General features: G+C 36.8%; 1 protein-coding gene across 1 annotated transcript; it reads right to left on the bottom strand.

Annotated features, from left to right (window-relative positions):
• Positions 1-42,384: 42,384 nt before the first annotated feature.
• On the bottom strand, positions 42,385-58,057 carry CETN3 (centrin 3). The gene is given in 5 exon segments (NM_001266092.2): positions 42,385-42,744; positions 47,964-48,155; positions 53,938-54,052; positions 55,960-56,095; positions 57,922-58,057. Coding segments are annotated over 5 exon segments (504 nt in total). The 5' UTR covers positions 57,939-58,057; the 3' UTR covers positions 42,385-42,700.
• Between the last annotated feature and the right edge of the window lie 14,032 nt (positions 58,058-72,089).

The raw sequence follows: 72,089 nt of genomic DNA on the forward strand, positions 1-72,089 counted from the left end.
TGAATCTTCTGGCCTTCATCTTTCTCCTGTGCTGGATGCTTCTTGCCTTCGAACATCAGACTCCAAGTTCTTCAGCTTTTGGATTCTTGGACTTACACCAGTGGTTTGCCAGGGGCTCTTGGGCCATTGGCCACAGACCAAAGGCTGCACTGTCGGCTTGCCTACTTTTGAGGTTTTGGGACTGGGACTGGTGCACCACTGGCTTCCTTGATCCTCAACTTGCAGACAGCCTATCGTAGGACTTCACCTTATGATTATGTGAATCAATTAGCCTTAATAAACTCCCTTTTATATATACATATATCCTATTAGTTCTGTCCCTCTAGAAAACCCTAACTGATACAAGACTGACTACGCTAAACTATTACTTGCCTATAAGTAATAACCACCTAATGACCTGCCATAGGCCTTATGAGCTTCTTCCAAGCTCGTAGTCCGGCTACTGGTCAAAAAATGAGGTCTATTGGCTTTATTTAGCTGATAACTAAATCCTAGAGAAATCTCAATCCTCAGATGATTATGCTGAGTGATCCAGAATTATGGGGGCAGGCAAGAAATCCTCTGCAGCAAAAAGCTGAGATCATTTATCAAAAAAACAAACAAACAAACAAATCCTAGCTGAGTGCAGCGGCTCACACCTATAATCCCAACACTTTGGGAGACCAGTCTGGGCAACATGGCAAAATCCCATCTCTCCAAAAAAAAAAAAAAAAAAAATTAGCCAGGCATAGTGGCATGCACCTATAGTCCCAGCTACTCAGGGGACTGTGGTGGGAGAATCACTTGAGCTCAAGAGGTCAAGGCTGCAGTGAGCCATGTCCATACCACTGCACTCCAGCTTGGGCAACAGAGTAAGACCCTGTCTCAAGAAAAAAAAAAAAAATCCTATAACACTCATATTTCACTTCCAAGTAACAATTAAGTTTCCCTAGGTGATCATATAGGGATCACCTTAGTAATGACATTTGTAGTGTGATTATTTATAGTTTTAAATAGCATGGCAAATCAAATATGTACCTGAAGAAACAAAGCTAGTATATAATAGTGGTTGGGTGTTTGTTCTTAGGATGGATGGATAGATGGGTAAATTTATATTAGAATGAATAATGACTCAGATGACAAAATATAATATAATATAGCATATAACAACTTAATCATAAACATAAAGGATCTGAAAACATGATAGTGAGGTAATATTTCATGTACTTCTTCCTCCACAATTTTGGGTCTTGTTAGGCCAAATAGATACTAACAGTTGGAAGGGATATTAGGAAATCATTCAGTTCTCTTTATTTTAACAGATGAGGAAACAAAACTATTACTGAACCAAACTTGGATCCACTCACCCGGCACAATAAAGCCAAATACCAACACTGAGGTTTGCAGGAAGAGAAAGAAGGACATTTATTGCAGGGCACCAAGTAAGAAGAACAGGTAGCTAACACTTAAGACCCAGCCTCCCCAGTCACTTACAATAGCAAGGGTTTTTAAAGACAGGGGGACATTTCAGGAAAACAGAAGTAACAGGCAAACTCATAAATCAATACGTGGAGGTTATACATTGACTTGTTCTGCAAAGACAGGATATCTTAAAGCAGGGGCTAACAGGTCCGAGGTGGATTTAGAGATTCTCTGATTTGAATTGGCTAAGGGAACAAGACTTTGTTTAAAACCTTGGGGTCAGCAGAAAGGTATGTTAAGCCTTGGGGTTAACACATATTCGTTAAGATGAGGAAACCTGTTAATCATCAAGTGGTGCTATGTCAGACTCAAGTCATGAGAGCAAGTCACAACAGACTGGGTCAGTGTGATCAGTCTAGCAAGATTGGTTGCCTGCACGTGTGACTCTCTCCAGGCCCCTTGGGAAGAAATTTAAAACAGCCTGAGTTCAGTCTTAAGTTTCTTTTTGCCTGAGGTCTACCTGACAGTGGGCAGCATTCTCCATCAATGGGGATCCTGGTTTCTGGAAAACAAACCAAGAAAGTATGTTAATATGTTATCTTTTAGTTTCTATGGGGAACCAAACACCTTATGGCCCTGACTTGCTTGGATGATTACTGTTTAGGTTATTATTATTCTCTTCTTACTTATCAGGCTCTTCATTTACTTCTCAGGGCTAGCTAGATGCCTGGAATTTCCCTTGAAGGGACTCAGAATTTTCCCTTTATTTCCATGCTTGGGTGATTGCAGCAGGCCCCTAAGATTGGTCCCTTTTCCATCTCAAAAGCTTTAAGAAGCCAAGGTAGGGGCAAATTCTGGAAAGACAATGGTGGCAGTTGGGTAGTAATGAATGTTCCCAAAGTTCAACATACAAACAAAAGACAATTATGACAGTAAAGCAAAAACACCCAGATCAACATCTAAAACAAGATAGGCAAAAGAGGTATCCCATTGAGCCCCCAGATCCAGATGCAGAGAAAATGTCAACAGTTACAATGTGTGGGATCAGCATTTGTGTGAAAAGAGGTGGAAGAGTGTCTGATAGACCTGAGGACAGCAAAACCTTCAAAGCATCAGAAAGTGTCACCAGCTAAAACAAAGCTTCTTCCTAATAAAAATTAAAATGCTGTTTTAGAGGTATATGTTGACTTAATTGACATCACAAAAGATTCATGAGATATTCTTATGCCTAATCTGAAGATTAGGCCACAGAAAATTTAAATATCATTAAGTAACCAGGTAATAACTGTCTATTAGTTGCCAGTATTTTAAATTTTGGTGAGAAAATAAATAGCAACCCAAAAGACATTGCTTGTGTGTATATAATATTATCTATATCAATATATCAATATTTTAATATAATCTTTCTTTTAAACAATTAGTTTCATACTCTTTCTTGGCACTAAAGCAAATGATTCTAGAAAATCACTGTATTTTAACTTTGAAATTGTTTGGAACTGTAAAACTGACCTTTCAAAACACTAATCTTTTGGCTAAATGCTAAAGTATCCTTTTAGCATCAGGAACATTTTCTGTCATCTTGGGGATATTGCAACTGCTGTTTCCCCCTCAAAATGTATGAGAAGACCCTCTAGTATACATTGATATGGTGCCCCAAGGACATCTCTGTTTATAATGTGAAGTATCTCAGGAACAAATCTGTTTTCAGGCCATAGTGCTCCAAGGCAGAACAGTGTGGTCTGTCCCAGGTGAGTTTCTTAGGTGGCCCCCTACAATGCAAATTGAGCTGCCCTGAAGGCACTCTATAAATTTATTATAAAAATCTAAAAGAAAAAAACACAAAATAGCAAAAAAAAAAAAAAAAAAGTTTGCCTTACTAAAATTAAAACTATTCCCCTCACTCAATGCAACTTTAAAATAGAGTAGAGCAACAGTTACCAAAAGAAACAATGGAAAGGCCTCTAGCACTCCACAAAACACCTTCTTATATATAACTGACTAAAGTAAAACATTCTGATTCAAGGAGCTAATGTGGTTACAGTGCCCTATGTGCTTTACAACTATTACATTGCTTTGTGATGGGATAATATGCATTAAAAAATTTTACAGTTAGTTGTGTCCAAACTTGTTTTGATAACCCTCTTATTACTTACTTTCCTGTCTCCAGACACATCTCTTGGCAAGAATGTTGAGTAAACAGTTAAAATAAAAACCTTAAACTACCTTTTAAATTCTAGCTATTTAACACGTCAGTTCTGACCATGATAGAGTAACAGGGAGACATCCTCCTTAAACAATGAGAAAACTTTATAAAAATATTGGAAAGAATAATTTGCCCCAGCTTACTACCTAAAGATAGTTTCCAGTCCTCAACAAAAGGAAGCCCTGTGGTCTCATGAGGAGAAGAGACAGAGGATGAAATTTTGGGAGGCTGAGACAGCTAGAATTTGTGATCAAAATACCAGAAAGGAGAGAGCTACAAAGAAATTTCCAGAGATCTGTGGAGGGTTCTCCTCAAATCTTTGGCTAGCTGATCTGTACATGCAAGAGAAGGAAGTAACTCTGGCCACATAAGGAAGCCACAGAAACCATAAGGCCAATCAATTCCCACAGTTCCTACAGGACTGGAAATAGTCCGTGTTCCTACCAGTCAGAGTGGAAAGACCACATAATTCACAAAGCATAGGAAGGGTCTTAGAGAGCGTACTGCTTAGTAGTGAGGCCAAATTAGTCCCAGACTAAACCCTGCTCTGGATCTACCTAACAAAGTTTTAAAACAAGCTTCAAACGAATCTAACTGATTCCTAAGAACTTAACTGCATTCCAGGACAATATTCAACAATATTTAAAGGAATACCAAAAATTCCAGCACCCAAAACCAAAAACACAATATCCAGTATCCAATCAATAATTAGCAGACACAAGAAGCTGCATGCACAACAGAGATGATGGAATTAGTGACGGTGAATGTAAAGAGGTGACAAATGGAAGAAATTTTTTTAAATGATACTTTTTTGACATGAAAAAATTTAGTAGCCGAGATTTAAAATATGCCAGATATGTCTTAGCAGCAGATTGGGAAATGCAGAGGAAAAAAAAAATCAAGGAATTTGAAGAAACAATAAAAACTATCCAAATGAAGCACAGAGGCAAAAATAAAGACAGAAAAAAGTATCAGTGACCTCTGGGACACTGTCAAGTTGTCTAATGCATGAAGGAAAACTGAGAGAAGGGAGGAGAGAAAAAATATTTGAAGAATTGATGGATAAAAATCTTCCAAATTTGATAAATTCTTCCTACTTTTTAAATTTATAATATCTTGGAGAACAGTCCACTTTCCAATGATTGATGAGCCTAAGACTTGGCTTGGGGAGGGAAAAAGCCAAAAATTCAAAGCTGTTACTGAGAAATTCCACGTGACATCTTAACTATTTTACTAAAAAAAGAGAAAGAAAAAGAAAAGAAATAACAGCCCTAAGAAGTGAATTAAGGCTGAAATGTCATGTGGTATTTTAACCTTAATTCTGAATTTCCTTGTTCTAATCAATCTAAATCAGGTCCTAATGATATTTAAATGTAGCTACTTACAATTCCCATAATAGGCAAACAAAAGGGAGGTTAAAATAATTCTATTATTTCACAATGATGAAACAGACTGAATATTTCAATTATTCTACTTATTATAGTACACATAGAACAATGTTCTGTAATCTGCTTCGATATATATAGGCTCTTTAACCGCACCACAGTGGGACTAATACAGTCACTTTGGTTGAGCTGCACTCGCTGATTCAATGTTGAAATAAAGTACTTCACAGATTAGCTTAGTCTGCAGCACTTAAAGGTCAGGATTTATTGTAATGTAAATCACAAAGCAATTTTATCTTGACAGAGATTACATACTGTTACAATATTTCTCGCTGAATCTAGTGATGCGTTTGCTTTTTCTTTGCAACTGCTGTGCAAATTGGACCGTAGCCCAGAAAAGAAAAAGAGATGGCAGGCTGCTTTGGCTTTTTAGAAACAACTTAATTCTCTTCATTTTTCAAAGTTCCATGAGAAAAAATAACTCCGAAAATACACATAAAATCATACATAAATACTTGTAAACCTTTATAAACTCTGAGCTCCAGTGCACACAGATATCTGTAAATGACCATCTCTCGAATATTTTGATGTGTTTTAGGAAAGGATATAATTGCTAATGACTCACTTCTGATCATTCATACCAAGTAGCTTGATACATTATTTAAATTATCTCCATTTTAAGCAAACAAAAACAATAAGAAGCGCTCATGTTTTTATTAACAGAAACCACAAACAAAAATAAAATTGAGTGTAAACAAAGAAAGGTGATGATTAGAATGTCCACTGCTGTCATTGTCTCTATAACCAAATATGAAGAGGTGGAATAGCAAAACCTTCCCAATTTTTCTGTTTCTTCAGAGATTGTACTTAAAGTAGGAGGGATTGGGGCCAGAAATCAGAAGAACTTTTTGATTACCACAGAATCAAATGAACTACTCAAAGAGTTTGAGGAGTCTTTATTTCTGAAATTCTCAAGACAAGGCCAGCTGATTCTCTGTCCTGCATCATGTCTCTCCAAGAATCATGCATGCATAAAACATCCCCACAAAGAATCAACTGGCATATATAAGAATTCTGCCCATTTTTATCAATTCTTCATATATAGTTGACATTAATAATATACAAAAATGATGGTGAGTCCCAGGACCTACCAGGAAATGTAACCGAGGCTAATCTGAAGTTGCAATTATTTCATTTCATTTCTATTTCCCTAATTTGGGCCACAAATAGGTTTGTATTTCCAACCCTGGCAAAGCACTTTTCCTTGAATGAAAGTCATAAGTTATTGTGTGTTTTATTCAAATATTAAGCAGCGTGTTCTTTCCTTCTGGCTGTGTCTTATAAAGCAGAGCTTCCCACATATCAGTCATTCCAGGTCAACCTTTATACATCTATAATCCAATTATTGCGTGATTTGCTCAATTTTTTGTTTTTGTTTTTGTTTTGTTTTGTTTTTGTTTTTAAAGACAAGGTCACTGAGACAGGAGTGCAGTGGCACAATTATAGCTGACTGCAGCCTCTGATTCTTGGGTTCAAGTAGTCCTCCTGCCTCAGCCTCCCAAGTAAATGGGACTACAGGTGTGCACCACCACACCTGGGTTTTGTTGTTGCTGTTGTTGTTGTTTTGTTTGTTTGTTTTTTGTTTTTTTGTGAGACAGGGTCTTGCTGTGTTGCCTAGGCTAGTCTCAAACTCCTGGGCTCAAGCAATCCTCCCACCTCAGCCTCCAGGATTACAGGGGTGAGTCAGTGTGCCTGACCTGCTTAATTGTTTTCTTTAAATTAATTCAAAATTTTACTTAGGTAAACTTATTTTAAAACAAAAATTTTCACTTTAAAATTATCAACTTGACATGATAGATAAAAAGTTAATGTTTGCTGTCTACCACTTTAAGTGGTTTCATGTACCACCAATTGTCCACATTATCACATTTTGGGAAATGCAAACTATACATGGTATTGAAAATAGGAAGTATGTATTACAGATTCCAGTGGCATGTGGACAATAAATGATATTCATAGAATGCAACCTTTTTAATAAATTGCATTTATTCTTACAATGCAAACATCCCTGTCCACAATACCATGCACAATTAGGCACATACACTTCCCATCCAAAGGTTTCCTGTATATGTCGGATGAGCATACATCCTGGTTTACCTTGGCGTTGGTATTTATGGGAGGTTTAATGACTTATGCAGTGTTCCTACAGCTATTACAGGACACAGCTAGGACTCACATTGAGGTCTCTGCTCCATATCAAGTGATCTTTTCTAGGGAATTGGGAGAAGCAAGGGTCTTGGAAGGAAAATGTTGGGGTTTGGGAGGGAGAATTATTCTGAGAATGAGCCATTCCCTTTCCCTGTGTGGATCTGGAGAGATTAGGGCATTTGGCAACGGCATGTTTGCAATGTTCCACATTCCCGTTTTATAAGAACCCATTTTCCTTTAAAACTATAATATAATCTAATATTGATTAGATTGCTGGGATTATAATCAGCAGACCTTGTGTTTTAAGTGGACTCTCATTCTGTCCTAAAAATCTAACCAGACTCTTAATTACAAATTAAGTTTTATAACTCAGTTTTCACTTTTGATGCTGAAAAGAAAAGAATGAGATGGAAGAATAGGAGGCACCCCTGTGTGGCCTTGGAGACATGAAGAGAAGGGGAGGACACATAACAAAATAGTCAGCCTGTCTTTTCTGCACTACCCTCCTTTCCCTTTGCGCCACTGTGAGTGTTATGCCAAGCACGTCTATCCTCCCAGCTCGCATGGGGGAGGGCCAAAAGCTTTACATTACACCACTGGTTTACACCCTGAGAAACGTCTCGTGAGCTGCAAAATACACTTTGAAGCAACTTTCTAAAAGGCACATCTATATTTACCAATGTGTTCCACATGATTAAACTGTGAAATTTGTCTCCAGTTTGGCAATACCTTAGAGAGATGTTGTGAGGTTTAGAAAGAAAATGCCTGTGAAGTGCTGTAAGTTCCATACAAGGAAAGCACTCTACATCTAAGGTGCTGTTACACTCCTTGATGCTATATTGGTGCAACAGCAAGTAAAATAGCGTAAGCCATGATGTCACAATGTTGTCATGCAACATCATCCACAGTGAGAGCAAGAAAAATCTGTTTTTAAAATGCCTCTTTCCCCCCTCCTCTTCAGCTTGTTAAAGCATATGGTATCCAAAACTAGTTCACAGTGAACTTCATTTCTGCCACTGCTGTAAATGAAGTTTCTTCTCAGGCAGATGTCAGTGCTAAAAGTTTGGTGCTCATAAATACCAAATTTACATAAAATCTATATAGCTTTTTTCAAAAGTCTTTCTTGGTTGATGTAGGCTGATTGGCTGGGATACACAGTTCACTTACTTATTCCTGTAACCATAATACATTTCTAGATTCACTAATTGGAAAAACAATGATTTCGACTGAGCCACACAAATGACATTCCCCAAGGCCTCTCTGGTTGTAAATGCCGTGTGTCAGATTGAAAGAAAGAGACGAATTTAGAAAGTTAACTGAGATATTCTTGGACTGTTAATTTAGGCCTATGGCTTCAAACTATAGGTTATCATTTATGCAAAATGCATCGTTTGTTGGTGGAATAAGAAATGAATTTTATGGGTATTTTACTGCCTGCAAACACCATCAAACCAACCTGTTGATAAAGCAGATCTGAGTTACTGTGCTTGCCACCTTGACAAGAATCTTTATGGTATCTCAGAAGAGGAAAGGGCAAAGAGAGGGTATTTATGAGATTTGGGGCATCTGGTTTAAGGTGGGTCTCTTGCTGTGGGATGTGGGGGCTTGATTATGATTGGTCAAGTTTGTAATGTTTTAGTATTAGTAGACATAGAGAGGGAAGGGTTTTGAAAAAAGGGTTTTAACACAGTCCTTGAAGAGTAAACAGCTGTTTGATGCTGCTTTAATTTGAGTAGTTTAATATATGTTTAAATGGATTTCCGGGAACGTTTTGAAATGAACGATAAAGTTATCAGCAATTTTATCTCCCTGGGCAAAACTTTTCTGAAATAATAAAACCAAGCTTATGAAGATAGTGAAATAATAATATCACATTAATGAAGCAACATAATAGTAAAATCAAGTTAATGTAAATTTTAAGCTGTGTAAGTTTAGACAGCTTTGGATCCCAACACATATACTACGAGTATTCTTCAAATTCAGCTGAAAAATCTCAGCATACCAAAAGCAGCTCCTTTTCTCTGAAAAAGATTCATTTTCAGCCACTGAAGCAGACAGTCTACCGCTAAGATATCCCCCCTTCTTTTTTTATGGTGATTGCTGACTACCTTTCTTAAGATCACTGTAGAGCCGCTATTGGCCACGGCCCATCAAAAAAAAAAAAAAGATCACTCTCCATTTTTGGCCTAAGCATCATTCCACTTTTCTAATTGATTTAGCATATTTCTATGTATACAATGTAGTTTAATGATTTGAGGACAAACCTTGAGTTCCTTGGAAACACTGAATTGTCAGTCTCACAATAAAAATTCTAATCATAACACTACTCAGCTTAAAACTTTTTAGTCGGATCACAAGGTCAGGAGATCGAGACCATCCTGGCTAACACGGTGAAACCCCGTCTCTACTAAAAAATACAAAAAAAACTAGCCGGGCGAGGTGGCGGGCGCCTGTGGTCCCAGCTACTCCGGAGGCTGAGGCAGGAGAATGGCGTAAACCCGGGAGGCGGAGCTTGCAGTGAGCTGAGATCCGGCCACTGCACTCCAGCCTGGGCGACAGAGCCAGACTCAGTCTCAAAAAAAAAAAAAAAAAAAAAAAAAAAAACTTTTTAGTAAATCTTTTAGACTTCTGGATGAAGTTTAAGTTTCTATACATGCTTCTTGGGTCATATTTCCTTCTGCTTCTCTCTCACTTCACCCTATCTATGAGTGCATACATGAATGTTATACACCAATTACACTAAACTCTTGACAATTCCAGAATGTATTTGTCTCTCTCTTCCTTCACTTGAAGGTCTTGTACATGCACAGTTGTGTGTATCTGGAAAGCTTACCAATTACTCCTTTCTTCTTTTTTCCACTGGTTAATTCCATTAAAGATCCTCTCAGAAAAAAAAAAGAAAAAAACAAAAACAAAAACGCTTCCCCCAGGACACCCCTTGCAAATAGGAGGAAACTCTTCCCTTTTGTGCTTCCTTAATACTTTATACTTATTTCCATCAGCCCACTCCCTCTCAAATAATACGGTACTTATTACATTGTATTATAATTCTCTATTTATTTACTTACCTTATCCTATCTGTTAGTAAGCTTCTTGAAGGCAAGTGTATTGTATGGGAAATAGAGAGCCCTCAAATATATATTTTGAATAGTCAGTGAGTTAATGAATAGATAAAACCTTAAGATTGTAACAAAAAAATTATAAAACTTGACAGAATCTCAAAGAAATTACCTGACAGATCCTAAAACGTAAAGAATTCTCAAAGTATTTGTCTAATAACAATAAAATTTAAAGGAATTAAACTTAAAATCTTCACAAATAATATAAAAGTGTGAGAATGTATTCTGCTAGTGAAGCTGTGGGGAGGTAGGCACTTTCAAACATTACTGGTACAACCCTTTTGGAGAAGAATTTGATAATACCTAACAAAATTAGATATGCACTTACCTATATGCACTTACATTTTAACCCAACAATTAAACTTTTAGGAAGTTACCCTGAAGATGTACTTACCACAAAAGAGAAACATATATGCAAAAGATTATTTGTTGCAAAATTGTTTATAATTTTAAAATATTGAAAGCACAGTAACCAAATCAGGAAGGTACTGGTACAGAAACAGACACATAGACTGATGGAACAGGTTAGAGAACCTAGAATTAAAGCCACACACCTACAACCATCTGATCTTCAACAAAGTCAACAATAACAAGCAATGGGGAAAGGATTCCTTATTCAATAAAATAGCGATGGGAAAACTGGCTAGCCATATGCAAAAGATTGAAACTGGAACCCTTCCTTTTACCATATACAAAAATCAACTCAAGATGGATTAAAGACTTAAATGTAAGACCTAAAACTATAAAAACTCTAGAAGAAAACCTAGAAAATACCATTCTGGTCATTGACTGTGACAAATAATTTATGACTAAGCCCCAAAACCAATTGCAACAAAACCAAAAAGTGACAAATGGGTCCTAATTAAACTAAAGAGCTTCTGCACAGCAGAAGCTAGCAAGAGAGTAAACAGATAACCTACAGAATGGGAAAAAAATTTGCAAACTGTACATCCAACAAAGGTCCAATATCCAAAATCTATAAGGAATTTAAACAATTCAACAAGCAAAGAACAAGCAACCCCATTAAAAAATAGGCAAAGGACCTGAACAGACACATCTCAAAGAAGACATGCTGAGACCCCAAAAGCAAATGCAACAAAAACAGAAATAAATAAATGGAACCTAATTAAACGAAAAAGCTTCTGCACAGCAAAAAAAAAATCAGCAGAGTGAACAGCCAACCCACAGAATGGAAGGAAATATTTACAAACTGTGTATTCAACAACAGACTAATATCCAGGACCTGCAAGGAACTCAAACACTCCAGCAAGAAAAAAAAAATCCCATCAAAAAGTGGGAAACGACATGAATATATATTTCTCAAAAGAAGATATACAAATAATAGCCAAGAAGCATAAAAAGATGCTCAGCATCACTAATCATCAGGGAAATGCAAATTAAAGCCACAGTGAAATACCAGCTTATTCCTGCAAGAATAGCCATAATTAAAAAGTCAAAAAACAATAGATGTTGGCATGGATGTGGTGAAAAGGAAACACTTCTACACTGCTGGTGGGAATGTAAACTAGTACAACCTCTATGGAAAACAGTATGGAGATTTCTTAAAGAACTAAAAGTAGATTTACCATTTGATTCAATAATCTCACTACTGGGTATCTACTCAAAGGAAAAAAAGTAATTATATGAAAAAGACACATGCACTTGCATGTTTATAGCAGCACAATTGACAATTGCAAATATATGGAACCAGCCTAAGTGCCCATCGACCAATGATAGATAAAGAAAATGTGGTGGGTATATATATATGGAGTATGACTCAATCATAAAAAGGAGCAAAATAATGTCTTTTGCAGAATCTTGGATGGAGCAGGAGTCCATTCTAAGTGAACTCAAGAATTGAAAACCAAAAACCACATGTTCTCACTTATAAGTGGAAGCTAAGCTATGAGAATGAAAAGACATACAGAGTGATATAATGGACTTTAAAGACTCAGGGAGGAGTGGGTGGGAAGGGTGAGGGATAAAAGACTGTATATGGGGTACAGTGTATACTGCTCAGGTGATGGGTGCACTGGAATCTCAGAATTCACCACTATAGAATGCATCCATGTAACCAAAAACTATCTGTACTCCAAAAACTACTGAAATTCTTTAAAAGACATAAATGTGGCCAACAAATATATGAAAAAATGCTCAACATCACAATTAATTAGAGAAATGCAAATCAAAACCACAGTAAGATACCATCTCACACCAGTCAGAATGGTTATTACTAAAAAGTTAGACAGGTGCAGTGGCTCATGTCTGTAATTCCAGCACTTTGGGAAACAGAGGCAGGTGGGTCGCTTGAGCAAAGGAGCTAGCTAGAGAACAGCCTGTGCAACATGAGGAGACCCTGACTCTACAGGAAACTACAAAAATCAGCTGGGCATGGTGGGTCAGTCCTGTAGTTCCAGCTACTCAGGAGACTGAGATGAGAAGATCATTTGAGCCTATGAGGTGAAGGCTGCAGTGAGTCGTGATCACACCACTGCTCTCCAGCCTGGACAAAAGAGTGAGACCCTGTCTAAAAAAAAAAAAGTGTTAGCGAGGTTCTGGAGAAAAGGGAACACATACACTGCTGATGGGAATGTAAATTAATTCAGCTACTGTGAAAAGCAGTTTGGAGATTTCTCAAATAACTTAAAACAGAACTCCCACTCAACCCAGCATTCCCGCTACTGGGTAAATACTCAAAGAAAAATAACTCATTCTACCAAAAAGACACATACACTTTCATGCTCATCACAGCTGTATTCATAATAGCAAAGACATGGAATCAACCTAGATGCCCATCAGCAGTGTAATGGATAAAGAAAATGTGGTACATATATACCATATAATACTATGCAGCCTTAAAAAAGACCAAAATCATGTCCTTTGCAGCAACATGGATGCAGCTGAAAGCCATTATTCTAAATGAACATATCCTTCTTCTCATAGTGGCAGGAGGGAGAAGAATGAGAGTTGAACAAAGGGTCCTTATAAAACCATCAGATCTCATGAGAACGTACTCACTATCACAAAGATAGCATGGGGTAAACTGCCCCCATGATTCAATTACATCCCACTGTTTCCCTCCCATGACATGTGGAGACTATGGAAACTACAATTCAAGATGAGGTTTGGGTGGGGACACAGCCAAACCATATCAATAGGATTCAGAATTAGATCCTGGACTAGAAAAAGAACATTAATGGGATAATCTGAGAGATTTTAATAAGGCCTGTAAATTAATTACTAGTATTTTTTAATGTTAATTTTCTGATTTTGATTATTATACTATGATTATATAAGATTTCAGGAGTTTAGGAAGTGAGTATGAGCAAAAGTGACTTGTGTGTAGTCTTCAAAATTTTATTAAAATTTAAAATTTAAATATGTGAAAACCAGTTTGATATCCTAGTAAAAAAAAATCTATTTTAATGAGACTACTCAATATATCTGGAATATTCTGTATACCTTAGAATTTCATGATTGTTTTTTCAATTGCTAAGGCAAAATTTCAAAATCCCAAGGAAAATAGTTTTCCGTTCTATGATTTTCTAATATAATACCAATAATAATTACACTCTACATTTTGTAGTGCTTTAAAATTTCTAAATAATAATTACTTATATATGAGATTATTGTGTTGCTTCCATAGATAATGTTTGGACTACCTAAGATATTTTATATGGTATTTTATGTTAACCAAAGTATCTTCTACACATTAAGTGATTAATAAATTACTGTTATTATTACTATTATCCTCTTCGCCTTTTGTTCTAAATCACAACTTTATAAGGTTTGTAGTACACCTATTATTTTATCCATTTTGGAGATTAGAAAAAAGAGTCGTGTAGGTAATAACAGGGGATCCAGGATTAAAGCCAGATATTCTGATTTACACTGAATGTCTGATCTCCCCATGACATCTGCAAGGCAGTGACCAAGCCTTATATTTCACTTCTATAAATCTTCCTCAGAGTCTAACACATAGCCAAGGTCCAACCAAGACTGCCTTTTAAAGAGACACAACTTAAGTGTAGATTAATTTCTTAGAAAGAAAAAAATATTAAACCAAAAATAGAACAGAGGTTCCCTGATTTCAATGGTTACACACCCCTTATATGTGTGACCGGCATCAGAGTAATTTAAAAGAAAAATGTTGTTATAAAATATTAGTACTAGGTTATAAAGGAGTTGGATATATTAATCAATTAACCAAGAAGGTTTATTTTCTGTAAGTAGTAGCTTGTGACATAGGGTGGGAATAGCAAGGTTGAGTGGGAAAGCATAGCAAGGGTGTATGAATCAAAATGTCTTAGAGATAATTTTCAGATCATTTTCAAATGCATTCTCCTAGGACCTGCCACAATCTGTAAGGGGTTGGACTCTACTTTGCAAGGATGTCTACTTTAAAAAATCTCCAGTTTATTCGATGAGATTATTTTCTTTCATTTGTTTTTGTATTCCCTTTTCTTTCACTGTTTCTTTTATTTAATTTAAAATAATTATATAAAATGTGCATCTATTTTAACATGTCAAACAAGAAAATACCTTTTTTTAAGTTAATAATCCCCTTTCTCTCTCATCCTCCTACAAATCCCAACCCCTTGTATTAATTAATGTTAATATTTTAGACTTTCCTCATATTTCTCTGGTCTTATATAGGTAATGTTGATAGTTCGTACAAGCACACATATACAAATCTCCCAAAACCTAAGTAAAAAAACAAGATGGGAAATACGTAAAATAAAATAAATTACTAGTGGCAAGGTAGAACACAAAAAATTAACAGGCATATTCAAATTAGTTGACTAAAAAATTAGTTAATTTAACTTTTACTTGACTTTTGATTTTACTTTGCCTGGGTAAGCATATTCAGTTTCCTCACCCTTTTCTGAAGGGTGTTTAGTATCAAAGCATACACATTATTTTATATCATATACTCTAATACCAGAAGTGGGAAAAAAGGAATTATTTCATCTTCTTCATTATTTAAGTCCTTTTTCTCTTTACCTAGTATGACCATTACAAATAAAGATTAAATACTGCATACTTCAATGTTATTCTCAGGAATAATTTCCAACATAATGAAGGAAGGTACAGTTTTCTGTTTTATGACCTTGTAATAGAGATTGGTAAATAACTAGAGACAGCATTCCTTTGCCCTCCATGGGTTACCCTGGAAACAGGAGGGGGGAAATGTAATTCTGGGCTCCAGTATCAGCTTCAGATGAATTCCTTTATTTCACACAAAGGTTGACCATTCTTTAGAGAGTTACATTAGTGCATACTCATGCTAATGGTGGTGTGACAATTACTCAGGTGCTACCTGGAGCAGCTCTTCTAAGGTTGCTTTGCATATTATTTAAATCCCCTGTTTTTATTTAACTTTCTATTTGTTTATCATCTCCCCAGCTAGTGAATCAAAGTTACCTGAGGAAAAAGATCATATCTTCTAACCTTCTTCTTTTCACCTCTGGAAGCATGTGCCACAGCTCTTGCTTACAGAAGGAGATATGGTTTGAGTAAGATGTGCTCCTTACCTTGCAAATTTAATGCTTGTTTCCTTACAAAGGAAGATAAATCAATATTACATACTACAAAAAGAAAGGACAACCAATTAATCAGAAAAACACCTCTTTGATTCAAACTGCCTATTAGAAAAATGTAAACGCAAATGGGAATTTGAAAATGATAAATACCTTTAGTCAAATTGAATTAATACACACAAACTGAAATTAGTTGAAAATGTTATAAGAAAAAAAGTAAACAAGACTGTAAGCATTTATTTGTTTCATCCTTACAATTACCTTATAATATAGGCCTTATTATCCCTATTTAACAGGTGAGAAAACAGTGAGATTCAGAGAACTTACTAAATTTGCTGAGACATTTAGCTAATAAGTGGCAGAAATGGAATTCACATTCAGGTTGATCTCAAAGCTAGTGACCTTTCTACTACACCACAAAAAGAAACACCCCTAATAAAATCTGAAAATAATAAAATCAAAATATTTGAATGAAGCTTTAATTATATTAGAACTAAAAACCGCATGAAAGACACACGCACATTAAAAAAAAAAAAAAAAAAAAAAAAAAACATTGGTTGGCAAAACCAACACGAATTACACTGTACTAAAAGTAAGGGTGCCTGAGTTCTAGACTATATTTATCATTCTATACTGTTTCATTCTTAGCATAATGCCTGGCTTATAAAAAACAGTCATTAAATATTCATCATCACTCACCGTATGACTAAAATGTACAAATAGAATCTTTAAAATAGAATCAATCAACCAAACATTTTACAATAAAGCTTCAATCAACAAAACAATTAGAAGATTGTTTGTTTTAAATATGATTCTTGGTTAACTAGTCATGAATGAGTAAATCCTTTTTGTATATTCAAGGTTGCCACTGGAAATCTTTCAAACTCTGTTTTACTATATAGAGCAAACTTTATTGTATAGAGGAATCAATTAATTCACTTGCTACAAGACAAACTCTTATACTCCACTTCAAGAAATTTCACTCAAATTTAGTATATATGCCTAGGGTAGAACTCTGGAGTGATTCTGATTCAGGAGAGCCCAAGACGAAGACAAAGCTTTGAGAAGCATTAAGTAAAGAACTTACTATATTGCGTTCCAACTGCTGTCTAAAGCATATACATTCTACTATGTCAGCCTCCTTCTTTTAGAACGAATATTCCATCTCATTCAGAGATGGGTCATATCAGCCATATGTTGTTCAGTGACATGATCACATGGGCCACAATTAATTGGATCAGGTAATTGTGGCCAAAGCTTCTCTTTTCAGGAAATCAGATTCTCTTTTCAGGAAAGTGTTTTTAGAATTAAGTAATTCTAGTTTCTCTCTTATGGTGGTAAAAACTGAGGACATGAATGCAAATACTTGTGGATGTGACTATGGGATTCTATGGATGTTCTCTTCAACTTTTTCAGTAAGGTAGGAAGAAAAGTCTTTAGCTGAGAAAAAGTATTAGAAGTATGATATGAGAAGAAGTGTGAAATAATCATCTGTTTGTTCTCCCACTTTCTGGACTAAGGATATACAGCATGGTTACTAGGCAGTATTAGGGTTCCACTTGAGGTTTGTGATCATAAGTTAAAATGAAACCCATTAATAAGACTGTGTGATTTTTACTAACCACATTCAGCTTCACGAGTGCAGGCATGGAACAAGTGGAAGGTTGGATAAACTAGGAATGTGGCTTTGGCTCAGCAAGGACAATGAATCAAGAAAATCAAAATGGTATCAAGGGTATGTGCAAGGGAGAATTATAATTTATTTAAGCTAAGTAAGGAAGGGAGAGAGGATATGAAGATGTTGAGAAGTGAAATGGTGAAAGATCAATGGATTAAATGGATTAAAGTTCGTAATGGGGTTAAAGAATTATGATTATTGGATACTCCGGGTACTAGAGGGAGAAAGATGGAAATTTAGCACATGATGGTTGGACAGTGGGATGCATGAAATTGAAATTATGAAGAAGTTGTAGTAATTAGTCAAGATCTAAGTTATGACTATGGGGATTAATGATTAAGGTAAGTTGGAAGGCGAAATCACTGAAGGAGACAAAGTCAAAGAACTGAAAGATCAAAATGTTGAAAAAGTATGTGACTGACATTACCAAGAATTAAGATCAGAAATAGTATTGATGAAGGGGGAAAGGTGATGTGAATTATGTGTAATAAATAATTTGGCTGGCTTTTGTTTTCTAGAAGGTAGTCCTTAAAATTTCCCAAGTGATAAGAATGTCTTTGTTATTCACGACAGGCTCTGATAGTTTATGCTAATGAGGTGACTTATGGTGGGTTTCTAGATAGTTTGTGCCAATGAAATGACTCAGGATACAGCTGGCTACTCCAGAAAGATGAACCATGTGATTACAGGGTTAGTGATTTGAGCCATGTGATATCACCTTTATGAGGGAGAGGATGAGCCCTGGAGACTGAGTTCAATGTTGGCCAGTGATTCAATCAGTCATGCCTACATAATGTAAACTCAATAAACACTCTGAACACTGAAGCTTTGGCAAGCTTCCCTGGATGGTAACACTCTGTGTATTGTTACACATCCATAGCAGGAGGATGCCAGGAGGGTGATGTATTCTGACTCCATGAGGAGAAGACACCAGAAGATTTATGTTTGGGAGTCTCTTAGACCTATACATTGTTTCTTTTGGCTAATTCTAGTTTGTATCCTTTTGCTACAATAAAACTATAAACATAAGGAAAAAAAACAAAACTGAGGCCATATAAATTCTGGAACTTTGGAATAACTATTAATATATTGTATTAGTCCACTTTCGCACTGCTAATAAAGACATACCCGAGACTGGGCAATTTACAAAAGAAAAAGTTTTACCAGACTTACAGTTCCAAGTGGCTGGAGAGGCCTCACAATCTTGAAAGAAGGTAAAAGGTACATCTTACATGGCAGCAGGGAAGAGAGAGGGCTTGTGCAGGGAAACTCCCATTTTTAAAACCATCAGAGCTTGTGAGACTCATTCACTCTCATAAGAGCACAGGAAAGACCCACCCCCATAATTTAATTACCTCCTATTGGGTTCCTTCCATGACACATGGGAATTGTGGAAGTTACAATTCAAGATGAGATTTGGGTGGGGACACAGCCAAACCATATTATTTTGCCCCTGGCCCCTCCTAAATCTCATGTTCTCACATTTCAAAACCAATCATGCCTTCCCAACAGTCCCCCAGAGTCTTAACTCATTTTAACATTAACTCGAAAGTCCACGGTTCAATGTCTCGTCTGAAACAAGGCAAGTCCCTTCTGTTTATAAGCCTGTAAAATCAAAAGTAAGTTAGTTACTTCCTAGATAAAATGGGGGTACAGGCATCGGGTAAATACAACCATTTTAAATGGGAGAAATTGGCCAAAACAAAGGGGCTACAGGCTTCATGCAAGTCTAAAATTCAATGGGGCAGTCAAATCGTAAAGCTCCAAAATGATCTCCTTTGACTCCATGTTTCACATTCAGGTCACACTGATGCAAGAGGTCAGTTCCCATGGCCTTAGGCATCTCCACTCCTGTGACTTTGCAGAGTATAGCCCCTCTCCTGGCTGCTTTCATGGGCTGGCATTGAGTGTCTGCAGCTTTTCCAGGTGCACAGTGCAAGCTGTCGGAGGATCTACCATTCTGGGGTCTGGAGGACATGGTCCTCTTCTCACAGCTCCACTAGGTGGTGCTCCAGTAGGGACTCTGTGGGACCTCTAATCCCACATTTCCCTTCTGCACTGCCCTAGCAGAGGTTTTCCATGGGGGCCCTGCACCTGCAGCAAACTTCTGCCTGGACATCCAAGTGTTTCCATAAATCCTCTGAAATCTAGGCGAGGTTCCCAAACCTCAATTCTTGTCTTCTGTGCACCCACAGGACCAATACCACGTGTAAGCCACCACCAAGGCTTGGGGCTTGCAACCTCTGAAGCAATGGCCTGAGCTGTAAGCAACTGGATGCAGGGCTCTAGACCATACACAGCAGAGGGACCCTGGGCCCAGCCCATGAAACCATTTTTCCCTCCTAAACCTCCAGTCCTGTGATGAAAGGGGCTGCTGCAAAGGTCTCTAACATGCCCTGGAGACATTTTCCCATTGTCCTGGGAATTAACATTTGGCTCCTCATTACTTATGCAAATTTCTGCAGCCAGTTTGAATTTCTCTGCACAAAATGGGATTTTCTTTTGATCACATTGTTGGGCTGCAAATTTTCCAAACTTTTATGCTCTCCTTCCCTTATAAAATGGAATGCCTTTAACAGCACCCAAGTCACCTTTTGAATGCTTTGCTGCTTAGAAATTTCTTCTGCCAGATACCCTAAAACATCTCTCTCAACTTCAAAGTTCCACATGTGTCTATAGCAGGGGCAAAATGCCACCAGTCTCTTTGCTAAAACATAACAACGGTCATCTTTGCTCCAGTTCCCAATAAGTTCCTCATTTTCATCTGCGACCACCTCAGCCTGGACTTTATTGTTCATATTGCTATCAACATTTTGGGCAAAGCCATTCAACAAGTCTCTAGGAAATTCTAAACTTTCCCACATTTTCCTGTCTTCTTCTGAACCTCCAAGACTGTTTCAACCTCTGCCTGTTACCCAGTTCTAAAGTCGCTTCCACATTTTTGGGTATTTTTTCAGCAACATGCAATTCCTGTTACCAATTTAATGTATTAGTCCATTTTCATGCTGCTGATAAAGACATACCTGAGACTGGGCAATTTACAAAAGAAAGAGGTTTGATGGATTTACAGTTCCATGTGGCTGGAGAGGCCTCACAATCTTGGAAGAAGATGAAAGGCATGTCTTACATGGCAGCAGGGAAGAGAGAGAGCTTGTGCAGGGAAACCCCCAGTTTTAAAACCATCAGAGCTTATGAGAGTCATTCACTTTCATGAGAAGGGCACAGGAAAGACCCACCCCCATAATTCAATCACCTCTCACCAGGTTTCTCCCAAGACACATGGAAATTGTAGGAGTTACAATTCAAGATGAGATTTGAGTGGGGACACAGCCAAATCATATTATACATGGAAAAAAATCAGACTGCAGAGAAAAACAGTAAATCAGACATATCAAGGAAAGTGTGTCCAATCTTAGAAAATTGCTTCATAATTATCCTTTTTATAAGAGCATGACATTCCTTAGTAATAGATGCTTTACAAATTAACAAAGAATAGTCTTTGCAGTTTGTGACAATTTACCTGAAATACAATAGGATAGTAGGTAAACCATGAGTCACAGAATCATACTTGGAAACTTCTAGCTAACATAAATGAATTAATTAGTTTAATAAAAATAAGTAAAGAAATAAGTAAATAAAAACACTAAGTATTCTCCATTCTCCAAGGTCAATGTTTCAAAGATCCTTTATCTACCGACCATATGTAAAGCAATGACCCTATTTGTAGATGGCTTTTGTGACTGTGGCACAAAAGTGTTCAGACTGTTCTCCATGCGTCTATTGGTAGTTCTGAGTATAGAAGTTGCTGAAGCAACTTCTATTGTCTTGTGAACTGCATGTGACAATAAGGCCCATATAGAATGCTGACGTTAAAACTTAGGCACTTGCTACTCTAGAAGGGGTGGATATTGAAAGTAAAAACTATTTGATGTCTGAGATTTTAAAGATTAGCATCTCTTCCTAACTCACCACTGTATGATAACCTTTCACATTAAAAAATAAATCAAACTATTCACCTAAAGACCAACTATTCAGTGAATCATTTGTGAATGAAAGTCTGTAGTTATGCTATCTAAAAATCATAATTTTTGCTTTTTTAACTTTTTTTTTAATTTTTTGCTTTTTTTGATCCAACAAAATTAGACTATAATGTGATGATAAACAACCTCTAAAACATAGCACTTTAACACAACCAATGTAATTATCTCCATGCTAAATATTAAAGGTGAATCACAGGAGATTTCAATCCTAAGTCACTAAGAAATCAAGGCTGTGAAAGCTCCATTTTAACACATAGATTCATGATGATCACAGCAAGGAAACTTAATAGACTACACACAGACTCTTCACACTCACTCCCACCTCTGGTTGACACAAAGCACTTCTGCTCACATTTTATTAGCCAAAACATGTGACATAGTCCACCTAACTTCAGAGGGGGTAGGAGTTAAACCCTTCCACATTCCTGGAAGAGGAATGGAATACTTGTGAATACATAATGACATGTTTTGCATTTGAGCACCTGACAATTTACATTTCTCAGTGAGAAGTAGGAAAATGCTCCTGCTCTTTCTCTCTAGTCTCTCCTCACTTAAGACTCAATTCTAGCCCAAACATATTCGGCACCTAAAACACTTTGAGCTAGCTTCTTATGATATGGAGGAATCCAGTCAGGTATTCTGGCACAGGAACTGGCAACCTCTCAGAAATCAGGGGAAGACAATTTGTATAGGCAAGAGATATAGTGAGCCCTTGCTCTTCACAAATATCTTCTACAGTCAGTCTACCCACTTTACATTTTTAGATTAAAACCACCAGAAAAACATTTTTAATTTTAAAAAGCTTTGTGTGATCAGAAATTTCAGAAAGGGCAGAAAAGCTACAAGACAAAAATAATTCAGATTTCACTACCTAGATATATCCATTTCTTATTGCAGAGAGTTTCCAAATACAGTTGACCCTTGAAAGATGCAAGGGGTTTGGAGTACCTATTTCCCATGCAGTTGGAAAATTCATATATAACTTTTGACTCCCTGTATTAGGCCCTTCTTGCATTGCTATAAAGAAATAGCTGAGACTAGGTAATTTATAAAGAAAAGAAGTTTAATTGGCTCACAGATCTACAGGCTTTGAAGGAAGCATGATGCTGGCATCTGCTCAGCTTCTGGTGAAGCCTCAGGGAGCCTTCAATCATGGCAGAAGGTGAAGCAGGAGCAGGTATTTCACATGATGAAAGTAGGAGCGAGGGGCAGGGAGAGGTCACTTTTAAGTGACCAGATCTCGCAATAACTCACTATCACAAAGGCAGCACCAAGCCATGAGGGATCCTCCCCCATGATCTAAACACCTCCCACTAGGTGCCACCTCCAGCAGCGGGGAATTAAAATTCAATATGAGATTTGTGCAGGGAAAAATATCCAAACTATATCACTCCCCAAAATCTTAACTACTGATAGCCTAATGTTGACTGGAAGCCTTCCCAGTAACTTATACTCAATTGACACATGTTTTATATGTTATATGTATCATATACAGTATTCTTATGATAAAGTAAGCAGATAAAAGAAAATATTATAAAGAAAATCATAGGGAAGAGAAAAATATTTACTATTCATTAAATGGACTTGGATTGTCATCTTCACATAGAGTTGACCGAGGAGGAGGAGAAAGAGAAAGGTTCGTCTTACAGTCTCATGGATGGTAGAGGCAGAAAAGGTGGAGAAGGTGGAAGAAGAAGCAGGAGAGGTAGACACATTTGGTGTAAATGTATAGAAATACATCGTAATTTCTGTCTGATGTTTTGCTTTTTCATTTCTCTAAAAATGTTTTTATACAGTACCAATCCTTCTTCCACCATTTACTTTAGTTTCAATGTCTGTATCATTGAAGAATTCATGTCATTAATGAAATTAAAAGTAGTCTGGAATCATTTGTACCCTTCTGCCAAATTGTCTAACATCGATTTGTTTTCTGGCACTGCTTCTTCCACATCTTCTGCCTCATCATCTGGCACTGGTCTGGAAGCACTTATCTTCATCAAATCATCTCCTGTTAATTCCTCTGATGTGATGTCTATTAGCTCTTGAATTTCTCCAAGATCCCTATCTTAAAACCCTTCATTCTTGACCTATTTTGCCACATCCATGATCTCTTTCATGATTTCCTTGATGGACTCTGTCATAAGTCTTGTGAAGTCATGCACAACATCTGGACACGGTTTTCTCCAGCAGGAACTTAATGTTTCAGGCTTGATGGTTTTCACAGCTTTTTCTATAGCAACAATGGCATCTTCAGTGGTGTGATCCTTCCAGACTTTCGTAATGTCCTCTTTATCAGTGTTCTTTCCCAAAGCCTTGAAAATGGTTTCCACAGAGTATTGCATATAATGAGCCTTACAGGTCCTTATCACCCCCGATTTAGAGCCTGAATTAGAGACACTGTGTTTGGAGGAAAGTGGACCACTTTAGCACAGTTGATGTTGAACCCATGGGGTTCTGGGTGGCCAGGGGCATTGTCCAATATCAAAAGAACTTCAAAAGGCAGTCCCTTACTGTCAAGGTACTTCCGGACTTCAGGAGCAAAGCATTGATGGAATCAGTTCTAAAAATGGAGTTCTTGTTGTCCAGGCCTTCTTGTTCTACAACCAAAAGATTTCCAGCTGTTTTTTAACTTCCTCTTCAAGGCTTGGAAGTTAGCAGCTTTATAACTAAGGGCAGTCCTCATCTTAAACCCAACTGCATTTACACAAGAGTAGAGTTAGCCTATCTCTTCCTGCCTTATATTTCGGTACTTGTTTCTCTTCCTTACTAATGGGTGTTCTTTATGCCATTTTTACCCCAAAATAAGGCACTTTTATCTGTATTAAAAACTTATTCAGGCAGATAAACTTTCTCCTCATTGATTTTCTTAATGCACCTGGGAATTTGTATGCTGTCTCTTGGTCAGCAGAAGCTACTTCTCCTCTTATCTTGACATTTTTTAAGCCAAACCTCTTTCAAAATTATCAAACCATCCTTTGCTGGCTTTAAATTCTGCAGTTGTAGATTCTTCACTTGCCTTTTGCTTTCTGTTGTCATATAATGACCTTGCTTTCTCTCAAATCATATTAGAGTCTGTAGATGTGCCTTTCTTATAGCAATCCTATAATCACATAAAAGTTGCATTGTCAATACTACATAAAAAGGTATTTCACAATAAGTGAAAAGTTTTCACACTTGCTAACCTAGCTGTAATAACAGCTTCATGAATTTCCTTTTCATTTATTATAGTGGTGCTTATGCTGGACTCATTTATCTTGGAATGGTACACAACTGCGGCTGCAGACCTCTATCTATGGCACACTTTAAGCAATTCAACTTTCTCTTGTAATATCATGATTTTTCTTGGCTTCTTGGGAGCACCTGCAGCATCACTAGTGGTACTTCATATGGGTCCCACGGTGTTATCCAAAGTTTACAGTAGTGCAGAAAATATGATGAAAAATACACAAGGATCACAAGAGATAACTTTTTACTTCAATAAGCAACTTACTGGAGAGAGGTACTGCTCACGTGGAGATGATTGATGTCACATAGCATTTTAAGCAGACACTTGCAGCACTTCAGCTCACCACAATACCAAAAGATGGGGGCTAAAATATTATTAATAGTAGTACAATATTATTATAGTTCATTGTATACAGTTATGATTTAATACTGCATCTTTATGTTTGTTTACATTTCTTTTTTTTTTTTTTTTTTTGAGACGGAGTCTCGCTCTGTCGCCCAGGCTGGAGTGCAGTGGCGCAATCTCGGCTCACTGCAAGCTCTGCCTCCCGGGTTCACGCCATTCTCCTGCCTCAGCCTCCCGAGTAGCTGGGACTACAGGCGCCCACAACCGCGCCCGGCAAATTTTTTGTATTTTTAGTAGAGACGGGGTTTCACCGTGGTCTCGATCTCCTGACCTTGTGATCCGCCCGCCTCGCACCACACACACTCTGTGTGCATAATTTCTGATACATTTTAACTTTCTATAATAGATTAGTATGTATTTTTTGGCCATTAATAATAAAACAGACTAGTGTTTACATGTATTTTATGCATTCGTGGCATATCTTACTTTTTCTAATATTTTTATATTTCTAGGCAGGGTGGTTGGTCTAGGAGTTTTTTTAACTGTCACAAATGTCCAAAACATTTTCCAGTATATTTACTTTAAATTACTCATATAAGTGGACAATGTTCAAATCTACATTTTTCAAAAGTAAACTGTGCATGGAAAAATGTCTAGGCATTTGATACATGCCATTCTATTATGCATTTGAGATTATAGTTTTTCTGGCTGAGCGTGTTGGCTCACACCTGTAATACCTGCACTTAGGGAGGCTGAGGTGAGTGGATTACCAGAGATCTGGAGTTCAAGACCAACCTGGCCAGTGTGATAAAACCCTGTCTCTACTAAAAATACAAAAAATATTTGTATTTGTAATCTGTAATCCCAACTACTCGGGAGGCCTGAGGCAAGAGAATCACTTGAACCCGGGAAGTGGAGGTTGCAGCAAACTGATATCACATAACTGCACTCTAGCCTGGGCAACAAGAGCGAAACTCCATCTCAAAAAAAAAAAAAAAAAAAAAAGATTATAGTTTTTCTTCATTATGCAAAAAAACCATAATGATGCAATGGGAATTTATGTATATAAATCTTTATATGTATTTCTAAGATTAAATTAATTAAAAAAATAACTAAGTCAAAAAGTATGGATTTTTTTTCTTTTTTTGAGAAAGACTTCCTCTGTTGCCCAGGCTGGAGTTCAGTGGCATGATCTTGGCTCACTGCAACTTCTGCCTCCCAGGTTCAAGTGATTCTTGTGTGTCAGCCTCCCAAATAGCTGGGATTACAAGTGTACGCCACCACACCCAACTAATTTTTTTTTTTTGTAGCAATGAGCTTTTGCCATGTTGGCCAGACTGGTCTCAAACTCCTGGCCTCAAGTGATCAGCCCACCTCAGCCTCCCAAAGTGCTAGGATTATAGGTGTAAGCTACCGTGCCCTGCCAAGTATGGACATTTTTAAAGTTCTTAATGGATATTGCCCACTTGCAAAATCCATGAGTTTAGGAACTTTATCTTATTTGCCTCTGGGTCAGTAGAACCAGAAAAGTGATGAACATATAGTAGACACTCACTGAGAATGTACTAAATTAATGAATTAATACATTACCCAAGGGCTTTACAAAATAAATAGCACTTTCAAATACAATCATTCCCACAGGAAGTTAAGTCTATCACTTGTCGCCATCTTGGTCTGATTCATTATTTAGCTGATTTATTTCTTCCTAATACTCACTAAAGGAATTGCTATGTTTAATAGGAAATATTTCCTGGGAGGTAACTGAGGGGAGGACACAAACTTACTTTTCCCCGCAATTCCCCAAAAGCTTCTCTTGGGACTTCAAGATTCAACAATTTATTTGATAATCTGGCAGTAAGAAAAAGAAATACATTCAATAGGCTAGAAATAATTGTAGTTTCCTAAAGCCTGGGTAGGGAATAGATGCTTATAGATAAGTATAAGTAGTATAAGTAACTGTGTGTATGCCCATGCCTAGGGGTGTGTGCATGCTTGCTAGTGGCTACAATAACATCAACTACATTTTGTTGCAGATTAAACACTGCTCATATTTCTCAAATTAATCCACATCCGAAATGCATATGTAGCTTCCCATTTCTACACAGGACCATAATCCCAGAACAATCTTTGACAAAACCTTCAACTTTCCTGGTTCACTCTTCTCTAATAATAGACAAAGTATACATGTAGTAGTTTGATATAGAACTTCTATATCTCAGTTCCTAAATTAAGGCCTTTCACAGAGCTTTTAATAATACAGTCCCATGCTCCTGGAATTATAGGCAAAGTTAAAAATCATTCCTCCTTTGCCTTTCAACAAATTTCAATTCTCTCCTCTATGTGCATGTAAATTCTATTAATGCTAATGGAGGCGATGTACATGCATACAGAGTGGAATATATCTCTAAATCACACTTTAATCTTTAGCTACATAACTCTGGCACCTGTTCAAATGATACATGTGCCTCAAATACACACTGTATGTCTGTTGTTTCCTGTCTGGGTATTAAAATTTATTCATGTATTTTTAGTAGCTATTACAACATTTTGGCCAACAAATTTTGTTATTATTGTTATACATGTGTTGAGTTTTAACTGGGTGAGAGATGTGACCATAAACATTCCTGATTTATTATAATGCAATTAGAATGTAAATTTGATTCCTGACCAGGTTATATTTATTTTTTAAAATGGAAATTTTCTGTTGTTTTCCACCTGGTTAAACATATGTAGTAAAAAGAAAACATAATGCAAACAAAATAAATATAAGTAACCTGGTAGCTTGTTTCTGTACTGAATCATGGTTATCTTTAATTTAAAAAAAAAAAACATTTTAATGCATGCATTTTTAAAAACCCAGTTGAATGAGGTTATACTTGGTTTATTTATACTAAAATATATTTTATTAACTGTATTAATGTTTTAGAGAAAAAGTGGATAGCTAAACCATTTTACATTATTTTTACGTGTTTGATGTTCTCTGGACACTTGGAAATCTAGTTTTAGCCACTTCTCAGGAGGGCCTCCTGCACCTCCACCTTCACAGTCTTTCTTTCCTTTTCCATCTTCCCACAATGTTCCCTCAAAAAGTGAAAAAGGTAGATAATACTGAAACATGTACACTATAGCAAGGTCAGAAGCTGTATACTTTGAGGTGAAAAAAAAAGGTCATATTCTTCCTAACTGATCTCTTACTCTGGAGCTCCAAATCAATAGATACAGAAACTTGCCAATTAAATGCATTCAGTCTCTTTGCATTTAAAACTGTAAATATTCAGTCAATGCAAAGTTCAAAGTCCCTCCCAGGACTATTTTCACTTTCTTTTCCCCTTTCCCCTTCCTGAGAGAATGGGGCAGGGTGTAAGCCTTGAATCCTCAGGCAGTGGCAGTACAGATGCTCCCATGTGGTGCCATGTGGTGCCACAGATTTTGTGAATTTGTTTGAATGTAACCCAGAGAGCCCCTGGCCTCTGCCATATCCTCTAGGCATAAAATCCACCTTTTGTATAAACTTTGAATTATATAGAACCTGAACCCTAGGCCAGACCCATTCACCTATCCCCATCCTTCAACCATCTTATCCTCTACTCAGTGGCATGATTGGATGTGGTTTCATTCCGATTTCTGGACTTCTCTGAAAGACTTGCAACTTCCCGGGCTATGTCTCAAGAAACTAGGACTAAGGATCCCATCACTTGAAATTCAGGTGTTTCTATCCTCCTCAATCCCTCCCTACAATGCTCCTCCCCAGGCTTAAACCTTAAGTAGGGAGCCAGGCAGGACACTCATCTCTGACCCCTCCCCTTCTCTCTCTTCTCCCAGTAAAATAATGTTTTACTTTCCCTTCCTATCTGACCAGAACTGTCTCTAAAAACTTCTATTTCTTCTTCCCTATTCCATGGCATTTTCCCCTTCTCCTCCACATTCTCTACTGACATAATCCTGACTTTGTTCAAGTATGGATCAGAGGTGTGTTTAGGGGAGCCTGAGCCCCTCCTCAATTTCAGAGAGTAAAATACAATTCAGATTGAGCCAAGCATGGCAATTTAATTTCTCTGGCTAGTTGGTTTAGGAATGGCATGTGGTATAATTATGGCCACTGGGATATGAGGAGAAGCATGCCGGGGGCTTCTGGAAAAGTGTTTCTTTTGTTCCGGCAAGGGGTCCTGATTCAGACACCAAAAGAGGGTTCTTGGATCTCGAGCAAGAAAGAAATTTGAGGCGAGTCCATTGATTAAAGTTAACGCAAGTTTATTAAGAAAGTAAAGGAATAAAAGACTCCACAGACAGAGCAGCCCCGAGGGCTGCTGGTCGCCCCAATTTTTTTTTTTTTTTTTTTTTTTTAGACAGAGTCTTGCTCTGTCGCCCAGGCTGGAGTGCAGTGGCGTGATCTTGGCTCACTGCAACCCTCACCTCCCGGGTTCAAGCAATTCTTGTGCCTCAGCCTCCTGAATAGCTGGGATTACAGGCACATGCCACCATGCCTAGCTAACTTTTGTATTTTTGGTAGAGACAGGGTTTCACCATGTTGGCCAGGCTGGTCTTGAACTCCTGACCTCAGGTAATTCTCCCGCCTCAGTCTCCCAAACTGCTGTGATTATAGGGTTGCCCATTTTTATGGTTATTTCTTGATTATATGCTAAAAAAGGCATGAATTATTCATGTCTCCCCTTTTTAGACCATATAGGGTAACTTCCTGATACTGCCATGGCATTTGTAAACTCTCAAGGTGCTGGTGGGAGTGTAGCAGTGAGGACAACCAGAGGTCACTTTCATTGCCATCTTGGTTTCTGTGGGTTTTGGCTGGCTTGTTTACTGCAACCTGTTTTATCAGCAAGGTCTTTATGACCTGAATCTTGTGCTGACCTCCTATCTCATCCTGTGACTTAGAATGCCTAACCTACTGGGAATGCGGCCCAGCAGCCCCTATTCAAGATGGATTCACTCTGGTTCAAATGCCTCTGACACTTTCTTAAAGAGAGACATGAAGACAAATGACCTCTTCTCCCACGCGGCCTTTGGATATTGTTTATGAGGACCAAGGCCTGCGACTGCTGCAGTCATCTTGCAGCTATGAGGAGAGTAGCCAGCACTCTAAGGATGGCAGCCAAGACTCCAGAAAAACACCTGGTCCTTAATAATGTCATTGAGTCACTGAGCTAGACACCCTACCTAGAACCACCCACCTCAAGGTTTCTTTTCACGTGAGATAATATTTACTTATGGGTAAACACTTCTAGTTGACTTTCTGTGGCTTGCAGCCAAAAGTATACTAACTTCCCTGAGGTAAAAATGTTGAGAGGGCCACAGGGAGATAAGACAGAGGTCAGATAAAGGAAAATATATTGAAATATAATATAAAAATACTACTTCCATAGCAAATGTAAAATATTTCTTGTCAGATGATATGAGAGAGGTGTGGAATTACATCACAGTTTTTTTCAGAGGTGGCTTGGCTATGAGAGTTACTGGTGAATCCAGGTTCCTGTCCATGAACAATGAGTCTCAAGTAGCTACCAGGATATTAATAAGCTAGACTAAATGTAGCCTGCATTTATAGAAAGTGCCTAATATGCCATTAGTCCCTATCGATGGCTCCTCTATAGAGCCCCCAAATGTCCACAGTGCTTGAGAGTCTCACCTGAAGAAACTTCACTATCCAGATGAAAGAGACAAAAAATAATTCTCATTTATCAGACACTACCTTTTTGGTTTGTGTTTTTATCAACATTATAAATATACATAGTTTAGGCCGGTCACAGTGGCTCACGCCTGTAATCCCAGCACTTAGGGAGGCAAAGGCGTGCGGATCACTTGAGCCCAAGAGTTTAAAACCAGCCTGGGCAACAAAGTAAGACCCTGTTTCTACAAATAATCAAAAAATTAGCTGGGCATGGTGGAGCACACCTGTGGTCCCAGCTACTCAGGAGGCTGAGGCGGGAGAATCATTTGAACGCAGGAAGTCAAGGCTGCAGTGAGCTGTGTTTGTGCTACTGCACTTTGGTCTGAGGGACAGAATGAGATTCTGTCTCAAAATAAATAAATAAACAAACAAACATAGTTTAAGGAGTCAAGTTTTATAAACTTTTTATTAAAACAACAACAACAACGACGACGATAACCTCTTTCCCTGCCCTTATAATCTGCTTCCCAGAAGCAACCTGTTTCAGTTTTTAAAATTTAATCTTTTGGTATTCATTTCCAAATCTTTCCACAATTTAATACTGTATTAGATTTCAAGAGCTGCCATAACAAAATACCATAGACTGAGTGGCTTAAACAACAGAAGTTTATTTTCTCACAGTTCTGGAAGCTGGAAGTCCTAGATCAACGTGTTCTCAGGTTTGGTTTATCCCGCAGCCTCTCTCATTGGCTTGGCGATGGTTCCCTCACTATGTCCTCATATGGTCTTTTCTTTGTGCTCAGGCATCTGTGGTGCCTCCCTCTGTACTCATTGCAATTCAGGACTAATCTCCTTTTCTTACAAGGACAACAGTCAGATTGGGTTAAGGTCCATCCTAACAGACCAGCCTTTGAATATGGGCTGCTTCGGAGGAGAGGATGTAACCTCGGGCAAGGTAGCACTTTTTTTTGCCATTCAGCTGTGACCCCTCCACTACAGTCTTTAACTTTTGTATTAAAAGCTTTCTTCACGGCCAGGCACAGTTGCTCATGCCTGTAATCCTAGCACTTTGGAAGGCCAAGGCAGGGGGATTATTTCAGACCAGGAGTTTGAGATCAGCCTGGCCAACATGGTGAAACCTCGTCTCTACTAAAAATACAAATATTAGCCAGCCATGGTGGTGCATGCCTGTAATACCAGCTCCTGGGGAGGCTGAGGCACAGGAATTGCTTGAACTCAGGAGGTACAGGTTGCAGTGAGATCACTCCACGGCACTCCAGCCTGGGCAGCAGAGCAAGACTCTGCCTCAAAAAGAAAAATTTTAAAATAAAGCTTTCCTCACTTACTTGGTGAGTTTTAACTTTTTGTGAATTACTAAAAAGTTATCTGAAAGCTCTGAGTGCAACGTGGAGCCTGTCAACTGTGATCTATACTATAGGGGGTTCTGGCTGGTCATTTCATTGGTCCTTCAGTTGTCTTTTCTCTTGACCAGTCAGATTTCCCAAAGAAGCACCTTTTGCCTCAACTGTATTGTGGACACTCTGAGAGCTGAGTGGAGAAAGAAAGATTACAGAGAGAGATCTGAATATTCAGTATGCAAATGTTCAATTAATCCCTTTTTTCCGCAAGTTATTGCTCCCCCGACCTCCCCAACACCCCATCCTACCACCACTACTCTTGTTGATACATCTCAATGCAGAGAAGTTTTGTTTTATCTGCTTTGGAGACTAACCCCATCAAGTTGGGTAAAGGAAGTTGCCCACCTGTGCAATTGGGGATTTATTTAATGGCCTCTTAAGGAAGCTTTCAACCAATCTTCCTATTTTTAGCTCCATTTTCAATCTCATTTTCAGAGGTACCTGGAAATGCCAATTCCTGAACCTTCTGGATATTCTGCAGTGTAAAAGTTTCTCAGCTTTTCCCACGTCAGCAAAAAAGAATCTGGCTTTCTAGGTTTGCTGAGTCAGTATTATTCATTCATCTGCCTTCAAGCTTCCAAAATTTTTGCTATTCCTTTCTCCTCCATTCTTTTTGTCCTTGCTGGTACGTACCTTTTGAAAAATAGCCCTTTACTGTCATCTTAGGGAGTAAAAGTATATGTGTCTACTTGAACTCGACTTATACATTTTCTCTTTCCCTCTCTCTCATTTTCACACACACATACTTTTTAAAATGTAGGTAGAATATTCTACCAAAAGAAAATAAGTGTCTTTCCCACCCCTGTCTGTCAGCCATCAGTTGCCTCTTTGCCTCCAATCCCAAGCAGGTAATCACTTTTATTAGTTCTCTATGTGTTCTTCAAGAGTTTCTTTATGTACATAAGATGAAATATAAATATATATTCTTATTGCTCCCTTTTTACACAAATAGATTATTATAAGACTGTTCTGCATTTTGCCATTTTCATCTAATATTGCTTGAAGCTCTTTGCATATCAGTATAGACCTCTTTCTCATTCTTTTTAATAGCTGTATAGTATTCCAATTAATCAGCCTCCTATCAAGGGACATTTGATTTGTTTCCAATTTTTACTATAAAAAACCTGTAATGAATAGTCTTAAACATAAACAATTTTGCATGTATACAAGTATATCCATAAGCTAAATTCCAAGAGATCTGTTAGATCAAGTGGTGTAGGCATTCATAATGTTACCAATTGCCCTCCGTGGGAGTTGTACCAATTTGTAATGCCAGCAGTGGATGGATTCTGGTTTATTTCCCCTCCTCCTTGCATTTAACAGAGTATATTACAAAATAATTGAATAAGTAAAAGTGGTACCTCAGTGTACTTTAATTTTGCATTTCATTAGTATGAGTGATTTCATATGTCTAATATAAATTTTTATTTCATTATGATTGAACTTTATTCAGTTCTTCATAATATAGAGTTAATAATTTTATTTGGAGAAAAAAGTAGTGTGTGTATTTATGTATCTGTGTGTGTGTGTACATGTAACCAAAAGTTCAAAGGCATTATTACACCTTGCTTGGCCAAATGTGTAACTGCAGTATATATATTAAAAAATCTCTTGCTACATCTAAAGTATTGTATTACGTATTTTAGTGTTTATTCAGGACAAGGAAAATTATCCAAACAAGTTATCTGGAACAAGGAATTTATCATGCAGAAGAACATGTCTGGGATAGAAGGCCCATTAACACTCAAATTGTGAGTTCACTAGTCTGGTCTAGGTTGAGAAAGTATGTTAGGAACAATAGCTTGCTCGTATCTGAGATGTGTTAAAATTAACTGTGTTTAATAATATTGGGTTTAGAATCATATGGTAGAAAACACTACATTAGCCGAGTAATGTAATCATTCTCAGCATCAATTTCCTGATCTGAACAATGGACATGGTAATATCTGTCCCACAACGTTTGTAAACATTGTTCACCACTGACACCCGTTAATATAAATCACTTCTAATCAATGAACTCAGAAAGGAGGTAGTCATATGAGTCAGATAAAAACATCTAGAATTTAGAAAATTATACAGCTCTCAGAAAGAGAATATTTGAACAATAAAAAATAAGGAATTTTGAGATATATATGACTATAAATAAATAAAATAGCATCTGATGCTAAGAAAGCATGCATAATCTGAAAGCACAAAATAGAATGTCCTCACAACTAGACGTGAGGCAAAAGGATAGATTTACTAACTTTGTGATTATAGAACTTACCTATTTTGTAATTATAAATAGTATGGTACGAAAATGTTTCATAAAAACTGTAAGCCTTTAAATCTTAGACAAAGCCAGTGGAGTAGGGAATAAGATATACTGAATTAGCAAAATTTAGAAAGATATGTTTTCATGAAAAAGAGTTTTTCCTGCTTTCTGTAGGTAATTATGTAGATATATTAAACAGAAATTCTTCTCAAATAAAGACTGAATTTATATTTTCACTTAATAGTTACTCTACTTAAAAAAAAAAGCTTAACAAATCAAGAAAACCTCATCTTTTATTTATTTTTATATTTTAATTACTATATATAATGTAAAAATAAAATTATACCATGAGAAATACCATTATGTGGAATCTAAAAAGCACTTTTTTCAAACAGGTGTATACACTTAAAAAAAATAAAACTCTAACGTCATGGAACTGTTGTGTAAAACAAATGTTCTTCCTCAGATTCATTTTTTTTGTTGCAGCAATAGGTCCCCCTGCTGGATATTGAAAATATATTTTGTCCTATTTTTCTTTTTCCAAGTCACTATCCTAATTTGAGTAATTAAGTGCCATTCTTCCTTGAAGAAATGAATAAAGAAGTTTAGAAGGCCTGTGGATTGACTGTCATCCCTTCTACAGATGAATTCGTACCTAGTAACATTCATAATTGCAGGAATTAAACGATTCTGCCTAAAAAGAACATTCCCCAAAACATAAAGTCTTAGCTGATAGAGACTAATAAAATTAAATATGCAAAATAATGAAGCTTTTAAAAATCACACTTGTAGATTATAAGAATCTAGTTAATAATTCCTCTTATTGGTCTATATATATTCATGTATACAAGGCAAATGGCTCCTTAACTGGGAAAGAACAATCGTCGTTCATTGAAGACTCACAAGAAAATTACCATATGGAAGTATGAAGAGATACACCTTTCATTGTTGGGTTACATGAGATGATACCTTAACAAGTGACATGTAATGGAAGGAAAAAGTGTGCCAACTTCTATGCATGAATAAAACAGGAGTTCTTGAAGAGAAACCAGAACCACGTGTTCCCAGTCAGTTCCACCAGTGGATGCCCACCCAGAAGCCTAATCACCTTGGAACAATATGGAACCCAGATTTCATTCCATACCCTCTTGAAAAGGAAAGTTCCAGCAGTGTCAGCCTGGGGCAAAAACTGAAATTTAGATGATACTATCTTTTTTTAACTGTTTCCCACACTGTTGAGGTCCTGGAGATCCCAGAACATCCAAGATCTAATTATAGAGTTGCAAATCACTTGAACCTATAGGTCAATAACCACTCCATGGGTCATTTCTCTGGCATCAGTGTCCCACTGCCGCTCACCATTTCCCTGTGACTCCCATAAGTTTCCCCTGCATTAGCCCTAAATCTCTGGCTTCCATGAGGCTTACGAACAACTAAGCAGCTATTGATATGGATGGTGTATTCCTCAACACTTAATTCATCAGAATCCTGTGCAATGTTTTCAGATGGTCAAACACTACAGCAATCTTAATCTCTTTAATTTCATGTTTCTTGATTTTTTTTTTCAGTAAGTAGTATATGGAGTATGTCATTGAACTGATAAGGAGTATGTGAATTAATTTACACTTCAGAAAACTTCTACATCCATACTGTAAGCTGTATTCTAAATCAAGCTCTCCTTTACTTCTAGGCCCTCACTCACCTTTTATTTCATCCTGGGTTCCTAGAACAAATTTCTTGATTATACAGGAGCAATTTGACTGGTCTGTAGACTAACAATATTAAAGTACAGCAGATGTCTTAGCATTTTCCTTCCCCTGTAGTGGTGGGAAGGGCTCCTTTGGGTTCTCATTCCTACTTTAACCAAACATGCTTCTCAGTTAACTCAGCACTTCTCTAATCTTGTGGGAGACAAGGGGGAGAAGGTGAGAGCAAAAGTGGTAAAATGCAGCAATTACTTGATTGGGAGATGAGCCTTGTCCAGGTCTCTGCTATGTTTAATATGGTTAATCTGAACACTCCTCCATCTGACCCCAAATAACTGAAGTTGACTGCATTTGTCTCTTCTTATTTCTATATAGTTTGTGATCTATTATTTCTAATTTAATAATCTTACTGAATTTGTGTTGGAGAAGTCTGCTACAATTCTTTTTTGGGAAAAAAAAGATGTTACATAAAGTATAAATAAAATAGAAACTAAGAACTCTTAAAAAGATTTGCCTTTTCTCTTTTTCACAAGAATTAACTCCTTAGACCCTAAAAGCTGCTAGCAATCAAGTTTAGCATTTTGAAAACAATGTTTTAAAAACCATTGACTTCAATATAACTTAGGTAGAAATATAAACCATGATTTTTAAGCTGATTTCAACTAAATGTTAATAGCATATAATTTATCCATGCTCCCTAAGAATATATTTCCTCCAAATGGACTGAACACTGCCTTGCTCACCTGTTTATGAATACTCCAAAGAAACTAATCTGAGTTTAGAATTTACCCCCAAGCAATATCCTAGCTACCTAGGTCTGGGTACAACCAACAGCTCCTTAGAGGCCCTGAAGACCCCAGAACTTCCAGGATCAGATTGTAGAACTATAGGCACTTGGGCCCACAGGCCAATAATTCAAACTACACAAGAAGTGTAACTATAACAATTAATTTTAATATAACGTCGCAATTCACAAAACACTTTCACAAACATAATTTCATTTAATTTTTCCCCAAACCATATGAAATACAGATTGTTAATTTTCTAGTTTTTAAAAATCTTCTCCAGTTTTGTTTTTCTTGTATCTTTGCTACCATAGTGAAAGCAACCAATTAGATATAAACAAAGTTTTCTTTCACAAGGAAAATTCTTAGAATCCAAATCTTGCTTCTCCCTCTTTGAAAGAGTTATTTTGTTTTTATTGCCAGTGTTGAAAAACATCCCACTATCCCTTAGGACTTAGATTAGCAACAATTATTTCCCAGCAAGACCGGTATAGAGAGTCTCCTGAAAAGCTCAGTTTTGGCCAGCTACTCAGATTTAATGGAACATTTTTAATCTTGATAGGAAAAGGAAAACGTAATCTAGCTTAAAGTATGGTTATATCTACCTGTTTGGCAGGAATCTTAAATGTATAAACTTTCAAAACAATCAAAATGTATATTTTCTTAAAAAATAATAAGCCAACCCCAAACCTTTAACCTGCTGCTAAATTTAAGGAGGTCCTAAATGGTAGGAAATATAATTTGAAGATATTTTTGCCACTTAACATTTAGTTTATGTATATTGAGTGGTCTTTAAAAAGCTTCGTATCAGAAATAGGCTTCCATCAATAAGTCTCTAGAATTTATGCTCCACAACAGTACATGTCTCTGTGCTGTCAAACATACACGGACCTTTTGGAAGACCCTGGAGATAGGCAGTCTAGGTAATACCATACAGTGAAAAGGATTGCCCTTTTCAGAGAGCACAGTGGTGTGTTAGCAAATGTTACAAGCATATTAAAATCAGAAATGTTGGACTCCAAGGATTCTATTAAGTATCTCTTACTTATTTTATTGTAGAATAAAGAAAACCTATTTTAAAATATTCTTAATGAAGTATAAAATGGAGGTAACCCTGCTGCTGTTTGATTCTATAAAATGTCAGTAATATTCCTAAAATCATTATATAATGAAAATATATTTTACATAGTCTCAGAATAGCACAAGACATATAGGTTTCCAGAGTTCTCATGAAAGAGATAATTTGGATTTCTGTAGACAATTAGATAAAATTATTAATAAAAACACCTAGTATTTAGAGTATACCTCACAAAGGTAACTTTTAACATACAATCATAAAGTTCAGATAAACCAGAACCTGGTTTTATTTTAGATTTCATTTGGCAATTTTTCATAGCATCTAGGATGAAGTTTTCAATGCATGGTTTAACTACAGTATATTCTGAATTCAGAATCAGGAAAGGTAAACAAATTATGTATTCCAACTGAAAATCTATTCCAAGAACTCCAAGATGCAACTAAGCTCTCATCCAGTAGGCTACCATATTTCATTCTGAGATGTACTGCTTACAACCCAAATTCTGCACAATTCTAATATTAAAATCACCTTTACTGACCACCCCTCTCCTCCAACCAATGCACCTCAACTGAGACCTACAAGAACTTTGCTTTAAGACTATCAGCTTCAGGTCCACAAACCTTGCTCCCTCCTCCTCTTTGGCTTAATGCTTAAGACCACCCACACAACCTTCTATCAACCATACTTCTAAATCTAAAGTTCCTTTCATTTTAAACAGTCCCTAAAATAAAATCTTCTCCACAAAAATTAAGTGATAAAATGTTTCCCTAAATTTTACCCTCAAAATGAAAATCGTTTGCAAGTCTTCACTACTCAATAATGTGTACTTTCTCAATAAGTATTTGCTTAACACTATTTTTAATGTATTTCTTTTCCAAACTGATTTATTCTTTCAATATGTTGTCTCCACGACTATATAATTACCTAAGATTATAAGCTTTCAGAGGTCTGACACAAAACACTAACTTACATGGAATAACACATAATATAATGCCATGCTAACTTAAACAAACATGTTTCACAAATGTTTTTCAGCTGAGCTCTGAAGCTCAAATTCTCTTTCATGTTTTGTGGTTCTAAAGGTGTGATGTATTACATCTTGAGAGAGTACATAAAAGTCATTGTTAAGAAGACAGCATCAGTTATGAGTGGGCTCTAGAGTAAAAAAACTTGGGATCATATTCCAATTAAGTTACAACCTGTTACCTTCAACATGTTATTTAAACCCTCCAAATGTTTGTAAAAGACAATCCTACAGTATCTACCCCAAAAGGTTATTAAGATTAAAATGTGTAACTTCTCTAAAATAACAGTGGTTACTATTCCCAGAGATCAATCATATGATTTGCCTAGGACAGTTCTGGTTTACATCTGTTATCCTAGTGTAAATAATAGCTCCTCCCTACCCTCTAGCTCCTTCGTTCTCAAAAGTAACCTGGTTCAGATAATAAAATACATAATTAGCTGTGCTAGTTATTGAACTACTTTTTCTCCCCACAACTCCAAACCACTATTCTATACTCAAACTGTGTAATACTAGGGCTAGGACTATGAAAACTACATTTCTCCCTTGCCACCTGAATTTTTGTTAGGCTCCACTAATAGCAGCACTAGAAGATAAAGACATAAAGGCAGGAGAGGGAAAGAATCTTGCTGTTTCCTGTTTGCTTGTTATTCCTGCCAGCATTCCCAGAGCAACAGCTCTTCATTCCAGTAGCGACACTTAGTTCGTCTCCAGCTTTTCTCAGCATTCCCCATACCAGCCTCATCATTCCCTATCTACACTACTACCACTTACCAGTGGCCCCTCCTCAGATGTCTGAGTCCCTGCTCTGCTGAAGCTCTCCCCAAAGTGTCTAGTAACCACAACCTCTATCTCGGTTCCCTAGGCCTAGGGGTGGTAGCTGCCACCTGAAGTTATGTGTCCTTTCTGCTTTTGTTTTGGTTCTCCAGTACCAATGTAACCCATTCCTTATATTACACTGTTAAAATTGTAATACGTTACACATCGTGGTTTTTTAAATTATTTTTTCTTTTTCACATTGGTCATCAGAACATTGTAAATGATCTTTAAAAAACACATCACTATTAAATCCCTAAGAGATTTTATTTCCAGTGACTAGCATCAAAGCTTACCAGGAAACCAGAGTAGCAATGCACTAAGCAAGTTTAGTAGGTAACAACTTTCTCACATCATGAAATGCCACTGCATAGTAAGTAGGATCATAAGGATAAATACGACAAATACCTACTTCCCTCTTTTAACAGAAAAAAATCACTCTTCATACAGTCAACTGCACTAGCCAGTATTTTTTCCTTTCCACTCTACAGTTACTGATTATGAATACTAGAAGAAACAACAATAATTCATATCCTACTGTAAGGCAAGTCTTCCACAAACATAAAGAGCCCAGATGAGCACTCTTCTCTAACCCACAGTAAGAGAAGAAACAAAGGTGCTAGTATCCCAAGGAGAAGTATACTAAGAAAAAAGATGGCCGGGTGGGGTGGCTCACACCTGTAATCTCAGCACTTTGGGAGGCTGAGGCCGGCAGATCACCCGAGGTCAGAAGTTCAAGACCAGCCTGGCCAACATGGTGAAACTCCACCTCTACTAAAAATACAAAAATTAGCTGGGCGTGGTGGCAGGCGCCTGTAATCCCAGCTACCTGGGAGGCTGAGGCAGGAGAATTGCTTGAACCCAAGAGGCAGAGGTTGCAGTGAGCCAAGATCACACCATGGCACTCCAACCTGGGGGACAGAATGAGACTCTGTACCCCCCCCAAAAAAGAAAAAAGACAAAATATCTATAAAGTGGCAAAAAATAGCTTCACTATTCCAATAAAGTCATAGAAGACTCGCAAAAGTAGATTTACTTTTACTGTTTTATTTTTCACTTTCCTGGAAATCAATATATTTCATGATCAAGACAGAGGCAACTCATCAGTAAGTGTGATAAAAATGTTTTAATTTCAAGGTCTGTTGCCCTGAATGTTGTTATGACTGTGACCATTGAATTTGTATTCAAAATTAAGTTTTACTCTAGTTAACTTGCTGATATAGTTTGTGTATCTATCCCCACCCAAATATCATGTTGAATTGTAATCCCCAGTACTAGAGGTGACGCCTGGTGGGAGGTGATTAGATGTCCTCACAATAGTGAGTTCTCACGAGATCTGGTGGTTTAAAAGTGCTTGGTATTTCTCTTACTTGCTCACTCTGGTTTTCACCACATGATATGCCTGCTCCCCCTTTGCCTCTACCATGATTGTAAGCTTCCTGAGGCCTCCCCAGAAGCAGATGCTAGCACCATGCTTCCTGTAAAGCCTGCAGAACCGTAAGCCAATTAAGCCTCTTTTCTTTATAAAATACACAGTCTTGGGTATTTCTTCATAGCAATACAAGAATGACCTAATATATACTTGCTTTCTAGATAACTGTTTGAAATGTCACTACTGCTGTAGTGTTCCCTACTGATTTTGTGTTAAATTTCTAGTGGACAGCCCTTAATGTAATACTCTTAAAAGGCTCACGTTTAAAGTGCCTCAAATTATACTGTACTTTAAACTTAAAATTTAAAACAAGAATTCTAAAGAAAGATTGCTGAAATAGACAACTCAATTCCCTTCCTGGGACAGCCCATAACACCAAGTACTAGATTATGAGTGAAGGATCCATATAGGTACTATTTTTCCTATGATCCATCTCCATAACCACTTGTTTCCCCCTAACATACACTTCTACAAGGCAGAAGAGCCCACCAATGCTTGGAAAGTCTGTCTCTACTATTTCCTGGTGAATCACAGACTGTTCCTTTATATAGGTTAAACATAGACTTAAATTATTTCTGTGGCTTACAGCTTTCTATTTTCACCACTGTGACATTTAATTGAATGATAATTATCTTAACAAATCAAAATTCCAAAATTTAAATCTCTCACTTAGTCAAGAAGTTAGAGAATTCAAATTGTATTCATTCAATTCGTTTGAGGAAATATTCAGAAAAAAATTAACTTTCATACTTACATTGATACCAAAAGAGTTAAGAAACATAATACACAAGGATAAATGGGTCTATCTAGACAATACTTATTCCCTCTAAACTCAAAGACAGGACTCTTAAAAAAGAAATTAGGCTTATATTGAGTCATCTTGTATTAAAATATAGACTGTCAAAATTGATGAAATGTTAGGTAATGGAAAAATGTGCCATTCTATTGCTATTTGTATTTCAATTTTTGTTTCAGAAACTAGTAAAATTATAAAGAGGAGATTTAAGAAATACACTCTTGAGGGTTAACAGATACTAGGAATAAAAACAAATTTACCAAACTTTAAAATACTAATAAAATAAGTATTTTATTAATGAAAGTCTGGAAAACGTGTGCACCAAAATAAAAGTGACTATTAATGTTAAATTAAAAAATCTTCAAAGAACACATATCACATATTCAATTTTTAAAAACTTTATATAAAAGCTCTATTATAAATACAAAGCTAAACTATCTGAGTACTAACAACATACTTCATACAAAGAAACTTAACAGTAGTAAAATACAAATACATAAGATGCTTATTTTTGGTCCTTTTGGATAAAAGAACTAAGTTGGTTTTTTTCAAATGGCTCCAGGCACAAAAATAGAATATAAGATGATAACTGCAACATTCTTAGTGTTTATCCTTGTAATTCTTTAAATGTCACCAGTCATAATAGCAATGAACTCCTCTTGGTTTACTGTGGTAAGAAAGAAAATGAAACAGTCAGAAATATAAACATTTTATTTTTTCAGAGTCCAGGACTACCATTTTACACTAAGTATTTAAAAAATTTTACATTATGCAAAATTGTTACATCAAGACATGGCTTTTTGCTTTTACTTCGTTAGGCAGTGGAACATGTTTATTAAATGTAACTTCTTGAATGCAAAAGTACATATAATGTGATAAACATTATAAATTAGTATTCTATAATATTAACTGGGGAAAAGATAATGTTACCAAAAAAGTCAATCACAGTCATATTTGTATATACTTGCTAAAACATTTTAAATGCTTGACATTTCAAAGTTCTTTAAACAATCTTCTTTATAATCTTTATTCTACTAGTTCATTTAGCAAATTCTTCTTTACAAGTAAGCTTGAACATATCATGCATGTAAATTAGATTTCTAAAGAATGAAAATATATTAAAATTATAAAAATAAGAAATTATTATTTTTTGAACTTTTATATGCTTAAAAGCCTATGTTAAAGAATAATTAAAACCAGGTCACCATACCTCAAAAGTATCAATAAAAATGGCAATTTGAAAAGATTACAGATTTAATCTTAATCGCCAAGGTAATCCAGCAACTATATAGATGTAAATGCAGAAAATAATCATGGATAAGGACTAATATTTAGTTTGCCAAAATTATAAATATAGTAAGAATCTCCAATTTATAAAACATAATGTTTAAGACAGCAACCTAGAAATAAGAAATCAGATAATCTTATTGAATATAATTTTGAAAACCCAATATATGCACACATATCAATTAAGAAAAATGTTCAGAAGATACTTCTACTAAGTATTTAGCATTTAGCCCTAAGACTTAATACTACCTAAGCAAGACACAAGTTATGAATGATAATTTTGATAATGCCAAAAGAAAACTACAGACATTAAGACCTGGTTTCTAGTCATAGCTCTGCACAGAACAGTTCTACATCTCATTTCCTTCATCTCAAAACACTGAACTATGAGATGATGTTTTAGATTGTTTAACTCTTATTTACCATAGAAGGTATTATATGAAAATACTCCATTGAATCAAACATTTTTAAGTGGCTAGTGAATGCTAACACCACAATAAGTGTTGTGTAATATACCAAAACAGACACCAGGCTTCCTATTCTGGTACACATTAAAACTGAAATGAGAAAGATACTATATGATATTATAAAATTATTGTTAACTTTCTTAAGTGTAACATTGGTATCATAGCTTTATAAAATATATATCCTTGTTCTTAGTAGATGGATATGCTAAAATATTAAAGGATCAAGCTTTTTTGTTTTATTATTAAAATTTAATTAATTAATTAATTAATTTATGAGACTGGCTAACTTTTGTATTTTTGGTAGAGACGAGGTTTCACCATGTTGCCAAGGCTGGTCTTGAACTCCTGGGCTCAAGCAATCCACCTGCCTCAGCCTCCCAAGGTGCTGGGATTACAGGCATGGGTCACGGTGCCTGGCCTAAAGGATTGAGTTCTTAATATATGAAATTTATTTTCAAATGATTGAGAAAAAAACATACACACGACAGATAAAGCAAATGCAGTAAAATACTAATTATTGAATCTAGGCAGAAGGTACAATGGTGTTCACTGTAGTAGTCTGACAATTTTTCTCTACGTTTGAGAATATTCATAATGAATAGTTAGAAAAAATTAGCCAATTAAAAAATGTTGAGGAGATAAAACATGGTCACAGGGAATGGAAAGAATATATACTGCACTGGTTTTAGAAACCACATAGAAAACCAGTTTTGATAACTATGTTAGTCAGTTTTTATACTTGAAACAGAACAAATGTTTTATAACACAAAATCCTATTTATTATTAAAATAAAGACTAAATCAGTGTTGAAAAAAATCCTTCACAATGGTAAAAATTATTACTAATGAGAAAAATTCAGGTGAAGGTAAGTCACTACTTGGGCTCTAAAATAAAAATACAGAATTTGGAAAGGATGTAGAAAGGGAGCTGGGGTGGGAGAATACCATCAGAAATACAGTCAAGAAAGAGAATAGTGTATGCCTCACAGAAATAAGCTACGAGTTAGGAAAAATGCACCCTCCAGAAGCTGACAGGGAACTACGAATCCATGCAATCAGTATTTAACATCTATAAAACACTATGACAGACATAGAACGTAATACAAAATCTATAATACTCTCAAACTACTTTCAAGAATCTTACAAATTGAAGTAGTGATCTTTAACCTTTGCAGTTAAATAGCCATGTCTGCATATCTTAGGAAAGCTATTATCTCTCTCTGTTTCCAATAAATAAAGCTCAAATATATAAAATTATTAATCAATTCAGCCAGTGTGCACCTTCACTGAAGAACCCCCGATTTAGACTGAGACATCTAGACCAAATAGGAAGCAAGAGTATGTTCTTAAGAACTGTATTAAGAGAAAAAACATAAAACAGTCTTAGAATGATTTGATTACAAATCATTTTAACAGTGTAATACAGCCATGATTAAAATATTCAAAATCCAAAAAGTACTTGTTACTTAAAGATCTAGAACTTTTTCTTGATCTGTAAAATTTCAATACTCAAACTGCACATTTTAAGCTTCATATAGAAGTTTGAAAAACACAAAACACTTAATTTTTATATTGTTTATACATAAAAACTTTAAATTATAATAGCATTTCAAACGTATTTAAAACTACAGTCAGTCTTCTGTAACCACAAGTTCCTCACATCTGCAGATTAAACCAACTGCAATGAAAAATATTTGGGAAAATAATACAATAAAAAAATACAAATAAAATAAAGTATAACTATTTACATAGCATTTACATTGTATTGGGTATTATAAGTAATCTAGAGATGATTTAAGGTATACAGGAGGATATGTGAAAGTTATATGCAAATACTATGCCATTTTATACAATGGACTTGAGCACCATAGATTTTGTCATCCTTAAGCGACTTGGAACCAATCTCCTGTGCTCATCAAGGGACAACTGAATTCCATGATTCATACCTAAAAACATAATACTTAAACCCCAAAAAGTAAAAATTAGAAAGTGGCTCAGGAAATTAAACTAGCTACTTTACTATCAGAGAGTCTTGTAGGCAGTTAAAAAACAATCTCCTATACCTCTGTACATTTGGTTTTATAACCTTCTCTATTAATATCTTAAATCAAGTTCCTATATCTAATAAATCTACCACAATGCCTAGCTTAAAATAAGCATTTGGTAAAACATTTATTGAATCAAGAAAATACGACACTTTGTTTCCTTTTATATTGCCTTCAACAAAATTTTTCATAAATCAACCATTTCATAGAGCAAATCTTATTATAAGTTGCTAACAATAGGAATTTTAGAGAACCAAGTAGATTAAGTACCTTAGAGACCATCTGGCTTTGAAGGGGAAAAGCAAATCTTAGAATTCAAAATTCCAACTGAGTATGTTGCTAATACACTGCTTCCTATAATAGTATGTAATTTTTAAAACTCCATAAACATAGAAGTCTAGTTAATATTTTACTTCATAGCCCAAGAGGCAATACAATATTATATTTAAAAGCACATTCTTTGCCATTATGGAGATCTGATTTTGAGTTCTGGCTCTACCATGTACAGTATTAGCTTTGTGATAACCTGGGACAGACTATTAATCTCTCAAAGCTTTAGTTTCCTCATCTATATATATACATCTATTACACGCATGTATAGGTATATTATATCTACTTTACAAGTTATTATGGAAATTAAGTGACATAATTCATGCTAATATCCAATACAGTAACTGCTAAATAAATGTTAACAAACATCATCATTATTTAAAAGATGATCCATTCTGGCTTTTCAAAACGTTCCTTTCATTTTTTCCAAAAGATGTGCTGTGTTTTATTTTATATATGTTGTGGGGGGGCGGGGGAAGTGACTCTTTCTGTATCATTATTACAGCTTTATGTCTATCTTGTAGTACATCTTATTTACCTTTAACTTCACATTCGCCATGTTTATTATTTTATATACCCAATATTTTTAAAATTTCATTGCTCTTAGATACCAAAAAGCATGAAAAAGTCACAAAGACAGAAGAATGCTAAAGTTCACAAAAAAACAGCAAGGTCTAATCTTTAGCAGTTTAACATACAAATAAAGTGGTTTTTATCTCAATAAAACTTAAGTTTCCAGCCAAAAGATTCCATATTAAGTGTATGAAAGTATCAAAACAATCTGTTTCTCTAAATGCTATAGGCCTTCAATGGAAGTCTCATGATTCATACACAGAGTGTTATGGGAAGCTTTTGAGAAAAAGATGGTGTTTAATACGTACCTGAGAGAATGAATCACATTTCAGCAGGCAGAAATTAACAATTAGAGCATTCTTAAGAAACAGCATGATGAAATGAATAGCATAACAATGTGTTTTCAGGATAGAGTATTTTGACAAAATGTGTACATACAGGAGGTGAGGGTTAAAGAAGAAAAGTGGAAGAATACACTGGGAAATAAAATTACTCAAGGTGGGACAGATGATAGAAGGCTTTGAAGTTTACTCTGTAGGCACTGAAGAATCGTTCCAAGTGTTCGAACAAGGAAATGGCATTATCAAATGTATATTTTAGGAAAAGAATGAGACCAAGAGACTGAAGAAGAGATTAGAGACTTTTATATACCTGAAGGGCAATCAGGACACTACAAGAGACTGCAAAGTGAAAGCAGGAACCACATCTGCCTTTTTCATTGTGTAGCACCAGTCAACACACAGGACACTGCACCCAGTAGGCAGCCAAGGTAAGAATAAATGAGGCCATTATAACATTCCTAATTAGAAATTAGGGCCTGAACTAGGACAGCCACAGTGGACAAAGATAAAAACAGATTCAAAACATTTGAAGGGGAAAATCAATAGAACTTAGAACTTAGCATGTAGGTTGAGGGAGAAGCCATTAAAGACTGAAATTTTATTGAAAGGCTGAAATTTTGGTGATGTTTCACCTTCAGAGAAAAGTGAGGTACCTTCTTGAAGTGTAATTGGTTTTAGAGATCTGCTTCATTCTAAACTGAATATGTGAATTATTTAGACAGAAGGCCCATTACAAGAAGCGGTAAGTTTACAAAAAAATCTTGCAAGTCATTTGTTTTTAGAAAAATGTATTACACGTGAAGCATCAGGAATACTTGGAACATATGTTTCACTTAAAACTTACTTTCTCCATCACCATCTTTGTCAAATTCTTCTATCATAGCTCGAAGCTCTTCATCACTCATGTTTTCACCCAATTCTCTAGCAACACGTCGCAAATTCCTCAAGCTTATTTTACCTGAATCATCATCATCAAATAGTTTAAATGCCTTGAGTATTTCTTCATGGGGATCTCTTTCCAATATCCAGTCTGTCACTACAATTTAAAAATATATATATTTTAATAAACCTGCATAGTCACAAAGGCATTCATTTGTGATATCAACTAAATATTAGATGAGAATTAAAGCTGTGACTGTCAACATTTAGTCTGACAATAAAATGTCAAATGAGATCCCCAAACCCCGAGATAAACCTGAAATTAGAAAAACCAAATCCATATTTTGAATGTTAACCTTTTTATTATGAGCAACTTGTCTTATTAAAAAAGTAAGCAAAACTATATCACATAGAGGCAAAATTAAAAGACTACATTTATTCCATATTTATTTAAGATCTACTATAATCAAGAATTGTACTAGGCTCCACTGACATCAAGCACACAAGGAGTGTGTCATCTACTTGTGGAGAGACATACCAACAAAATAACTGGAGCTAACTAAATAAAAGCTGCTTGCTAACTAAATGTCATACTAACACTGATTCTTCCTCAAATTTAATCCAACTTCAAAACAAGAAAAACTGCAAAAGACAAAAAGTACTGCCATCGCAGACACAGGCACAATCTCAAGAGAGCAGATGAAAATTCCACTAATACCTTCGTGATTAGAAGAACAGCTTGGTTTTCCAAAATTTAGAAAGTAGTAAATAGGATCAAATCTGACTATAGCAGGAAAGCCCACCCAAAAAAAAACCTCTGGAAAGAAGGTCTCCTTAAAGCTTACCCGTTTTGTTTGGATAAATCACTCTCAGACAACTAACTAAAAATAAATGTAGTTTCAAACCTCAATGGTAATTGTGTATTTTAATACACTAAATATAATCATATATAACAACATAGTAATAAGCTTAAGTATTTTCAATTTTACCAGTCTTCAATCAATAGCCACAATAAAAATTAAAATAAAAATCTGTGGCATAAAAATTGTTAAGTTACTAAATAAAATTCTAACAATATCTAAATAAATATCTCTGAAGTAATTATATACACTACCTGCCACTACAAGAAAAGGTATTTATGGCCTTTACTATGCTATTAAAAATAACTCGGTCCTGTTAAAGGTTACAGAATCATTAAAAAAAAAAAAACAAAAAACTGCTTATAGATGGAAAATACTGGAATGTTTAAAGAACCCAGAATGAAAAAAATACAATCAAAATCTCCAACAAGTTATTGTTTTGTAGCTGTTTCACCTATATTAGGTTCAATAATCACCTATTCAAATGACTATTATATCATCTACACATATTTTCAATAGTTTCCTTTTATCCATTAATTTTATCCAAAAAGGCTGCCAAGTAACTAATTGAAGTATATTACTGTAAGTATGCAAATCATCAAAGCTCATAAATATTCAGTCAAAAAGGAGCTGGCATATCTACAGCCATAACACCAAAATAAAATACCACACTTAACTCTATGGCACATACTCAACTTATTTTGAATTTAGTCCCAACAAAAAAGCAGGACAAGGAAAAAAAGTGTTAAGAAATTTTCTTCACCAATTAAATAATTTACATGACAGGTGAACCAAAAAAGCAGCTTGCTGAAAGTATTAATGTACTTAAAGAAGCAACAGGGTGATTGGGGAACAGATGGGGCTCCAAGATGTATAAATTCTTATCCCACTGGTACTTTAATTGTGTTAGTTATTTCAGAGCTATGTGTCTATATATTCTTTTATCAATATTCTTCCTTAAAATGCAGCTTTTCTTGGGAATTATAAATGCTCATCATTTTGGACAGCAAAAACATTACCTAATATATAACTTTATAATGATTCTCCTCCATGCCTTCATGTTCTATTCTTGTTCCACAAAGTAGAATTTAATTACAAGAAATATATTTATTTTCAATGAAAATATTAGTAAACTGATATAGAGGCAGTTAAGGTGGGTTTCATTTATTTCACAAAACTCCAAATTTCTGTCCATGTAACTGTATTTTCAAATGATTTAATTACACATACTATCAGAAATGTACTTCTTCAAAACACTTTCTTAGACCTTTCATGTGTAAAAATCACTTAAGAATACAGCAAATCCAAAAACATCACATCAAAAGTAAATTAAAAATCATTGTAGGTAATGCTAGAAATACAGCTTTAACTGTATTTCTCAATGTCTTTTGGAAATTTCTATCCAAACACACCAGTGAGACATGTTGGACTCCAAACTCATTCCACTACCACCACAGTAACTGTAGCTGCCTCCTCTACCCCCACCAAAAGACAACAGCAACATTTACAGCCAGATTCCGTATGTGAAAAGTATAAATCATTTTCAGTCCCATAAACTTAATCAGGTCCTATAGTACTGAGAATACTATTTTTTTTATTTTTATTGTTTTGAAACAAGGTCTCGCTCTGTTGCCCAGGCTGGAGTGCAATGGCATGATCCCAGCTTACTGCAGCCTCAACTCCTGGGCTCAAGCAATTTTTCCACCTCAGCCTCCAAAGCAGCTGGGACTACAGGCATGTGCCATCACATCTGGCTAATTTTTTTTTTTTTTTTTTGTAGAGACAGGATCTCACTTTGTTGCCCCGGCTGGTCTCAAACTCCTGTGAGCAAGCAATCCTCCCGCCCTGACCTCCCAAAGTGCTGGGATTACAGGCATGAGCCACCAAGCCTAGCCTCTTTTTTATTCTTAAATGTATTTTCTTTTCACGCTCGCCATCCTCAGCATAAAAAATAGTATTTTCTGTCTGCAGTCTCTCTTCCTTCCAATGCATCATCAATAATACTCTCATCAGTTTTCTTTCTCAAATATATCATATCCTCTTCCCTTAAAAATTGTGAATGATCCTCTGCTAACTAAAATTCAAAATCTTTTAAGTTTCGCAAGACTTTACCAGTCTGGCCCAATCCTACACTTCCAGCTATTTCCCTATCGTCTAGCCCAGAACACTATCTAGTTTCCCAAACATGCTATGCTTCTAGTACCATTCTTTGTTGTTGCTGCTTTCTAAGCCTAGAATGCTTTTTCTCTACTCTTCCTGGCAATCTTGGAATGAAATCCTCCTCACGTTTCCAAAGGCCTAAATTTAAAATCTCCTCTGCAAAGTCTTCAATTCCTCTATATCAGGGATTAACAAATCTTTCCTGTAAAAGGCCAGACAGTAAATACTTTAGGCTTTGTAGAGGGGCATAAAGTCTCTACTCACTCTGCCATAGCAGCACAAAAGCTGCATAAAAGAATGGGTGTGGTGGTGTACAAGCAGCAGCTGAATTTGGTCCAAAGGCTATAATTGCTGACTTCTGTCCTAGACAAAATTACAATTTACCACATAGTACTATAGCCTGTTGTCACCTATATGTACACTGTAAACTCCCTGAAAGAAGAACCTCTTAGTAACTTTTAATTACGTCTTCTTCCCAACCCCAGTACAGTACCTAATACCAAAAAATTCAGTGTTAAATAAGCAAAATGAAGACAATAATACACTATTATAATCTGAATCAGCAATAAGTAGTATATGTCAAAAATAGTGTACAAACGTTTGACTTATGTTGGTGTTAAAGACAGAATTCCTAAAACATCTATGTTACTCACTAGCCTCAGGTTGTCTTGACTCTAAACTTACATTAAATATATTTTAAAGCTTTTTTCCAGTACTAGGAAGAATCTATAATAGTTAACTGCCAAACTTCATCCAGATATATCTGTGGAACAGTATCCTTGAGTAGTTCATAAAACTAGGACTCAAATGTTAAGATTTAGAATCATTTGTCCCAAAGTACAAAACATATTAATCTGTGGTCAGTGATTAGTTAAAAATAATCAACAAAAGGGGAAATACATAGTTCTTGACTGATTCCCAAACAGTAATAAATTTTTATTTTACACCTGGTACTCTCCATAGGTAGCCTTAAGATAGCTAAGATAGGTGTTGACCCTGTCAAAAGGTTAATCTTTGAGTGTCAAAGCTGAAGTTTAGCCACATCTATTTATTCTAAAGGAACCCAGTATTTCTGCTCTGTTAATAACATAGAACAGATAGGGCATCAGGAAAAAGTGGAGGTGGCATGGGATTCTGGTCCCAACTGCCAATAAAAAATCACAATTTCAAAATTGTATTCATTTAAGATGAAATAAAATATTTTGTAAAATTATTAGTGATGATATAGTGTTTACAATAGCCTTTATGAAAAAAAGTCAATAAAAAGTATACACAGAGTCTATTTTATGTCCCAGTGATGCATATATGATTATTTTGAGCCCCTGAAACAGAGACAATTTTTTAAAGTAATAATAATAACAAATGCTTAGTAGCACTTACAACATGCTAGGCCCTTTTCTAGGTACTTTACATGTTATTAACTTAATCCTCAGAAGAATCTCATGAGAGAGTACAATGATCCCCACCTTATAGTTGAAAATGAGGCACAGGGTATTAAAAAGACCAAGTTCCAGAGCTATAAAGTGGCAAAACCAAGGTATGAACCAACAGAATCTGGTTCCAAGTGCTAAACCACTATACTGTACTAAACATACCTGGATTATAGCTCCTTCCTAATAGTATCATTTCCACTGTATCCTAACATCTTGTTTCTACAAATAAACAATCTAAGGTAAAACTAGGAATACTACGATTATAAACTTCAGGAGAGTGTCCATTCTGGGAGAACAAAAGGTGGCTCTCTCCTTCTCCTCAAATAAAAAATTCTACAAATTAGAGGAAAAAAGGAAAATGTCCCCAACAGACAAGTTGCCTCTCTAAACAGTCATATATTAGTTCGTAAGTTGAGTATCTTCTGTGCTGTATTTTTTCTCTTAGGTTTATCATTTATTTTCCATCTCAACTGCTTTTGACTTGAGCGTTTGGATTCAAAAAACTAATGACATGAATCTAAATTTTCTCTGCGTATACTAATTGCCATTTCTTTTTGCTTCCCATATTGCTTCTTGATGAATATTTAAAAGAAGGGGTTTGTGTATATAACAGAATTTGTTTCCAAATATCTTAAAATACTTATATGATGTGCTTATATCGTGACCCATTGGTTTAGGGGGAAAAAAATAGAAATAAACCTGAATATTTATATATTTTGTAGGTAATATCCTAGACAATAGTAACGCCCTTGCCTTCCAGACTCTTCTATTTTGAAAAAGCCTGCTCTATGTATGCTATAAATAATTCACTAAAATCAACTACACAAAAATTTAGCCATATTAAGCCTATGACATATTATCTTCAGTTGGTGGTACCAGGATGTTTTCTCCTGCTTGCAGTATGCCCACTGCCTCCTTTACTACTACCCTCTAAACAGATGACTTTATCCACTAAGATCAAGGTCATCCAGAGGATGTAGCCTCTCATAAACTTTGTCAACCTGAAGTCACGCATTTCATCTACGGCCAAAGATACCAACTACTACCAGTTCCCTCTTCTCCCACTTAGCCAGCAAAAATCACATACCAGAAAGGTCTTGGGAAACATTTTCCAAACAGCAGGATATCAAATTTTCTGTTTTACTGAGCAAAAATAATTTTTTGATCACCCTTCAAGTTTTATCACATAATATAAATACAAATAACTTGGAAAAGCATCTTTCCATAAAAAGCTACACAGTAGTTCCTTGGCTAGAATCTTCACAACAAAACAAAAGACAAAACTATAAATCTCAGAGCAAAGCCATATTTTTTCTTTGAAAATGAAAAAAGTAAAATAACCCAAACAAAACTGAGTAAGAGTCACATTATACACCAGTGTTCTATAAGAAAATTCCATAACCTAGAGAATTTAAAATTTAAAAAGTCATATTAATCAGACAATTTCCTAACAGCTGCTGATTACAAAGACTATTAAAATACACACCAACTTCATTAAAATCTTCAAAGGTGATTTTCCCTGTGGCTTCTCTGTCATAATCTTTAAGAATCTTCAGTACATCAGCTTTTTTTACATCAAACCCCAAGGCTCTCATTGCCACCTTTTGGATTAAAAGGGAAAAGCAAATTATAAAGCAATCTTTACAAAAGAATTTCTAATTATTAAGTTTTTACATCTTAAGAGATAAAAACACATTAGTAAAATATAACTTTTTTGCATGTTTTACCTCTTTAAAATAGCAGTGACAGTGTAATTGTTCTTCACTACTGAAATTATGTATAAGTTTTTTCATTTATAAATTGCATTTTTATATGACAAAGTAACCAACAAGTGTTTACTATATAAAATGCACTAACTTACTGCACAGATAATTTGACTGCTATTTGTTATCACGGGATTAACAACCAAAATGAGAAAAAGGCATAGCATAAATATTAAAGTTATATGATAGAAGAGATAAAACATTAAAATAAGAATTATCATCAGTATCTCCATGATTAGTTATTAGGTTAATAATAGGGCGAAGGACCCTGAGTTTAGACAAAAAAGAGACTTTGTTACTAGTAACAAGGAAGGAAACATGTTACTGACTAGATAAGTCTTATTTGGAAAGATTCAAGTTGTTCCTTGAAGGACAGATGAAGAGGAGCAGTAGGGCATTTGGGAAGGATGACTAGTATTAAAAGAAACACTGAAATGAACAATAGGTTTGAAGGACAACGAACAGAGCAGTTTACCTCACCTGAATTAGAAGAGTTCAGGTGAGATAAACTGCTCACCTGGATTAGAAGGTGAATTCCACGTGAATTAGAAGAGTTTGGGAGGAAGAAAGCAGTTAGCAAATGAAAAAAGTAGTTGGTGGCAAAAGTGTAGAGAACATTCAGTAGAAAGCAAAGGAATCTGAACTTTAAGTAGTATATAATGAGGAGTTATTAATAGTAAAGGCTTATGAGCAACGAACAATTTATAAGCAATGGTGAAAGATTTTTTAAACTATCTAAATTCAGTGGTAGTAGTATACAAGGTGAACTACAAGTAGACAAACCATTTAGGAAGCTCCAGGTATGAAATAAGGTCTGAAACCAGTCAATGGTTACTAATGGAAGAGACACTATAAAGGAAGAATTGATCAAATCTGGGTAACCAAAACCAAAAAACAAAAACAAAAAACAGTGGGAAAAGAGAGCTAAAGAGGACTGCAAGATTGAGAAAGCTAGACTTACAGGCCTATTAATTGTTTTTATACATTCTATACTGTTACTGCATAGTTCGTATCCCTACTTGGAATTCTAATGCTTAAAAATCCCTTAAGAAATTACAAAAATTAAAACTATCAAATAAACACTTACATTCACCTATCCATTAAGGCTATTAAAAATCTCAAAATACTATCTTTCCCACTGTGCTGAAAGTAAGTCCCATTCTACCCTAAACCCAAATCTCTCCTTATACCCTGACAAATAATAATTTACAAATCCCTCTCTACACCTTGACATTCTAGGTCTTAAAGTTGACATTTTTACCTACAAGCATGTGTCAACATCAAACAGCACTGAAGTTGTTTGTACCACAGAAAGTGGATTGAGACTATGTTACTAACAAATACAAATTATAAGATTAAAAGACAACAATCCCACAATCTGAAAACAGTATGAGTCACCAAGAAACAAAAACAAAAACAAAAAAAACAGTGAAAAGAATATGGTAATAGTTTAAATTCCAGTTTGAAATCCTTTAATTATGTCAGTGAAAAATAAGCACCTTCCCTAGGAATGTATTGTTACATTTAAAATGCTATTCGTTTTATCACGTGAAAAAGATTTTCTAAAAACTGTGTTAGGAGTTCTATTCAGTATTATTATAGAATCTAACTATGAATGCTTAAAATGCCTTCATAGTTCCAAAACCAATTTAGTTAAAATAATTACTTAGAAATGTAATGTAAAGCAACTGTCAAAATGCAAATCATTTTAACACAGAAACAAGTATTTTAAAGTATACCATTACCTTTAATTCATGATAATCTATTGCTTCATCTTTGTCTGTATCAAATAGTTCAAAAGCATCTTTAATTTCTTGTTTCTGTTCCTCAGACAGTTCTCTTCTTTTTTTCCTCTTTGTTTTGTCTACTACAAGCTCACTTCTATGAAATGGAAAGAAAAAGCCCTTAGTCCACTTTAATTCTCTTTACTAACAGAAATTAGCCAATAATTATTTTCTAAATTTCAAAAAAGAAAGTACTTTGGAGAAAGACAGGGAAACTTTCCCTTTATGAGTCAATGCCCTGTTTATTCCATAGTCTAAATTGCTATAAATATGAACTTCCCAAAACTAAAGAGTGTTACAGATTATTAAAAGAAATGAGGACCAAACTTTTCCTTTTCCCAGCTTTTTATTTATTCCCACTTTCCCTAACTTTTTATTTATTCAAGAACTGTGAATAAGCAACATTACTTTTATGTCTGAAACTCCAACCAACTCCAACCAAAAAAAAACAAAAACACTCACATTATTCTACAAGAATGTTAAAGAAACCAAAAAATCTCCAAATGAAACCAAAATTCGTAACTGACAATCACCATATATCGGTTTACTTTTGATAGTTCTGATAATTAAGTTCATAAAATTACTACAAAAAATACAACTGGATTAACTTATATTTTGGGACTGTTGGTTCAAAATGTTTTTAGATTACACGTTTCTAACAGTTTGGCAATTTATGTGTCATTTCCTCCACTGATATTAACAAATCACCCAAAATATTAATGAGTCTAAACATATGACAAATATTAGATGTCAAAAAAGTATACAATATTTGTGCTTCATAAGTCTTGTCTCACTTAAGATGTAAACTGGAGGTTAAACTTCTCATAAACTCTGGAAACGCTTAAAGAAAAAAGCAAAAATTACTTTAAAGCCAGAAATGTTTTCCGTAAGAGCTGCCCATCTAAATGTGCTCCAAGTTTTCCAATGGAGCCGCAACACTGGTATAAGAACAAGTTTTGAAACACACAATCTGGTAACACATTAACATGTCAAAACCAGTTGACTGTATTTAAAACACGTATCTAGCTGCATTTGAAAGTCGTTTTGGTCTCTGAACGCTACAAAAAAAAAAAAAAAAAAAAAGGCTAGGAAGTGACCAGTAGATGCAGTATGACAAAGCTGAGGAAGATCTTCCTTTCATGAGACCTGACTTGACACAAACTTGGGTATTCCTGGGGTCAGTCTTTTCCTTCCTGAGACTTTTAGAGGCCAAGTCCAGAACCGACCCACCCCTGACCCCATCCAAGGGTACCATGATTATCCCTTAGCAGAACATGGAACATTTTTAGAGTGTCCTAAGTATATGTATAGTTTTACGGTACAACGTCTACGTAGGGGGAGCGGGTAACAGACAGAGGGTTAGAGGTTAGAACTGAAAGGTAAAGAAATGAAAGAAACAGGAAATCCAAGAGACAGTTTGCCAATTAGTCACTAAAATGGGTTTCTAATTACACCGTAAAGCAGGACCTTGGGAGAATAGCAAAGAGTTTTTTGTTATTTCCAAAATTTATAGGTGGATGATTGCATCAGCAGCAGAGCAGCGGAGGTGGGGCCCTGGCCAGGCATACGAATTGAATGAAGGGATGTTCCGCGGCCTGATCTCTCAGAGCAACAGAGTAGAAGCCTCGCGATATTTCATTCCCTCCCCCTCGCTCGCAACTAAGCCCATTTTTTTGGTAGTCGAAAGCCCTACGCGCTGACAGAAATAACCTCCTTAGTAGAAATGCACTGGAAGTCTCGTTCCCTGCAGGGCACCAGAGCCCAGAGGGTGAGTGATCCAGACAGGCTGCCCTAGGCTCCTTTCCCGCATCCCAAACAGCATCCCCTGCCTCGCCACGGCCCCAAACGGCCTCCCTTCCACACACACCCTCCCTAGGTCCCGCTCCGGGGTGTGGAGAGCACTGCCGCCTCCTTATTACCGACCTCAGAGCTAAACTCATTATCTCTTCGGACAGAGTCGTTCCTCTCAAGAAACGATTTTAACCCCCTACCCAAAGCAGCAAGACTCCCACAACCGTTCAACAGACACGAACGACCTCAGCGGCCTCAGGGACCTCCCACAACATAGACACTTTTGAGCTGGATTGGTTGAAATGTCGCTATGGTTCTGCCCATTATGGCGGAAGCTTTACCAGTTTTATTTTAATTGGGTACGCTTTACGTCAATCAAGAAAAAAAAAAAACCTCTCTCTCCCCGCCCCCCCCCCCCCGCCACCCACCCCGCCCCTCCATTCCTAGGGCCGCTCTCGCCCTTCGGATTGGCCTGATGCCTTTTTCCCCAAATCCTTTGCGGGTCCGGCCTCCGATCCCTGTGTGGTGGTTTGCGTAGTGGGTGCTCCTAGTCTCTCGCGTATTGTCCTGCGGTCTGTGGGCCGACGTTCGAAAACTGGATAGATAACTTGGACGGTGGGAAGGGAAGGGACACGCTGCACGCCACCCTCCGGCTAGAAGGAGGCAGTAGTTGAGGAACAAGGTCTGCGAAGCGTGGCTCTGCTCTGTTCTAAAACTTTGGATGGCTTCAGTACCTGGGGAATGTCTTTAAAATGCAGACTTAAATGCCCCTTTCTCCATTCTAATTTCAGTAGGTATGAATCTGCGTTTGTATTCCTCACAAGCCTTCCAAGTGATTCTGAGGCAGGTGCTGTGACTATACTTGGATTATCACAGGGTTAGATTATCAGGCTATTTATGGTGATGCTGTATCTAAACCGCCCTTCCCTCTCCTTTTCCTCCTTTGAACTGTTTGAAACGGATTTGTTGGCTTCTGTCTCTTATTTTACGGTGCTGTAAATTGTTAATACACGTGAGACTGTATTCACTACCAAACCAAGTCTCCTAAAGCTCACTTGAATGTCTACTTATTCGTCTCCCTTACCAGGTTCAGTTTCTTGAAGGCCATGATTATATCTATTTAACGCTTTTCCTTGTACCTAATAAAATGTCTGGTGCATAGGTGCTCGGTAAATTGAGTGGAATCTTTTGAAAACCCACAAAATACTGAGCTAAACAGCAAATCTCATAAACGGGAATAAAATAGCCTGAGAATGGGAGTTGAAGGCGGAGAATATGTAAACATATGTTTAAGGGATGTATATAAAATTTTAGAGAAGGGAGAGAGCACAAGATGGGCTTCCTAAAGAGGTGGCATAAACGTTAGACCTACAAGGATGGGCTAAATTTGCACAAGTAAAGATAGTATGATAGAACAAGCTAAAAATTAGCTAAGGGATAGCACCCCTAAAAAACAAAAGCGGAACTTTTATTTTGTTCGTATTTTAAATTTTAAAGTACCTTTATAAATCACCTTTGAGTCTAAAAGGAAAGAGAAATTGTAATTACTAGAACATAGTGATATTGAAAAAAACTATATGTTAACATTTTAAGACACAGACCAAACTATAGGAGAACATTATTTTAAATAAGAAAGAATAAAAATAGACCAGGCATTTATTTGAAGATGTTAGAAATGAAGAACAAAATTGTATAATTGAAATTAGGAAGAGGAAATTAGTAAAGTTTGAGAACAACGTTTTAAAAGGAAACTGGTCAAATTGATAAAGTGCTCATAGTCTGGTATAAAGCTGCTTTTTGGCAATACCAGTGAAATTCAAAGACAGGAAATGTAACAAGAAAAGGAATAGTGCCACTAGTAAGGTTAGTAATTTAACAAAAGGGAGGTTTAAAAATTATTAAAATATTTTATACAATTTTATACTGCCAATAAATATTAATAGAAAATGAAATAGTCACTTTTCAAGGAAAACATAACTCAAAAAAGATGGAAAACTGAATTAAGTCAATAACTACAGACAGGACTGAAAAAAAGATGCCAAATTTCTGTACCCTCAAATAAAAAGCCTCCAGCCCACTCAGATTTATGGGTAAAAATCATAAGAGCTAAATCTTGTGCTTTAAACTCAAGTAACAGAAAATGATGGAGAGCTTCTTAGCTTAATTTTTGAAGCTGCCATAATATTTAACATCCTAAAAGAACATTTAAAGTCACTCAGTGTAAGCTTAGTGATGATGAAGGCTATACATGTTGCTCACCATTGTATCCCCAGTGCCTGACTCATATTTGATGTTCATTTGTGAATTTAAGTGCAAAATTCCTAGATGTTAGCAAAATCAGTTTGATACTGTCTTAAAGGAGCATTTCTCTATAACCAAATTGAGTTTTTTTGTTGTTTTTGTTAAGTGCAAAGATAATTCAAAATATAAATCTGTGTTAAATATAGTGTTAAGGAAATCATCTCAGTGTCAAAAGGGCACTGAATAATAGGCAACACTTTTTCTACTAGGATATAAAGTGGGTTTAGAAAATACTTTTTAAAATATGATCGGCAAAATACTTAAACACCAGTGTTCCTCAAACCTCATTCCTGAAACACTAGAATTTTTGAGATGCTTTTGGTCTCAGAGTGAGTTTTATAAGCAAATAATTTGGGCAAACAGATTTTAACATGTTTTCAATAGGGTATCCTTTTAAGAGTGACAGGGAATTTACACGGATCACTTTTATTATATTTAGTGAGAACTAGTGACAACCACTTCTTGCTTCACAGGAGTCAGACAAATCTCTAGATGGAAAACTGCTCTGCTGAAATTTGGGGTCGGATCATCTATTTCTAAAGATAAGACAGGTGATTACACGCATTTAAATCTAAATTCGATGCAATCAAAATTCTCATTTTTCTTGAACAAAATTATTCCAAAGATCCAACAACAGTTGCATAAAAATAGCTTACTAAACTGTGAAAAAGAATAATAATACAAAAATTCCTCTATGGGACAGTAAAATGTATTTGGTACAATGGTAATCAGACCAGAAATTCCAGAGACAGCAAATGTAAATAAAAATTTCTGCTTTGAGAAGGTAGTGACATGAGTGTTTAGTCTGCCTCCTAAAGCCGTAATAAAGCAAGAGTTCCTCTATCACCCACGCTGGTGTACAGTGGCATAGCTCACTGTAACCTCGAACTGGGCTTAAAGGATCCTCCCGCCTCAGTCTCCTGAAAAGTTAGGACTACAGAAGCATGCCATCATGCTCAGCTAATTTTTTTTTAATTTTACACTATGTTGCTATGTTGCCCAGGTTGGTCTAGAACTCCTGGTCTCAAGTGATCCTCCAGCCTCAGGCTCCCAGAGTGTTGAGATTACAGGAATTAGTTCCCATGCCTAGCCAATAAATTTGTTAAGCTGAAGTGACCTGGAGAGGGGCCATCAGCAGACTAGGTATTTCAAACATTATTGGAAAGATCAAAAGAAATGTGGAAACTTGTTGACAAATGAAACAGATCACGGAAGTGGCATCCCATAATTTTTCCGGAGGTGACTGATGTTTCACAGAGAGTTGATCTGCCTGGCAAAGTCCCAGAGAGACTCCAGGAATGGAGTTCTCTTTTACAGTAGAAGGTGAAATGAGAAGGGGGCTAAATACAAAATGCCAATTTAAAACCTCTTTAGGAAACCACTGTACTTCCATTCCTCCAGATTCCTCTCCCCAGTATTTTGTCTCTACCTCTATCTAGAACTCCACTCTTTTTTTTTTTTCCTTTTTTAGAGACAGGGGTTCTCTCTGTTGCCCAGGCTGTAGTGCAGTGACATGGGCATAGATCATAGCTCACTGCAACCTCACTCAACCTCCTGGGCTCAAGCAGCCTCCCACCTTGCGTCTTGGCCTCCTGAAGTGCTGGGATTACAAGTGTGAGCCACTGCACCTGGCCCAAGTCTTTAAAATGAATGAAGAATGAAAAACCATCAGAGATGTGAAAATCAACAACATGAAAGATGAAACTAAAAACTATTTCAGGAAGACTCTGAGTCAGCTAAGGAACCAAAATAAAATAATAAGAAATTAATAATAATAAGCTTCCTAAGAAGTACTCAAGAAAATATTAGAGAACAAAATACTCTGAAAAAGGAACATCAGATAATAAGAAAAGTCTGTTGAAAATAAACATATGAATGTAAAAATTAAAATGGCAAGATGATTTAATTGAAAAAATATCACAGAACCTGCAGTATTCAAACAAAAACATGGAGAATTTTGGAAAAAAATATGGAAGACTAATTCATTATTTGACTAATAATTTCTGAAAGAGAACAACAAGAGGAGGAGGAGAAAAATATCAGACATTGAAAAGATATTTCAAGGAATTGAAATACAGGTCTCTAAATTGATAGAACACATTTAATACTGAGCAAAATAATAGTAAAAGAACACACCTAGACACATAAAGAAGACATTTCAGAGCATCAAAAATAAAAAGGCCTAAAAGCTTCCAGACACAAGAATCTGACCTTTTATAAAAGAATAAGAACTGAGCTAGTATCAGATTTCTCATCAGAAACTTTAGATACCAAAAGATAATACCTTTAAAATTGTAACTGAAAATTATTTTGAACTTAGAACTCTGTTTCCTGTCAGAACAAAAAATAAAGTGTGAGTACATAATAAAGAGTTCAGAAAGTTCAATTATCATATACTGTTTCTGAAATATGTACTTCAGAAAAGTAAGAATGAAATCCAAAAATAAGGTAGATGTAAAATACAAGAGTGTGGCATAGAATGACTGACACATCAAAAATGTCCATGTCCTCCTAATCCTTGAAATTTGTTAATGTTACTTTGCATGGAAAAACGAACTTTGTAGGTGTAATTAAGGTTATTGAATGGTTTTACTAGGCTTTGGGCTTTTAGGTCCTTAACAATCTTTTGGAGTCCTTGTTGGGCCTCAGGTCTAAGCAGGTACTGGCTTTGGTAGGGAAAGGAGGCGGAATTCTTTAGTTTAACTTGAATGGGACAGGATTCTTTGCTCGTCCATATTGTCCTCCTGTTGCCCAACTTCCGGATTAATTCCTTCCTCACGTAGGGGACAATCAACTGTGTTCCTTCTCTTATGTTCAGGTGTATAATGGCCCCTGCTTTTGCTAGGATGTCTTTCCCTAACAAAGGAGTGGGCTTTCAGGCATAATTAGAAAGGCATGTGAAAAGAGTAAAGTTCCCCAGTCACAACTTAGTGGCTGGGAGAAGTATCTAGTGACTGCCTGTCCTAGGACCCCTTGGATAGTGACAGATCTGGAGGACAGTTGTCCGGGACAGGAGAGTAAGACTGAGAAGGCTGTGCCAGTGTCCAGGAAACAGTTAACCTCCTGGCCCTCAATGGTCAAGCATACCTGGGGCTCTGCGAGGGTGATGGCATGGGCTGGCGCTTGCCCCAGGCACCCTCAGTCCTGCTGCTGGATCATCTGGTTAGTGGCTTCTGACTCAGAGGACCTTCATCCCCTGGGGTAGTGGGCCTTCCAGTGCTTCCCTTGACATAAGGGGCATGGACAAGGGGATGGCTTATTTCTATTCGGACAGTCTTTTTTAAAGTGTCCTTGTAGACTGCACTGGAAGCAAGACCTATTAGGCATTCGATTTGCCCAGCCTTTCCCTTTTCCAGAGCCTCCAAAGTCTGCCTGCCTGAGGGTCATAACTAAAGCAATGGCTTTTTTTTTTTTCAATTCCATTTGTCCCATCCCGCCAGCTCCTCCTGATCTCTATTATAAAAACCGAGGTTGCCAAGTTCAATAGGGGTTCTAAGTTTTTCTCTGGGCCCAAGGTTTCCAATGTCTGCAGCTGACTGAGTGATAAACTTATCCTTTAAGGTTACTTGGCCTTCAATAGAGTCAGGTGACAGAGAGGTATGCTTCCTCAATGCCTCCCTTAGTCTCTCCAGAAAGGCAGTAGGATTTTCTTCCTTTCTCTCTGTTATAGTGGACATCATTGAATAGGCTTCTTCCAGGTTTTCCTTAGTCCTTCTAGCACGCAAGTTAGCAAACGTCTGCTGCACCAGTCTCCATGTTCTGATTCTGTGTCCCAGTGAGGATCTATACTGGGAACTGCCTGCTGGCCTGTGGGGAATTGCTCACATTCTTCTGTTGTCATCCTATCACTGACCTGACTTAGACACCAGAGATCTCCAGACTCTCGGGCTGCAGTTATGGTGGCACTTCTCTCATTTGGGGTTAGTGTCTGATCTACCAGTAACATAATAGCTCTCCATGTCAGATCAAAGGATTGTCCTAACCCTTGTAAAACATCAATATAGCCATCAGGGTTATCTGAGAATTTACCTAGGTCTGTTTTAATTTGCTTCAAGTCTGAGAGGGAAAAAGGTACATGGACCCTGACTGGGCTGAATTCTCTAGAATACATCTTAGGGACGTTTTAGCCTTGAGGGGAACGTTTCCCATCTGAAAAAAGAATGTAGGGATGCCAGCACCCCTAGTGATTTTCCCATGAGCATCAGTCCTAGAGCTTCCTCTATGGTCCTAATGCTTATTCCTTTCCAGGGTGCATAACCACCCATGGACCTCTGCTTATCAGATTAGTTACGCTTACTAACGTAGCAGTCCTGCACCTGTTTTCCCACCTTTCTTGACCACAAAGAAAGGGGTATGGGCTGCTGGAGTCTAGTGGTCCTTTACAAGCGTGCCCAACATTGCCTTTGCACTCACGGGGGAGTTCTAGAGCTAGGCTGGGTTCCTGAGTATTTTATAACAACCCAGTTGCCCCATCAAGATGCATTCCCATAAACAACAATTCTTACGCAAATTCGCTTCAGATAACCTTTTGAGTCAGGATTGAGATAGAGTTTTTTTGAAGATGATAACCATTTTTTTCCAAAGCGAACTTCCTTTATGTCTGTAGACTAGACTGTGTAAGGCCACAAGATTAGAAGTTAGGATAATACAGGTTACACTGTTAACTTTTAGCAAACTTTACTTTTGTTGAAAACCTTGTAAGTTTGGGATTTCAATTATTCTTTGCTATTAATAACACCTTGTTTAGTCTAAATTAACTTAGAATTGGTATAGATGGTTTTTTTGATTCCGCAAGTACTTTAAGGCTTGGCTGAGTGCAAACAGCTTGCACATTTGAACGTTTGAACCAATTATTAGGCAATTTTCCTAACTCTGCTCTTACAGGAGTTTCCCTATCAATTACGGAATACCCATTGTGTTTTCTCCCTCAATCACCTGGGAGGAACCGTCTACTGTCCTGTTCTGAAGAGAGTTCCTCTTAGGTCTTGGTTGGACCTTTGTATGATAATTAAGATTTAAATCCCCTGTTAGGAAATTTGCTGGGTTAAGGGAATTTTCAGTGGTTAATATTAAATCATCTTTTTCTAACAGAATAGTTCTATACTTTTAGATTTTTGAGTTAGTAAGCTACTTTTTTGCCTTTTTTTTTTTTTTTTTTTTTTACTTAGGATACTTCTGAACTGGTGAGGTGTGCTCACAATGAGGTTTCCTCTAAAAGTTATTTTTCTACTTTCTTCTGCTAGCAAAGCAGTTGCCGCTACAGATTGGATGCATTTGGGCCATCCGCAGTTTCCTGGGTTAAGGATTTTTGATAGGAAGGCTATGGGTTGTGAGTGGCCTCAGTACTTTCGGGCTATGCCCTTGTTTGCACTGACAAGCAGGTGGTATTGGAGTGTTACAGGGTCACAGAGAAGACCTTCAGTTATAAATTATAGGTTTTAAATTTACCCTGGCTTTTAAAGGAATAGGGTACACTGTTTTTTCTTTACTACTTCTATCCTCTCTCTCTCTCTGCCTTCTCTCTTTCCCCTCTTTTCTCTCTCTTTCTCTCTGCTTTCTCTCTTGGTAGATGGATTTTGGGAACACAGTGGAAAGACATTCACTCGTTGCCCCCCTTTGCCACTATAGGAATATGCGTGCCTCCCTGGCTGGGCACAGTGGCTCACGCCTGTAATCCCAGCACTTTGGGAGGCTGAGGCGGGTGAATCACAAGGTCAGGAGATTGAGAGCATCCTGGCTAACACGGTGAAACCCTGTCTCTACTTTAAAAAATACAAAAAATTAGCCAGACATGGTGGCAGGTACCACTAGTCCCAGCTACTCCTAAGGTTGAGGCCGGAGAATGGTGTGAACGCGGGAGGCGGAGCTTGCAGTGAGCCAAGATCACCTGCGCCATTGCACTCCAGCCTGGGCAACAGAGCGAGACTCTGTCTCAAAAAAAAAAAAAAAAAAAAGGCACCTCCCTTTAATTTACTCAATTTGCTTTCATCCTGATCTATTATGTTGTTGTAGACACAGTTCCAGTTGTTAAAGTACTGGGTCATCAGTTCTAAGGCCCTGGCCAAAGAGCTGAGGCTTGGAGATTGTATTGCAGCGGGGGTAAGTTGGGTAGAAAATGGGGGAGGAGAGCATCTTACACAATGGGAGAGCAATCCTCTTGCCATTTACAAACTTGGGGCCCTGGCAAGGGTGGTGGGGAACAGGTCCCACATAACTGCCCATGTCGAGAGCTATATACCTAAACTGGGAGTGACACTAGGGGCAAGACTCCCTGGGTTCATAGCCTAGGTGCGTAAGGATGCAGCGTAGAGCTTCCTTAGATCCCTTTGGAGATACAACTTGCTCTGATACTCGGGAGAGGAAGTGAAAGTCTGAAGCATTAGTACCTACGAGGCAGGGATTGGAGGAAGTAATTCAGAGGTAAGCAGAATTTTGGGGCTACACTTTCAAGAGAGTGGTGGTTGGGACCCAGGAGGTATGGGTCAGAAGGAGAGGTAGGGGCATACACATGGGCGACCATGGAGTAGAGACTTCTGGCTGTGCCATGATCTCAACCAGCCAATGCTGGGAGTTCAGGATGACAGCTTTCTACCTCTAGTCTGGCCCTCGGCTTCCCCAGGAAAATTGTGAAAGTGGAAGCTGCTTCCAGGCAGACCATGCTCCCAACCCAGAAGGGTTGGCGATAGTTGGAAAGCCTGTACCCAGAAAGCCTCACACCTGAGTCTTAAGTCCAGTGGCCATGCTAATCATTTTTAAGCAGCTGATAGGTGCCTGGTATTTTCCTCCAATTCTAAGAATAGGACAGAATAGCAAGTGAAAGTGGTCCAGTATTACTCACCGCTTTGGAGAATCCCCATGCAGGCCACCAAATGTTACCAGCGCGTCTTTGTTCTTAGAGCCCCCAAGATGGTGGCGGGCCACTCCCAAGATGGCAGCAAGCCTTTTGCTCTCTGACCTGGGGTTCTTGGCCTCACAGATTCCAAGGAATGGAACTCTGGGCCATGTGGTGAGTGTTATAGGGCCATGTGGTGAGTGTTATAGGGCCGTGTAGTGAGTGTTATAGCTCTATTAGAAGCTGTGGGTCACGGAAGAGAACCATGGAACCCAGTGACTAATGTTCAGCTCAATTAGGATGAACCTGGGCACTTAGCTGCGCAGGAACAATGGCGAGCCTTTAGCCCAATCAGGAGCGGCAATGGGCACCTCACTGGATCAGAAGCACAGTGGACACCCTGCCAGATCCAGAGGGGTGGAAGTCAGCGGTGGATCTGCAATGATGGCGATCAGCAATGGTGGATGACGAGCAAAAGTTCACCTCAAGCCAGAACAAAGATGGACCGGAAGAGTGTGCAGTTGCAAGATTTAACAGAGTGAAAACAGAGCTCCCATACAACAGGAGGGCACCCAAAGCGGGTAGCCACTACCGGCTGGAACACCTGGATTTTTATCCTGATCACTGTCCCTTCCCCTGTGCCTTCAGGCGATAGATGATTGGCTATTTTTTGCCTCTTGCTTTTAGCCTAATTGGCATTTTAGTGAGCTGAGTTAAAAGCCCTGTGTTTGAAGGTGGGTGCGATCACCTTCCCCAGTTAGGCTTAGGAATTCTTAGTCGACCTAGGAAATCTAGCTAGTCCTATCTCTCAAACATCGGTTCATCAGTTGCCATAAATATACCTGTCTCATGCAAGATGTTGATAATAGGGGAGAGGTTGCACAAGTATAGGGGCAGAGGATACATGTGAGCTCTGAAATTTCTGCTCAATTTTGCTGTGAACCTAAAACTGCTCCAAAAAAATGGTCTATTTTCTTAAAAAGATGAGACTGTTGGAGTATTTAAAATGGATTACCTCTGGGAAATGGGAAATGAGATACTGATTTCCTATTCCAACTGAGACCAGTTGCTTTTTAGATCTGTCAAACAATAGTTGGGTTCTTTGGTTAAACCCACCATTTCTCATATTTCACATCTTCATCCTGTTACTATGTTTCACTCTTACTTTGCTGGAGTGTATCTTTAGGAACTCAGAAATGGTATATGACAGGCAAATTTTCTAAATTCTGTATTTTGTCCCCACAACTGCTTTCACAGTTGAAATGGAAAATGGAAAAGAATGAGACAGGTGACTTTTACCCTTATGAACTATATTTAGTAAACCACACTCATGAAGTACTTTGATAAAAATGCAGAATGGAAGGAAAAATTCATCTGGTCAAAATGTATTCTACAGTCCATTAGGAAAATAAAGTTAGATCCACATTTCAGATTTTGTATCAAAATACAATCAAGACAAGTTGAAAGTTTAGCTATAAAAAAACTTAAAAGAACATATACTTAGTTTCATAATCTTAGAATTCAGAAAGACTTCCTCAGCATAATTATCAACATTAGAACCCATAAATAATAATAGATCTGACTACACAAATGTACTTTTTTTTTTTGAGACAGAATCTTGCCCTGTCACCCAGGCTTGAGTCCAGCAGTGCAATCTGAGTTCACTGCAACCACCGCCTCCCAGGTTCAAGCAATTCTCCTGTCTCAGCCTTCCAAGTAGGTGGGAGTACAAGCCCATGCCACCAAGCGTGGCTACTTTTTGTATTTTTAGTAGAGATAGGGTTTCACCACGTTGGTCAGGCTGGTCTCGAACTCCTGGCCTCAAGTGATCCACCTGCCTCAGCCTCCCAAAGTGCTGGAACTATAGGCGTGAGCCACCACACCTGGCCCAAGTGCACATTTTTATATAAATAAAATATCCTTATATAAATAAAATACACACCAAGCTATATAACCAGTGTTTAACTCTGGAGAGAACAATGGCAACTGGAGAAAGGGATTAGGAAAGATCTTCAGTGGAAAGCACCGAAACAACAAAACAGAAAATAATAAATTGGGCTTCACCAACAAAACAGAAAATAAATAAATTGGGCCTCACCAAAGCTAAAAACTTTTGGGCATCAAAAGATACTATGAAGAGAGTGAAAAAGAAACCCACGTGGGAGAATGGGAGAAAATATTTGCAAATCGTATATCTGATAAAGGGCTGATATTCTGAATGTATAAACAACTCCTATAACTGAACAACAGAAAAACAATTCAAAAATAGGCAAAGGACTCGAATAGACATTTCTCCAAGAAGACATAGGAATGAACAATATGAACATGATAAGATATTCAACATCACTAATCACTAGGGAAATGCAAATCAAAATCATGATGAGATAACACTTCACATCCATTACAATGACTGGTATAGAAACAAACAACATTTGAAAACAGCAAATATTGGCAAGGATGTGAAGAAATTGGAACCCTATGCATTGCAGGTGGGAATGTAAAATGGTAGAGGTGCTGTGGAAAACAGTATGGCAGCTCCTCAAAAATTACATGTGATTCATATGATTCAACAATTCCACTTCTGGGTATATACCCAAAAGAAATGAAAACAGAGACTAGAACAGATAGCTGTTTACCCATATTTGTAGCAGCATTATTCATAATAGCCAAAAAGTAGAAACAACCCAAATGTCCATTGGATAAATCAAATATAGTCTGTAAATACAGTGGAATATTATTCAGCCTTAAAAAGTAATGAAATCCTGATACATACTACAACATGGGTGAACTTTGAAAACATTGTTAAATGAAATAAGCCAGATACAAAAGGACAAATATTATATGATTCTACTTATATGAGGTACCTAGAATAGGGCAATTCATAGAGATAGAAAGTAGAATGGTGATTATCAGGGATTGGAAGAAGGGGAGAATGGAGACTTATTGTTTAATGGGCATAGAGTCTCAATTTGAGACTATGAAAATATAGGAGACAGAGGAACCACTTTCAAAAAAAATTTTAAAGGTACACTGTGAGGAAACAATCAGATGAATCCAGAAAGTAAAACATTCCTTGGGAACTAGCCATTCCCTTCAGTAAGCCAGTGCAAGAAAAAAGGCAGTAAATTAGATTGAAAAAGATTGAAAGGATATTACAACCAGATAAAATGTCTTGCCCCAGATTAGATATTAGTCTGGACAAAGCTGCTGTAAAAGGCATCAGGGAGACAATTGAGGAAATTTGAATATGAATTAGGAATTCGGGGATATAAATAAAATATTATTAATTTTTTTCAGGCATTATAAGAATACTTTGCTCACGTATGAAAATGTTCTCTTTTTAGAAATGCAAACTGTGTTAAGAGGTGAAATGTCCAAAATCTCTATAATTTACTTTAAAATAATATACAAAAATACTTTAAAATAGGGATACAATGATAAATAATGTTATGTCATCTAATTCCTAATTCATATTCAAATTTCCTCAATTGTCTCCGTAAGACCTTTTACAGTAGTTTTGTCCAAACCAATATCTAATCTGGGACAAGACATTTTATCTGGTTGTAATATCCTTTAAATGTCTTTTTGAGTTGGTGCAAAAGTAATTGTGGTTTTTGCCATTATGAAGAAACTAAGGGGAATTACATAGGAGGTGACCACGGATTGAGTACTATAGACTTGCAGTCTCTGAGAAAGTGACATTTGAGCTGAGATATTAAGTGATTGCCAGCTATGTCAGGTAAGGTCCTCCAAGGTCTAGATGACAAGACAGGATTGGTTTTAAAATAGATCAGAAAACACCTGTGAGGGATAAAGTTGTGGCAAGCAAGAGAAGGCAGGAGAGTCTTCAAACCGCAATGCAGTTCTGGCACCTGGGAAAGGAGAGCAGGAAAGAAAGAGCATTGGATAGGAAGAGTTTTCAGAGTGCAGCACAGTTGTGAGAAAGTCTCAGGCCAATGGGAGCCCCCAAGCAGAAATTGCCTATCAGAGGAGTCCTGCCTTGAGCAAGAATGGCCCAGCTCTGGTGTCCCCACTGACCATCCCATTGTTAGTGCTCAGTCCTTGGCTGGATGTAGTTAGCCTCAGTATGAATGCCAAGGTGGATCACAAGTTATGGCCACTAGAGGGTGCCAACTCTGCTCTTCACAGCAGGTTCTCTTGAAGGGAAATCTGAGCCGCACACCTTCTTAGCTGTCCTTCCAGCCAAAGATCTGGAGGAAGAATCTATCAAGAGGAGGAAATGGCAAAGGCAGAGTCCCTAAAATATAGGAAAATTGTTGGTATATTTGAGGAAAAGAGAAAACTGAGTAAGTTTGCAGCATAATGAGAGTGGCAAACTGGCACAAGAAGTCAGATTGATAAGCAGAGGCCCCATCATATGGAGCTGAAAAGACTATGATAAGGGGGTAAATTTCATTCCAAGTGTAATGGAAATCCATCAACCAGTTGTTTTAAGCAGTGACTTATTATGATCTGATTTAGGTTTTAGATTCAAACTTCCTAAAACATTAATCTGTATTTATAGCATTCATTTCTTCATATTTCATTTTCTCCCAACCCACAGCAAGTCTGATTTACATCCTCACCTCTCTATTGAAAATGTTTTTACTAGGTTACCAAAGGCTTGTTAATTGCTAAGTTCAATTGCTTCTTTCTAATTCCCATCCTAGTTGTCTCCTGGGTCACATCTACACATTAGCCACTCACTCCTTAAAATTGCTCTCATGGCTGCTTTTCACTACTCCTTTCTAATTTCCTTCTATGGCTTTTTAAAATCCATTCCCTAAATTTTTTTATTGGCAATTATGTCTTTAATACTTTCATGTTATCCCTAGGCACCCTCACCTGCTAAATTTCACCTACATGCTGATGACTCCAAAATTTCTAACTTTTTTTTTTTACCTCTAGCCCTCTATTCTCACTCTTCAAACCCATATTTTCATCTGTGAGTCATGCATTTCCACCTCAGAGCATAATATACCAAAACAAAAATCATTACCTTCCTTAAAAAATGCTGCTTATGGCCTGGTGCAGTGGTGCACACCTATAATCTCAGAATTTTGGGAGGCTGAGGTGGGTGGATTGCTTGAGCTCAGGAGTTTGAGACCAGCCTGGGCAACATGGCAAACAAAACCTTGTCTCTACAAAAAATACAAAAATTAGCCGG

This window comes from Macaca mulatta, chromosome 6, assembly GCF_049350105.2.
Source record: "Macaca mulatta isolate MMU2019108-1 chromosome 6, T2T-MMU8v2.0, whole genome shotgun sequence".
NCBI lineage: Eukaryota > Metazoa > Chordata > Mammalia > Primates > Cercopithecidae > Macaca > Macaca mulatta.